This window comes from Pungitius pungitius, chromosome 19 (assembly GCF_949316345.1).
Source record: "Pungitius pungitius chromosome 19, fPunPun2.1, whole genome shotgun sequence".
Taxonomy (NCBI): Eukaryota; Metazoa; Chordata; class Actinopteri; order Perciformes; family Gasterosteidae; genus Pungitius; species Pungitius pungitius.
Window position 1 is genome coordinate 4,930,254 of NC_084918.1, and position 72,089 is coordinate 5,002,342.

Genomic DNA, 72,089 nt, shown 5'->3' on the forward strand with positions numbered 1-72,089 from the left:
CCGCGCACGGGCAACTCTCCGCTCGCGGTCCCGTGCGGCGCGTTGTCGGCTCAGGACACGTTTGATCGCGATGTTCTCGACACGACGGTCTCAACAATTAACAACAACCTCATTACACATTCGTACAACTTTTATTGCACGTGACTGCCGAGCTAAAATTCAAAGCATGTGTTCTTTTGTACGTTTTAATTCTCCTCGTCCTAGAGGTCTTGACTTTTTTTTCTTCTTTTTTTTTTACATAGGCCCAATGAGAAAACATGTGTTGGCTGTAAACACAGTAGAAACCCATGCAAACGGCATCCAAATATGCAAATGAGTTCTTATTGAACACACACATGGTGTCTCTCTGTAAACTGCAGAAAGATGCATATTTGGGACATTGTTTGTCATGAGACACAAACATCAGCGCCAAAACCTTTTACATGGGTTATAATTAGCAACTCCACCATACTTTTTTTGCATTTTCAAAATGTGTGGAGGTTCTTAACCCGAACACAACCATACATGTTCTGAATTTGAGTTTCTCTCTTTCATCAAACTAAGGCTGGTTTGATTGCTTTTTAAACTCATTTAAATGGCGTTTATACAATCACAAAATTACAAACTCTGGCTTAGTTGAATAAACCCTTAATAGAAAAACAGTTTGTTGGCTAGTCTCACATATAAAACATTCGCCACGGGCCTCACCCTATTGGATGATTTTTATTTTCAAGTGGTCTTTTTCAATGAACTCCTTGCAGTCACATGATGGTTGTTAGGTCTTTGTATTCAAGCAAAATTGTTTAGAGTCACAATCTCTTTGCACTTCAAATATATAAATAACACCCGATTTCCTTTTTCACTTGGAACCATCCGTGAAAACGGCTCTGGGTGTTGAAGAACAACACACTGTGAGGGGAGGGGGGAGGGGGGGGGGGGGGGGGTTGGAGACGGGACGTAGTCGGGCCTCTCAGGCGCGGAGCTTGTTTTGTGGGACGCATTTATAATATTGCTGAAAAGTGGAGTGAGTGGACAGCATCAGCAGGGAAATTACTTATGCAAGGGAACATCCTGTACGACGGCGGGATAAAAAGCCAGTGGTCCCCGATGGAAAAAAACTGCAAAGAGAAGGCTTTGTAGGCCGAACCCGTCTTCGTCCGTCTGAGGACTCCACGTCCACCGCAGGGTTTAATTGGGTGCAGGGCGGAGGAGAGCGCTTGTTTTTTCATGTTTCATGTTTAGTTGTCATTTTGGGTGTAATTCCATGCCCCCCCCCCCTTTGAAGTCCTTCGTAAATGATTTGTTTGGGACGACAGTTTGGTTTTAACAGTTACCCCCTTAAACGTCGTCTAACCACCACCAGTCACGGGTATAGTTTTGACGCATTCCGAGCCCCTCGGCGCGAGGACCCCCTGAATCAGAAATAAACACGCCAACGGGTCACACCGGTCGTAAACATCTCTCTGCGTGGCTTTAAGAATGATTCACGATTTCAGTGGCAAGTATGAGAATCACCATGCAGCTCTTTAACCGTTACAGTATTCCTGTTAGAGGGAGATTTAGAGTTCTTCGTGTCCCTTTGAGACGGCAAAGCTGTAAAGGAGTTTTCACACTTGCGTTGTTCGGTAAGTCCTTGCACCCTGTGGTTAGACAAAGCAAGGGTTCATTGTAACTTGTAGCACTAAATATGCAAAAAGTGTTCCCTGTCAAATATCCTTGTCAGATCAACTCCTCAAGAGAGACCCAAGAATACATTAGGTGTAAATTATTCAATTCATATCGTCTTTTAATCCTCGGATTTGTGACAAAAAACCTTCCACAGATGAATGAGGTGATAGTTAACATGCTTAATATCTGCCATTTATTCAGTGATGGCGATTAAGGATTTTGTTACAGATGGCTATTAAAAATCACTTAATTGTGGTGAATATTCTCAAATAAGTGACTTAAAAAAATGCTTCTATCATATCAGAATAGTAAAAATAGATCTGCTTTTAAAACATTAAGGAGGTATCTTGTAAATAATAATTATTTCTCATTTATTAATGCTAGTTATATCTAGCTGTGCATGTAGTTTGGTTTCAGCGCCTGGGTTTGAGATATCAAATAATGCAGCGTCCTGCAGTATTAAGTGTAAATAAAAAATCCACAGCTGTGTGTCCTTCCAGAAAGGAGTTTCCAATAAAAAATATTTCACAGTTTCAAATATCCAGAGGAATCATGTACTTATTTCAGTTTTTCAAATCTATGAACCTCGGCACACAAAACCAACTGTCCACATGGCAACACAACAAACACATGTGGAAAACAGCTCTATTTATTTTAGAACTCGATGGAATAATCCTTTTGAAGTTGCATCAAACAGGAAACTCTGGATGAATAGCATCGCTTACACAACGTCATCTTCCTGAGTGCTTCCTGGAATACAAACAAGAAACAAAAGCCAAACCAATTTAAACTTCCCCCTCAGCGACACAAGCGAGCCGGGAAGCGAGGGGGGGGGGGCGAATCCTTGGTTTGAAGCCCACAGGTCCTTCCCCTACGACCACTGGCCGCATCCTCTGCTCCCGCAACCTCCCTGCGAGTTAAGCCATTACCGTGGAAACGCATTGGAAACTGCCACGAGTTCGAGGGGGCTCGTGGGACGCAGCGAGTACACAGAGATTGAGGTCAATCGAGAGGTCAGCTCGCCGTTTTCCCAGCAAAGATCCGGTTACCTTTGGCAAACAACTTTGTGTCCCTCGGCTACCAATCGCAGCGGGTTGTGAGCCCTTTAGCTTCCGTTTTTTTTTTTTAAAGCCCCGTGAATTTAATCAAGAGCTGCTGGGCTTGCGTTATTGGCGCAGCCGTCACATTCCCCCCTTTGGAAAAGCTCTTCCTGTTCTTCACAGGTCTAAGACGTAGAAAAAACTAGACTAGTGTTTGCAGCTAGACCCTCAGTTTTTTGTTTTAAGTGGCCCCCTCGGGATGGTGACAACACCTCTGTGCTTACGGGGCTATTAGGAAGCCGCGACGTGGCCTTTAGAAACGACACGCCGGGGTCGTGGCCATAGCAGAGGTCACAGCACCTGGCTGGTTTATCTGAGTGTGAAATACAACCCCCCCACCCCCCTTCTGTAACAGGGTAGCAGAGATGTTGTAAATATTTCATGGCAAGAGGGTCGACGGGACGCTAAGCGTTGTGTTTTTTTTTTTTTTCCTCCTTTTGCGCTGCGGCCACCTGGCAAGTGACGGATTAAATGTAACATGGTGTCCTGATGTAAACCAGGAGCTGCCACATGTTAGATTGGTTTTGATTAATTTAAAAGACCCTGAGGTAACCCCAGAAGCACACCCACCACGTCACAGCTCCCGCGCTGCTCACTTGATTAAACAGCCACCAAAGTGTGCACATGAGTATTCTGAAGCCCCCGGATTTAATATTCCGCGAGACCTCCGTGTTGCTGTGGGTTTGACGAGCGCGAGCCGGCGCCCAAAGGAATTCTAGAAACATGCGGAGCGTGACATTGCTGGGATACTTTATTAAAAATCCACTTATTGTAAGTATGCAAATAAGTATTATCAAGGCTCCACATTTCCAAAGCTTAATCGTGTTTTCTATTGTCAATTTAACTTGTTTAGGATTTGGGGCTTGTTTGTGCATCTGGGGCTCAGCCGCTCGCCGACGTGTTGTGTCACATGGTGGATGCGTTCGATCGCGGGCCTGCGATCACTCGAGTGTGATTTTCGATACGAGGCCCGCGGGGCTTTTCGGGGAACACGGCGAGACAAATGAAAAGAGCACATCCTTCATGGAAGGAAACAAGCCTCCGATGTCCGAACCAAAGCTTCTAATTTTCCGCTTCATTACGAGCTCCAGTGGCGGCTGCTGTGAGCCCATGGGCCAGAGGCTTTAGGCAGGCCCTTTAATAGCCTGTTTACATCCAGACCTGCGCTACGTAGGGAGCACGTGGAAGGAAAGAGCTTCTTAACAGTTTAATGGCTGCGTTGACTGGTTTGAGGATTTTCACACTGGGGGAAGGGAAGGTCATAATTGGGCGAGACTTGCAGCCTCATTCGCCGAGGTTTATGATCCACACTGATCCCTTTCAGAGATGGCTGATTATTATGACTCATGATTGGAATCTGCCCCCCTCCTTTGTGGCCACTCAATAGGTCAGAAATCAGTGTTCAATACAGCAAACAAAGAAAAGAAGGGTGTCCGTGTTTTTTTCATTACCGTCTAATTAATTTGTGTGCATCATTAAGGATATTTTCCATTCATAGAACCAATTACAGCCTAAAAAGACCCACAATTTGGAGCCGACAGTTCTGCCACCCTTCTTACATTAGTGGATCTATGAATAATCCAGCGGCAAAGCTATCTTATTGCTTTTCATCTCACCAGAGGAGTGCAAAGAACAGAGGAGGAGGTATCTCTTTTTTTTCCCTGACACGTGACTCTTGTGAAGGATGGTGGCAGGATTGCGGCCGTACTTTCTGCCACACGAGTCCTCGCACGCCTTTTGCTGGTATTGTTTACATGCCGCCATCTGCTGCGTGGGTGACATCATCTACTCTTCAAACGCAAAACCCCCTCGAGCCTTCACGACGATCAGTCGTGTTTCACTCTCTGCTGCGTTTGCCAACTTTAAAACAATCTGTAAGCTGCGCTATAAAGAGAATGAAAAATGCTGGAACTCCTCTATCCCCCAACCCCCCCCCCCTCCATCTTTACAAAAAAAACAGACCACAACCTGTTTCCCCTGTGTAGCCAACGACAAGCGACTGGTGGAACAGCAGGGCGTCCCTCCGGGACTGTTTCCACGTTACGGACTGGGAGGTGTTCCAGGAGGACTTGAGGGATTAAACAACAAGATCAAATGCCTTCTGAACAGGACGAAGAGGGCTTTCATGGCAAAAGGATCACAAGGAACTCCAGCGGTCCAAAAGGAGTTAAAGAGGAAACCGAGAGGCTAGAAAACAACACCACAGAGAGAAGCACTGGGAGGAAGGGAGCGACTGGCGGTCCCGGCGGAGTGAAGATGGGCCGGTGGTGCGTGCGCTCTGTTCAGACCCGCCATCAACACGCGTCCTGGGTGATGCAGGACGAGTAGGAGGCCCTTAGTGCTTCAGTTCTCACCTTGCATTAAACAGCATCTCCACCTGTCTCAACTAATCACTTATGATCAGACCTCACCTCCCCGCTCTTTATGCAAAGAAAAACACACACTTTTTCATACGTCTCATTTCATTCTGCGTTGCCTCTGAAACCCCTGACTATCACCATTGCTGGTCTATAACATCTTAAGTTATCTTATCATGGCTCATAGAAAAGAAAGAAAATAGAATAATAGAATTTCTGTCAAATAGAGGAAGCGTGGCATACATCAGGTGTCCCTGATTTCTTTAAACCAGCTCGCTTATCTCGTCCTTTTTTTATTCATTCTCTGCAAAAAAAAAGGAACAGAGATGGTGGCATTAAGATTAGCCTGTGCTTTAGCACCTTAATGACTTCTGACAGCTCTTTCTTTCTCACTCTGTCAGACCATGTAAAACATGCGAGGTTGTCTGGACTAAGGACAAAGTCAACGGACCCTGACTGAAACAAGTGTGAAGCTTCAAAGCCGGAGCCGCCGAGTGCAGCCGGTGCGTCGCCTGCCGCGATGTGGATTTATGTCCGGCCAATGTGTGCGCTCAAACGGCGGAGCACAAACAAAGGTGGATGTCCTCCCCCCCCCCCCCCGGTGCAATAATACAAGCCGACATCTGACCCAGGGTGGAGGTGCCTGAATACCAGACGTCACCACGTTATGGGTCATTTTTGTCCTTTCCTTTTTCATGTTACTCTCGTCAACCCTTTTTTTGTATGGTTGATTAAAAAGGCCAGACGCGGCCACGGCTTTCAGGGTGACCTGGAAGTAGGACGGGTCATCTAAAGAAAAGTTTTTTTTTTTTTCTGATTTGCTGTTTGTTTTCCGTTTTGTTTGCTTCCGACCGGCTGGCTGCCACCGACGCAATCTGGCACCGAGAGGCCTTCCGAGTCACCGCTTCTGACGGGCTTTCCCCGGGCTCTTTCCGCTGCCCGGGGGTTGACCCTAATACCCTTGCGTAACACCATGTGGAACCGAGGGCACACAGCAAGGCCGAGCGTGTTGGGAGCTGGTGGCAGCTTTTTTTAACGGTAGATTGTAGTAGGAGTTTGTGATGGGGACAGAAGGGTGGAAGCAGAAAATGCCTCAATTTAGGGTCAAAGCTCCGAGCGAAATGTGCTATGGGGGGGGCGGGGAGCAATGGAATTGTGAGAGAAAAGATGATGCGTGGTGAACTGGGGAGGCGGCTGTACCCTTGGACTTATCGGTCAGACTGGGGAAAGGATTCCTGACCCCCTCCGAGCTTCCTCAACTATTTCAATGCAAGGAATCACGGCCATCTGCAGCTTCCTCCCATCCGTCTCTGTTCATTGTTTGCTCTTTTTCTTTTTTTTTTCTTTTTTTGTTCAAATAAGTACCGTCTCCTTCTTCGTCGTGCAAACACATGAATGTATGCGCAGTGGTATAGCCGGCGGAGTGAGTACCAACAGACAGCAGGTTTTCACCTTCCCAAACAACTGTAAGCCAGGCTCATTTGGGTTTTGTCTCGAGATGAAAGCCCCCCCCCACCACATCATGTGATGAAGTATAACATCCGTGCACAGGGCAGGTCATATTAATAATGGATATTTATCCTGTTTGGTATTCTTTTCATGTGCTCAAAGAAATAATCAGGCAGTGGAATCCTTTTTTTTGCCGGGACGCAAACACACCTTTACAGGTCCACAGACATTTATTTTGGTTTCAGCTGTTCTAAGATAATAAAAGTCAATGCAAATGGAGCGCAGCCATTCTCCTTTCTTTTAAAGGACATTTTTATTAACATAGTAAAGGTCGGTGTTGCTGCTTTTCATAACTCCCACATCTCCCCGCCGTGACTCACTTTTGCTCAGTGGATTTGGACATGCATTCGTGCTTTTGGACATTTGCATTCAGTCCAAGGTGAGTCCCGGTCTTTGTCATGTTTTGACATTCAATTTACCGTTCGGGGATGTCACATTATGCTTACTTTGTCTAATAAAGTGTCACTGCCGCAGCTCAGAAAGATTCAACGCATAACGCCTCGCACGGCCGATTGACATATTTTCCATCAACTGGACGTCCACATTAAAGCCGCGTTTAATCCACTTGTCCTCACATGTCTGCTCCTTCATACAGCTTGCCACATTGTGCATCGACTGCGTGATTGAAAATCCAATAATTGACAATCCCTCGGTGTGGGATCCACCGCCCGACCAGGAGCAATCACTTAAAAAACCAGCGAAGGCACCCCACGACCAGTTTGCTAGCCATTGTTGTGCCGGGATTTCATCAGGATTCGATAGCCCGCATCTCCACCGTGTGAGCGATGGTGGGACGCGACAGGAGGGACAAGTGGAGGAAAGAATAATTACTGTGCCTATTTCCTCCCTAAGTCATTCTATGCACCAGCAGCGCCAACAGAAAGGACTCTTCCCACCCGGCATTGTTATTATGAAATGAAAAATGGGCAGCGGAGGAGTGCAGTGACAGGCCGTTTGGTGTATTTACCTATCATTTGTCTCCTTTTGGACAGGAGTGGACACTGCGCAGTTTGAGGCGCCCGCCGATGGTATCGGTTTCCGAGCTCCGGCTTTGTGTTGCTGATGGATGTGCCGGGTTGTGCGTAGTCTAGCCACACTTGCCGGTTGTCGGACACAGGAAGGAACACCGTATATATTTCCGATTAACAGATGGGTTTCAAAGCAGGGGCCTAATTACAGGCCGCCGCTTGGCAAGCATTGATGTTTGGCTACCTGCACATTGAGGATAAGGATGAGACCATTCAAGGATACCCTGGAATTAATAAGTAGCATGATGCAAATGCCACATCTCATACATGGTCAATTCTCCTGTACTTATGTCACGAGACCAAGGGGGAAGCCAGGACCTGATATGGCTTTAAATAACCATAGATTCTTTAGAGAAAGGTCCAAATCAATACAGTACACCTTCATCAGCCATACAAATAGTTAAGGTAAGCCATTTCCAATGTCTTGTTTTTTTCTTGATCCAGTGGCAACAGCTGTCAGGCTAATGGGACTAATGGAGGCGTCATGCAGGTTTTAGTCATGAGCTTAGACGTACGGGATTCCATCTTCCTTCAGTGGCAGTCTGAGTCACTGTGCTTAAATGTGTCAACGTCCATCGGGTCAAACGGCCATCGCACACAAACACAAAAAGAATTGATTGGGTGAAATTTCATACAACACCACAGTGAAATGAAATGATGGCTTTCCCCCTCGACTCCCTTCAGTGCGACACTGATTCCATCACGAGTTGGCAGTAAACTCTAATGCGGTAAAGTCGTCTGATTGCAGTCAATACTCTTTTCTGTGGGATAGTCTGGAGAAACCTTTCAGCATTTAAGTGGCAAACTTCATAGATTAAAAAAGAGAAAAGAAAAAAGAATTGTCTATAAACTGAGCAGAATTGAGCTTTTTAAAATTTTCTTCCCGCTCCATAGGAGGACGATCTCTGCGTACACAATAATCTGTCTGCAGAAAAAAGGGTTCGCCGTCAAAAAGTAAAGCCACAGCGATCAATCTCACGACGTGCCGCCGTCATTTTCCAGCATCAGCGGGAACGCCGACAATGATAGTTCTATATGCGCTGAGAGGAAAGTCAATTTGCTCCGGCAATTTGCAGAAACGGATCATATCAGTCAAACAACATGGTGTTGACTCTGATGGCACCGATCACAGCGACACGTGACACGAACTCGCTTCTTGGAAAACTCTTTCCCCCCCCCCCCCCCCCCCCACCCACCCCCTTCCCCTCCTTCTCCTCCTCCTCCGTCAGAACGCTCTGCACACGCATCGCCGGCGCGGCCTCCTCGCACCGCGGGGCCTCCGGGAAAAACACGATCATTAAAAAGTAAAAACATGCCGCCGGTGGCCGTGGAGCGGGTGGGAGTGGAGGCGGCGCGAGGCCCTCAGACGGGCTGACTCATACTCGTGCTCATACCCCTGCCCACCTGACTGAATGCGTTTACTCAGAAGCCGCCGCAGACTTTATGGATTTCAGGCATTGATTTTCTTATTTTAAAACTTAATGAACTGTGAAGAAAGGAGAAAGGAGAAATAATACCCCGCATCCCGTGGACTGCTCTTCCCTTCGCTGCTGACATTAATCAGTTTGTCTTGCATAATTGAAAGCTCTATGATTTCACTAATGGAAAGCGGTGTTACAGTAAAGGCCCTCGCGGCCGCCGATGCTTCCAAAACACACAGAAGAGCTCAACAAGTGAATCATTAGGCCGTTCTCTACTAACTATTAGCTCAGTTAAAGGTATTTGAAATACGTTGCATGTTTAATAAATCTATTTACTTGTATAGTTTTGTAATGTTTAATTCATTTTTTACTTTTAGTTCAGACTCCCTTATGAAATGAAGCACAACCTCAAAGGATAAACAATAAGTAACTAAAGGATCAGCACCTAAAGGGAATTTAGGAAATGGAAAATGTCCCATTGTATTAATGTTTGGCTTCTTTTACATCCGTTAAATGTTGTAATTTAAAAAGTTATGAATGAATTATGTTGCATAAGGGATCGAGTGTAATACCTCTGTTAACAGTATAGTTAACTACTATAGAATCTTAATATTAAAAAAATGTGAAAGTAGAGTTGAAGGATTCCTACTTGAATTCTCTTCAAGTAGGAAGTGAACGTGATTATTACAGTTGGATGTTGAACTAAACAGCGGTTCACTGTGTGCGTTTGGTGCAGGTCGTCATAGCCATGTTAGCTGTTAGCTTCATTAGCCAAAAACACATGCAAAAACAGTCCAGCCAGCAAAAAAAACACACACACAGCTGAATTCATAATCTCTTGCCAGACAAAATAATAGCGCTTTTGTCACATCTGAGTGTTCATCACATGAAGGAAGCAGGTAGAACAATTGTGTCTTATTAGCCTTATTGAATAAACCAACTGTTTGTATCTCTGAACATTTTATCCAAGCAAGTCTTTTCCCCTCTGAAAGTTACTCTCTGTGAATATCTTGCCGTGGCCCCAGCTATTCCTAATTATTGCACTCGGAGCGGTGCTGAACAGACAGCCACAGGTTCACTTCTGGTGTTTATGCAGGGCCTTCTAAATGATTTTGTTCTGCTTGGCTGCACACTTTAATGAAAGTGTAAATGCTCTTGGAATGGTGGAATCAGCCGAGTTGGGCGGATTAGCACTTTGCAGCAGCCCGGATGTTTAATTACCACAAGTTGTTTTTCTTATTTGTCCTCTTATTTATTTATTTTTTCTTTTAGAACTTTTTGACAGCATTTAGCTCAGGGCCCGATTATCGGGAGAGTCCTTCTGGCTTCAGCCTGCCGGGCACGAGTTGTGTGAAGGTGGTCGGGGGGGGTCAAGGATCTGTTTCCCCACCGACACGTCTGCAGACCCGGCTGAGCAGATATTCACATCCAGCTTTTTAATTCCTTCAATGCCCTTGCCTCTGCCCTCTAACCCCACCGTCTTACCCAGCATGCATCTTCTTTCCACTCAACGAGACACGCTCGTCCTCTCCTTCTCTCGTGGATCATCATCACCACACCCGGAGTGTGTTTAGGTCATTTGTCGGCTTTGACCTTATATTCAGCATTTAAATCAGGCCAGAGTTGACTTTGATCTCATTACCAGGCCACCTGACTGGGTTTGACGTAAAGTCTGGCCCTCAATGAGGATCCCTGAAGGGGTTGAGGGGGGGGGGGTAAAGATGAGGCTTGTCCCGCAGCCCACGTGATTTACTGCAGCAGAACCCGATGGAGAGACTGTGTTATTATGGACTTGATCACTTTGCAGGCCCGGCTTGTAATTGATCTGTGCTCTGCAGAAGTGCTCGCCGGTGATGGAGAGCGAGGCGGTGGAGGAAGAATTCGATGCAGAATGTGATACATACTGTACAACAGTGAGGCAGATCCACGGCTTGAAAACCGATCGGACGAGGCTACGATGTGGGGAAATTGATTCATTTCTTTCTTTTTCTATTCCATTTCTACTCTCTACATTTAGAATATTATATGAAGCAGGCTGGTATGTGCTCATAACTGCTCTCCTCTGATGGAAATAATGAACCCATTGGGAAGAAATAAAGGAGCTCAACCCAAAAGGTAGAAATGAACAGGAAAAGCGCCTTTGTTCGGGCATTCATCCCTCACCCTTTACCTCAAAGGTCATGAGGAGATGAACATTGTATAGTGATTGGAAATCATTCTTTACGCCGTACTTTAACGGTAGATATTACGAGTCAAAAATCATCAAGTGTTTAAGGTATATTTCAAAATAACGATATCCTAGCTCATAAAATGCCATTATGTTCTTTTCATTAATACCATCTCAGCTCCCAATACTCATCTACAAGCCGGTCATGAATCAGGTTTCATTGTTTCGTGTCCTGGTTCCACGTCCATGATGAAGTAAAAAATAAAGTTATTGAGATGAAGAGACAGATAACCGACCAAAATAAGATGATACAAACATTTCCACGTCCTGTTTCGTTAATCCACTGTGCATGGCACAACACCAAAATCTATTTTTGTCATCCTCCTCCGGAAAATGCGCAGCGAACTCATTCCAAACAACAACAACAACAACAACTACTACTCCTTCCTCCAGCACACCGGGGTAATACGGCTCAACAAAAGCACAAATCCTGAAGGGCTCTCTGTACAATTGCATTTCCTTACGGCAGCGCAGTGTAATGCCTTTGTGCATTTCATAGCAATATCTTTACAAGGGATGAAGGCAGCAAATGAATGCTCCCTCAACGTTTGACAAAACATTGTTTAGCGTCGTCATTGGAGAGGGCGAAAGAAGTAGTTATCCGAGCGTGTGCAAAGCCCGGGGGGGGGGGGGGGGGGGCGGAGGGGGCGAGGGGGGGTCGCTTCGCTCGGCGTCTGCAGCGAGGCACAATCGATTGTTTTTGCTGTGAGTAAAAAAATCTTCTACTCGAAGGCTCATCCCAGCTCGTCTAAATAATTTTGCTCTCCTCACCACGGAGCCCAGAATCAATCGGCCTGCCCATTACTTTGCCGATGGAAGGTCCTCGAGTTCTTCCTGGGGCCGCATGGAGTACAGAGAAGCGATTCATTATCCAGGACCAGGGCGCATGAAAAAGGGTGTCGAGGAAACGCAGTCTGTGATGCAAGTTGTGCCCAACCGAATCAGAGGGAAAGTTTGACTTTGAAGCTGCTGGCACCCCCGCCGCCACGCGCAGAGCCTCCCGCGTGGATCCCGCTATTTGGACAGAATAAGTAACAGCAACAGCGTTTAGACTTAGCAGCAATGTGGCAGCCACGTCACTTTGTGTTCGTCCGCATGGTTGGAAATGTTTTCGGAAGTAAATAGAGATGTCTTTTCATATCAAGGGCTGCTTAGGGCCCCGAAATTCAGCCCCCAGCGCACGCACACACACACACACACACACACACACGTCACACGCCGCCCACACTTCCTTTTTCTTGCTCCACTGGTGCTGAATGTCTGACGAGGGTGCAAGGAAAGGTGACATCTGGGTCAGGGTGAGTGACTCAGACCTATTGCAGGAACACTGGAAGCTTTGGAGGAGGAGGAGGTGAAAAATATCACGGACACACAAATGCGTGTCTGTAACTTGGGCCCACGCTGTCACGTAGACACTCTTTGCTTTGAAGCCATTAGCCGTTTGCCTCTTTAGTTCATCTTTATATTAATGGCGAGGGGAGATTGCCTTTTACAGACGACCCGCTCCTTCCCCGATGTTGTGCCGCTTCAATTTGTCAATGAATCTCACAAGTTGCTGCGAGAACAAATACTTTGCGCGGCACAAATTCATTAGCGATGCCTTTCTCTTTGTAATTTTTTTTCTCCCCCACCCCCCCCGTGTGAATCAGCTTTCCCCTTTTCAGATTGATTATCCTATGACACTGTCCATTAAAGCCCGATTAGCCCGCTATTATGCCGGGTCTATTTTCATCGCCTACAATAACACTCGCACCCGGAGCGCTCGTCATTGGGCGACGACGTCTGCGGGACACGGGGGGGGGGGGTGGTGTCTGTCATTCGCTGAAAAAGGCAGCGCGGCTCCTACACGCGACGGACGCCATGACCCTGGCTGTCAGCGCCGTCGATAGTGGGAAGGGCAGCGGAGGTGGGCCCACTAATGACAAAAGATGCTGTTCGTTTAGTTTAAGTGCAAGACATCCATCCTCGATATCTCCCCCCCCCCCCCCCCCCTAACCACCCTGAGCCTTCGTAAATAAGACGTCCAGTGGAACGCCCTTTAAAAGGGGTGTCGAGAGAGGAGAAATACAGCAGGCCGTGTCCCCTGCCTCTCGTTCTTCCAGCTGTACGATCGATGACGCGAGGAGGGACACGCGTGGTCATTACTTTGAGCAAATACAAAAGATTGGAACTATTTTTTTTTTTTTTTTGAAGTTGCCCAAGTGACTAATGATTCGTTAAAACCTACCTATTAGCGGCGCAGGAGGCTACAGCTCGTTTGCATGAATAATTTAACGTGAGAGCAGCTATCATATCCAGGCCATTATCTTGAGAGTTGAGAGCAACTGTTTTTTTCTCTGTTGTTTGTGTTTTAGATTTTTCCGCCGAACGCCCTGCATTAATTGCCCTGCGACTAGAATGAGGATTTAGGAGCTTTTTCGGCGTTGCTGATGCTGATCATGGAGCCCGCACGTCTGAGCTCTCTCTCCCCCACCACGGGCACGACGCAGCGTGTCATCTCCAGGAGGCTCGGTGACCGCAAAGAGAACAACGGCAATTACACGACCCACAACGCCGATCGCGGTGTCCAAAGCATCCTCACCGCTGCTTACGCCGCTGCCTTAATTAGGGCACGCGAACGCAAAGCTGACGCCATACACATGCCGTTGCTGTGTATGATCCGGGCATGAGGAGCGGAGTGTGTGTCTGTATGTGTGTGCATGTTCTCAGAGGAGCTCCGCGGGATCCGCAGGCTGAGTAAAGCACGCCCGACCGCGGCGGACCTCAGCGGGTCGCGGCTTTGTGATTGCCGCTCACTTTTGCTCCTCCTCGATGCCGGAGAAACCGACATTACTTTTCCCCACCGCTCTGGGGTCACAGGGGTCACACACACACACACACTGTATTGATGCAGCAATACCAGGAGACGAGAAATCAGCCCACAACATCAGGCAGAGCACCAAGATCCATAAAATGCAGCTATGACATGTGCTCCTACAGTATATTGTGTGTTTTTAGGAATGCGGTCTTCATGCAACACATCAAACATCAATACCACCTCGTTTCTCATGTATTTCTTTTTGGTTCAGATGTTGAATTCTGTTGGAAAACCATTTATGGCTAACGGAATAAAGTGACATGATTCATCTTTCGTGAAATGGTGCCGTTTGAGGGGTTTTGTTGTGGCGTTGCTGCAGCCTTTCAGCCACGTGAAGCGTCTCTGTGTGCACTCCGCGTTGCTAAGCATTCATGAATTCGTCCTGGGAGGATCGAGTGCCATTAAGTTCGCTCCTGCAGCACGTAGTGGCACTGCAGACGTATCGGTGGTTAAGAATGCATTCAACATAGATTTTGGGGCGAATAAACAGGGAATAACATTATGTGCGAGTAATTACATGGTGGGTGTCTCTGTGCCGGCATCTGTCATTTCAATTGCTGCATCGAATATCCGGGGTGTCCGTTCAGTTCAGAGCAGAGACGGAGAGTTGTAATTTGTATGTGCGCCGGCCTGGATAATAAGCCAATAAAATTAAAATTTGAAGACCGTCTAATGGTTATTCAGGAGATCAACATGGTATTTGGCGGCAGGGTTCCCTTATGATCAAGCATCAATACACTTTCTAAATGAATGTCTTTGTGTAAATGGCAGCGAGTCGCCGGAGGAAATGGGCCCGTATTGACTTTGTGATGACGTGTAAAGGGGAGGGGGAGGGGGAGGGGGGGAGGACACTGGGGGACGCTCAGTGAAATAAAAACGAGGTCTTATCACTGCTGGCATGCAGCGTGGACGCTCGCTGGTATTCAAAGACGATTGCGTCTCGGACCACGTCGGCTGCCGTTAAAAACCCCAAAAAAGGATTCCGCGTTTGAGCCAAAATCCCACTATCACTCTCTACTGATTGTGTGTTGTCCCCCCCCCCCCGTGGTGAGCGGCGGCACGGAGAGAGACGTGACAAACTATCAGTCGTGAGACGCCACGCAGGTGCACTTCGGCTCGCGAACAGGCTTTTGATTTGCGGGGGGGGGGGCGTCGCTCTGAATGATGAAATGACCATAACCAATTTCTCCGTCACACTTTGCGATATTGATGTTGCAAACGCACTGCTCCGCCACTTTGTAAATAATTGATTACCGCCGGCTACGATGGGCCTGCGCGCTGTTCAGCAGTGCAAGTGGGCTCCTTTAGGCCCGCGTTGACTAATGCTGACTCCGGAGATCTATCACGTGACGTCACTGACGTCATCCAGTTAATGTCCTCAGCATCTTTGCAGCAGCGTTATTCTGCAATGGCAGCAAATATATTCTCATGAAGGTTGAATGGCTAATTCACAGAACACTCCTGTTGGGATTTATCACTGTGAATGATTCATGTTTAATGTTTAAGTTTAAAACGCATCAATCTTGCAGCGCAGCCGGACCGGGCTAAACTGTTCCGATGATGAATATCAAACGAGCTAACCGCGTGGTTCTGATCCGACCCACTGACGTTTGGACCACACAGTCTGTCTTCTTACTATTTTATTAAGCGCAATTTACAGATTTTGCTCCCCTCAATTATGCTGTGTGATTAAGTTCTCAATAGACGCTTAACGGAGTTGATAGAATTGCACCTCACGTGAATCCCACATGGTTAGAAATCCAGTTCTCAATGCCAAGATGTGACTGTTCAATACTTTGACTCTCCACAAATGGACCTACCGGGCCTGCTGGGATCTCTATCAGTAACCGCTCGGCGGGACCAATGGAGGCTCGGCACTCAGCGTCACTCCTTCTGGTGCTGAGCGAGAGATGCCAAGGCCACTTAAATATAACACAACCAAAACGCTTCTTCTTTATTTCTACACTTCAATTTTTGCCTGACCCTCCACTCCACATTTACGCTTTACATTTTGTCATCTACCCGACGCTTTTATCCAAAGCGACTTACAATATCGTTGCGGGTCGCTCATTGAACATTGTAAACATTGAACCAACTGACTCCTGTAGTGAGAAAGGAATCATTTTGCTGATTCCCCTTTAATCGAAAGTTAAGTCTGCATCTCGGGTTTTGAGTTCCTGGTTATGAGTCCCAGTGAACTCTACCGGTCCCCCTAACACTCATTAGTGTACAAGTCTAAAGCTTATATCAGATAATTAAAGTCAGCCAGAAACAGGCTTATATTCCGATTGGCAGATTGTATCCAGGTTTTCGCCGTTTCCGTTTACTGAGTAAAATGTTGTTGTCATAGACAGGAATGATGGCCTTAATTAATATAATAAGACCCAGTGTGTTATCAAATGACTCTTTAAGTAGCTGTGGATTTGTCACTGGGATCGTTGGTTAAGTAAAATAACCAGTGATAGAGATGTCGAGCAGTCCACAGGGCACATAGCGTTAAAAGTTAGCAGTGATCCCACAAACGACAGCAGCACACATGCAGAGATATCACACGATTCCCTTGTTGACATTTGTTATCCCTCGTCTCTATAGAATTAATGGGAGGGAATTAGGATCCCGCTTTGGGCAATAAACAAAGAAATAAATATCAGTGGTCAATTGTGGATGCTGCGTGCTATGGAATGCATCCTAGAAGTGGTTTTCCATCTTAAAAATGACCTTGTTGGTGTCATTTTAAAAGCCTCAATATTGAGCTTATTTAGCATAAAAATGTCTTCAGCCTGAGTCCACAGGTAGTTAGTGAGCGATTAGCTTGGCCCGTTGGCCTGTGGGTGAATTCCACGTTCGCTCCATCACCATCTCAGAGTCGACTGGAAATGTCACCAGAGGTTCTTTAATTTCTTAAAGAGCTGAAAGGACCAGGGGCAATTGCCCATTGTTGAGCATATTTAAGCTGAAATAGTTATCGATGGCCTTAATCTTTCACTGGCCAATCACATTTGTGTGCTTTGCCAACCCGGTCATTGCACTCATGGAGGAAAAATGGACATGCAGTGTTCCCTCATTTTCTGTAGTTACTCCAAATTGTTCTTGTAATGTAATAGGTCATATCAAAGATGACCCTTTACACACTCAGTCTGACAACAGAGCATATGCTTATGAGGCAGGGCACCAGCACAATCCAATGAAATGTTAAAGGTTATCAAAATGTCGGTTGGATTTTTATGTTTTAATTTAGCCCTTTAGCTCAATTGATTCATGAAAGTGACCTGATTTTATTATTCACGTAATCACCAGTGAGATACTGCCAATTACCTGATTCTCCATTGCAGCCGATGTGTATCTGGGTTCAAATGTCTGCTTCTATATTTCACTACCTGCAAACCTTAAGAGTCATCAAATGTCATCATTTCAACGGAGAACTGTGAGGAACTACGGCCTGGTTTCCCAGGGCTTGATTTTAAGTCTCGCCGTGAATAAGTTCTTTGGGAGAAGGATTGTGTCACAATGTTGCCGTCTACTGTAATTATACTCCAGGCGCTCACTTTTATTCAGCCTCAGTGTTCAACCTCTATCTATTTTCCAAACCCGTTTGAAGTTTTTTTTTGTGTTAAGTTCCGACTCTGAATGAGAGCGCGCTTGTGGAGGTGGCCGGAGGGCTTTGATTGATTAAAATTCTTCAGAGGGGAAAGAACTGAGTGGTTCTGAGGCTTTTAGTCTCAGAGCGAAACACTGTGTGGCCGAGCCTGTTGACTCCAACGGGCGCAGAGCTGCACATTTGAGTTTTTGTTGAGGGAAGGGGGATCTCTGCAGGTGTCCGCGCATGCAGGTGCTTTGGAATCCACCGGGACGGGCCGCTCTGGTACCGAGCCACTGGACACTCTGACTCTACGCGTTCACAGTTGGATCCAAGGCTTACGTGAACACTGCTGACACTTTTTGTTTTTGTCTTTGTTCGGAGAGAAGAAAAAAATGAATAGTTCTCGGGTTCTTTTCACGTTTCTCAACGAATCAACTGTAGTGCTCTAAAACATAATACATGACTCAAATAGGGACGGAGGGAATAAATATGGGGCACTTTAAAGCATAAACCGTAATAGCTCCATTATGGGCGAAGGCATAAAGGGGTTTAATGAGGCTGTTATACTTTATATAAGAAACCTTCCAAGCAAACAGCAAATTTCTGAAAGACCACAAGGCTTCCAATGGTTGTCCGTTTATTTTGTCCGCCCCTTTGGTAAATAGCCTTTACACGAGCAGTTTTGCAGGGGATTTTGGTACAGATTCATGGTTCCCAGAGGATGTATTCGCCGATCCCCCCCCCCCCCACCCCCCGACTCCCCTGTCCAATCCATCCGGGCTCAAGTGGACTTAACGTAATGTGCAAGTGAGCAGATGGGAGCACGCTAAGCTACATGCCTACTAAATATTAGCATGTTTGTCTGCTAACATCTCTGCTCAAAAGCACCACCGTGTCCGAGGCACAGCCGGACGGAGCTGCTAGTGGGTGGCCGGAGACAAATGGCTACAGATAACCGCGTTTGGAGGGGTGGGTGGGGGGGGGAACCCCTGGCTGCCTGAGCCCGCGACAGCAATTCCAAACTATGTTTACCGATGCTTCTGTGAAGCATCTCTGAAAAGGTTTTACTCGGCGTTGCAGCAGCTGCTCAAACACTGGTGTACAAATGACATCCTGTCAAATAATGAGAAAGAGGCGACGTACGGGGGGGATCCATAGCTAATTAGAGCAGCTGGCTTTTAAGCCTGGACAGTTTGACGAGGACATTAAGAAAGCATGTAGCTGCGAGTCAATGCCGTTTATGTTGCTCCCTCTTGCACTCTCGCGCCGCGCTCAGCGATATTGGATGGCTCTCATCTGCTGTGAACAGGCCCGAGTAGACAATGAATGAGTGGCACGCTGCACGTTGCGGCCCCCGAGGCGTCACCTTATCTGTGGTCAGCATGGGTCAGAGCAGAAGCCACTCATTGTGGAGCGTTTCAGGGGATTCAACACCCTGCTGGTCAGGGAAATGGAGACCATTTGTGTTTGGATTAGATAAGAATTATCTTTATATCTTTTTGATCCTCCTTAAAGCTGGAGGTGGACTTCACGATATGCAAAGGAATAGCCACCGTTAGCCGCGCTAATGGAAGCGTGGTATTTAATAGCATCAACTTGTATGTTGGTCGTAATTGCTTTGAAGAAACAACTGAGCTAATTGAATTTAGCGGTTTATAACTCTTAATATGAGGTGTTCATGCTCTGCCTGTAAAATGCCTCCGCTCTGATTATCCTGATACCTGAAGACGCAGTTGCGTCATCCCCACAAATAAAGTGTTTTTCTTATACGATTGCTGATTTAATGAAATTCATATATTCCGGTAGGTAGATTGCCTGGAGTGAATTTCAGAGGCCTTCAGTCTATTTGATGAAAAATTCATATTTTCTCACCAGGTCACGTGGTGTCTTTCCTTCAACTACCTCCTCGCATCCTTCGCAGTGTGCGGTTGGTGTGGTTGTAGTTAATTATGAGAGATGAATTAACAATTAATTTACATTTCAGTTAAATTGGATTCGGCAGAATGAATTGACTTTTTCCTAAAATGATGTATGTCCCAAGACTCAGCTGGAGGAGAAAGGAAGAGAGGAACATTTTAAATAATGATTCATTACTTCAGCCTTTTTGTCTTAAAAAATCGACTTTATGTTTTAACAGATTTGTTGGATATGAAGCACCAGAATTATTGTAGTAACATTTGGAGTCATGATGTTACTTGTCTTTTTGTTTATCATTGAATAGACTATTGTGCAAAATCCTGACACAGATAATTAGTTTCTGCAGCCGTAGAAATCCACCTTATTAATAACAGTTGGTGGATTTTTGCAGCTGAGATGCAAATATCAACGTTTCCCACAGTGACATTGTTCACGGACCGCTGGTGGAGGTTTACAGGGAATGAAATCATCTTTTAATCATGTTTGCAAGGTCTCTGGCTGGAGGAGAGCTTTTTCTCCTTTCATACAGCACCTTTTGTGAAGAGCACAGCCCATGTGAAGAAAATTCAATTGCAGGGGAAGTGCAAGTGGACTGACCTTGAGCTAATGATGCTTTTATCCGTAAGGGGAAAAAAATAACTAGAATAACTGACCAGCCTTCCACATCGTTACAGCTATTTATTTATTTTTTTCCGACGCCATGGGAGGAGAATGCAGAAGCATTTGAGGACGCCGCTGAGAACTCGCTGCAGACCGCTTCAGTCCATCCGCTTCATTTTTTTTTTCCAGCTCCCAAACCAAAGTGAATTGCCTCTCCCCGCCCAATGGTGTGGGATGATTCTTAGCTATCGATTTTGGCAGTCAGGCAGCTCCACGTAATTAAAAAAATTCTATGTGGAAGATGGTAAACACTGCTCAAAGCCAACCTCATCCTTAATGAGATTTCAGTGGAAAAGCTAAGCAACCGACCCGGAGAATCAATAGATTGTCTCTTTCTCTCTCAAATGCTTTTGATAATCTTCTCTAAGGCTCTGATCAATTTCCAGATGATGCAACTCGTTAATAATACCGGTCCAGGTCCATTTAGATTATGTCTTAAGTCTCTGAAAAAAAGATGGGAAACAGCATCTTGGTTATTCTCGAGCTCTCGATGCCTCTCTGTAGCCGAGGAGGGGGCCGCTCTGTGCGTCACCCAGCAGGTGTCAGACAGTGTGGGCGTCCTCTCAGCAAAGCTTCAGTCTTTATTAACATCTCGTCTCATGCTATTATGTTTGTGTCCGAGGGAGGAGGAGGAGAGGGGGAAGAGGAGGAGGGGGGGGGGTAAATCAATAAACCATTTACTTCATTTTGTACTCGGCTGCAGCCTCTTCTGTACGCGGCGGCTCCCTCGGCCGTGACCTCAAAAAAAGCCGACGGCGCTCTCGCGTTGGAGAGGATGCTGTGAATTCAGGACTCCCCCCCCCCCCCCCCAGCGGCGCACGTACTCCAGGCCCGCGCACGGACGCCAGCAACGTGGGGTCTCGGCACAGACACCAGGAGGGGGGGAGGAAGGAGTGCGCCCAATGCATGTCCGATACTTTGAGTCGTCTTGACCATAGCGGCGCTGGTCACACTTTTTTGGGGGCATTTACTTGTGTGAGTGACATCGGCTCTGCAGGCAGCTCTTTCATCGCCATAAACAGCCAACGGGGCAGAAGCACATGTGTCATCCTCCTGCATCGTCAGCTATCACAGCGTACCTTAAACTAAACCATGTGGCATTACAATTTCATCCTTCTACTCCTCTCCTTCCTGTGTATGAAAAAGTGCATTTTTTTGTTTTTGCATCTGGGTGGAAAACAGCTCATGTCTCTTGGGGCTATAAATTGAGGGGCATCCTTACGTTTCTTGAAAAATCACTGGTTCTCCGCGTGGGTGCGGAATAATTTCCCCGCGGTTAAAATGCAACGGACAACGATCAGCCGAATTCCTGCTCATTTCATTTGCAGACCTCGTAATCAGATCCAGCGTGAGAACATGCATCCATCAAAGACGGATAATAAAAGAGTCACACTGCTTATTTCCCTGCGCTGCAATACATTTACACCTCAGCATGTAAAATCTAATCAAACTGAATTTGCATAACATTCAATGAATTGAAAAAAAAGGTAAAACGAGAAACAACGGCAGGGAGGTCCCTGACGACTTTGAAGGCCCCCGAGGCAAAAAAGGTGGAAAAAGTTCAGCAGCCCACAGCTGGAGATAATGGCCCCGGTAATTACTTCCATCCCTACTGGGCCGGGGACCTCGGCGCTGCCTGCTCCTCAGTCATATCTGGGCCAGCCGCTCGTTCCACACCGCATCGGTTCTGTCAAGCATCGGCGAGGGGAGAGAGGAGAGGGGAGAAGGGGAGGGACCAGCTGATAAGAACATCCCAGGGAACCCGACTCATTTACCGCTGCACGCTGTGGAGAGCCGTGCCTCGGCGGCGCCAACGAGACACGTGCGGTGCTCTGTGAGTTTGCGATGTTTTAGGGGGGTGTGAATGTGTTTGATGCCATTTGCGGTTTTGTGTAATTCGTCACCTACGTTTGGCCTCTACGGTAATGAAGCGTGCTCGTGTTGGGCTGCATCCTCATGCAAAACCGGCGTTGCCATTAAATAATGATGTTAACAGGGGGTCAGAACACGCTGAGCATCATGTTAACAAGTACATGTAGTGTTTTACACCAGTGAATAGCCAGAAATGAGGGAGGTATTTTGCTCTTTGGAAGAAGAAAAACCTGATGAAGTTGTTTAAATGTGATGTAGATTATAGCTGTTTGGTTTTATTATGCTACTCTAATACTATATTCAATGAAAGGGATACTGGAACCATTCAGTAAGCCTGCTATACACCAGCCAACCACCTTAAACGAGCCATAACTATAATTGTAAAAACAAAAGAAAATTGGAAATATTGTGAGCAAAAGGGGAAACGTGTGGATATTCGCCAGCAAAGAAAAAAAGGGAAAGATAAATAACCAGCGTTGTTTCACTTTGGGTGATGTATGCACTCCGCCACGGTTTTGACATTTCTCGTTTTATGGGCTCCATATGTTTCAGTGCCACGGAAGCAGAGTGCTTCATTAACATCAGCCAGACTTATCATTTTAACATCTGCTAGACCTCTCAGTTGAGTTGTATTAATAATATTTTTTCGCTACGCGCTACAAACGCACGTCTATATATACACACACACAAGAGGAGCGGGGTGGAGAGTACAGTTTCATTAGCAGATGGTAAGCGTATTCAGTTCTCAGCTCACTAGGTCGGGGTCGTTAAGGCTGAAATAGTTGTTTTTTGGAAATTGCCCATAAATGAACCACCAGTTTCAGTCGATACTCAAGGAGCCATGAGCATAATTTATCTGATTGTCCTTCCATGCATGTCTAAAATGTACCACTATACGCCGCCTGATTGCTGCTTTACCTTTATTAACGTGTTTAAAGAATTCACAGTAAGACTAATTGCCTTTTTCCCCGCACAAAATTCCAATTAGCACCCGACGATATCCCTTTGCTGCTCCAGTCCGTGTCATTTCATATCTGCAGCTAATGAAAGCTTGTCGATAGCGAGCGCGCTCAGTGCACCCGCCACGCCGTAGTTGCACCGACTGTAGCTCCTACACGCCGGGCCCAGGTTGTTTCATTTGGGATTAGCGCAGTACTGGTCTATGCGGTGCGATAAGAATCCGCCTCAATCTCCAGCAGGGCTTCGGGAATTGGGAACAGTTTCATAACTCATCTGAAAATGACTTCATCAAGAAGTCTTTACGTGTAATAGATTTTCTCAAACGTATGTGTGTGTGTGTGTGGGCTAAAATATTTCAGTCAACCAATAATTACACTTATTACGGTGTGTAATTTAGAACCAACCAAATTGATTTCTCCAGTGTGAAAACAATTCCTTGCCAAGAGAGTGGGAGGAGCAGGTGGAGGAAGCTCCGCGGTATCTCGTCGTGCACCAGTGCTCCGTGCATCCTTGACCTTTTATTCTTCTTAATTCAAACAGGGCAATCCATCAGATAATGACTCCAGGCGTTGACACAAATCCTAAAGCTCTTGGCTTCCACACAGTAACAACCATTGGAGGATGGAGCCGGAGGATTCTATTTCCATCTGCAGCAAATGTGGCGTTCATGTGCGTGCGCATTATATCATTTGAGCATGTGGTGGAGATAATACACCAGAGGATGGGAATATTAGCAGCTTAGTAATAGCGTGTTGAGTGTGTGGATGGAGGGGGTGGGGGGGGCTGTGATCTCAGAGCTGTTTGCTTTATCGGCTTGAGTGAATCGATACATTGACACCGGGGGAAGTTCCCGCACCATCAGTCAGCCCGGGCCCATCTCATCACACTGTTTGTTCAACCATGGTAAACAATAACAACCTTCATGCTAGGCCCTCTTGCCTCTAATTACTCAAGCATATAAGGACCAGTATATAGGCCGCTGTAAAAGTGTCAGTTTGCTCGCAGTGGGGCAGAGGGAAGCACCGGAGCAGGTAGTGTGAGTGTATCCTTACAGCGCCGCCAATGAGCCGGTAATGGGCTGCTCTGCATAATACCGACACGGAGGTTTGATTGTACTCTTCTTACTCGCTGACAGCGCGTTGTGATCCGTCGAGCCTGAGTTCAGGTGGAATTAGTCTGCGCTTCTTGCTCAAATTGCCGGGTGCAAGCTGAATATATTAATCTTAACCACCTAATGTAACATGCTTTATACACCTCCAGAATTACCTGAATTTTTTATGTTTTGGGGTAAAGACACAATGCTTGGACTGCTTTGGAGATGAGAGAAATATAATGGAATTCCTTCCATCATAAGAAAGGTGAGTTTAAAATGGGCTTTGAGGAAAGTTTAATGGGTACAGTAGTTTTCCCAAAGGTGAAACACATAAAGTCAAGCAGGTGACATGTGAACACCAATTACAGTGGCGGCACGACCCGAAAGCGCCGCGTGTTGCACCAACGAGATCCGCTGCTATTAATATTGCACTTCCTGCTGAACAGCAAAGGACATCGCTGCATCAAATTGACAGAGGCAGACAAAGGCCAGTAATCAAAAGGCCCTCTCACTGTAACGAGGCAGAAACATTAAACACTACATCCTTGCCTTTGATCCGCGGTAACACCTTTGGGTATAATAAGTCAGATGCTAATGTGTTGAAGTGCTAATAATAGGAACTAACTTGTCTCCATATGGGGTGGATGCTGAATTTGAATTGAAGTCATTGGAGAACATCCAATCAGATCCCAATGGAGAAATGGTGGGAAGAAAAACCCGGCTGAGCCACTGAGGAGCTAAGTGAGTTTAGTTGGGTACACACACACACAAACGTATTGATGAATATTGACGTACACGAGGAACCTCGCTAATGAACCAAGAAAAATGTTTTGGCTATTTTGCATGTATCAAAATTGTGTCGGCGTCAGCCTCCGTCGCCTTTTCACTAGACGAAGCACAACAAAACATGAAAGAATAATTATCCACCGCACTGTATAAAAGGTACAAAGAGAGCGGCTTGTTCAGTCACGAGGTGCTCCGGCTTTAAGCCAGTGTACAATACATCGGAAACAAGACACTCTCATCGTCATTTACAATGAGATGCAGTTGGCTGCAAGGTTAAATGGGCCACCACAGGTTTTCAGTCAAGTGCCAAATCCGATGGGTAAAGCAGCCTGACAGGAACGCACAAATATCAGCTGCAACACGACCTAGCATCATCCTCTTATTTTTCAAAAGGCAGCTCAGTTTTGATTGACCTGTGCTTTTTTTACATTTAGGTGCGCACAGCAGTTCCTTTGATCCTTCCGTCAGCGCCGATCAACTTTTTTTCTCATGCTGCAGCTCGGCACAAAGTAAAACCTAAAGGGTTTAGGAAAGGAGAGAACTGACTGAGAGTCTGCACTTGACACCTGCAGAGTTCTGACTGGAAAAATGCCTCGGCGGAGAAATTACGTATATATATACACTCACCGGCCACTTTATTAGGTACCCCATGCTAGTAACGGGTTGGACCCCCTTTTGCCTTCAGAACTGCCTCAATTCTTCGTGGCATAGATTCAACAAGGTGCTGGAAGCATTCCTCAGGGAGTTTGGTCCATATTGACATGATGGCATCACACAGTTGCCGCAGATTTGTCGGCTGCACATCCATGATGCGAATCTCCCGTTCCACCACATCCCAAAGATGCTCTATTGGATTGAGATCTGGTGATTGTGGAGGCCATTTGAGTACAGCGAACTCATTGTCATGTTCAAGAAACCAGTCTGAGATGATTCCAGCTTTATGACATGGCGCTTTATCCTGCTGAAAGTAGCCATCAGAAGTTGGGTACATTGTGGTCATAAAGGGATGGACATGGTCAGCAACAATACTCAGGTAGGCTGTGGCGTTGCAACGATGCTCAATTGGTACCAAGGGGCCCAAAGAGTGCCAAGAAAATATTCCCCACACCATGACACCACCACCACCAGCCTGAACCGTTGATACAAGGCAGGATGGATCCATGCTTTCATGTTGTAGACGCCAAATTCTGACCCTACCATCCGAATGTCGCAGCAGAAATCGAGACTCATCAGACCAGGCAACGTTTTTCCAATCTTCTATTGTCCAATTTCGATGAGCTTGTGCAAATTGTAGCCTCAGTTTCCTGTTCTTAGCTTAAAGGAGTGGCACCCGGTGTGGTCTTCTGCTGCTGTAGCCCATCTGCCTCAAAGTTCGACGTACTGTGCGTTCAGAGATGCTCTTATGCCCACCTTGGTTGTAACGGGTGGTTATTTGAGTCACTGTTGCCCTTCTATCAGCTTGAACCAGTCTGGCCATTCTCCTCTGACCTCTGGCATCAACAAGGCATTTCCGCCCACAGAACTGCCGCTCACTGGATGTTTTTTCTTTTTCGGACCATTCTCTGTAAACCCTAGAGATGGTTGTGCGTGAAAATCCCAGTAGATTAGCAGTTTCTGAAATACTCAGACCAGCCCTTCTGGCACCAACAATCATGCCACGTTCAAAGTCACTCAAATCACCTTTCTTCCCCATACTGATGCTCGGTTTGAACTGCAGGAGATTGTCTTGACAATGTCTACATGCCTAAATGCACTGAGTTGCCGCCATGTGATTGGCTGCTTGGAAATTAAGTGTTAACGTGCAGTTGGACAGGTGTACCTAATAAAGTGGCCGGTGAGTGTATATGTGTGTGTGTGTGTGTGTCCTGAGTTGCTTCCTCATCTCTTTGAATAATACTCTATTTTGTGTTAACAGTTTTTTTGTGCTGTCAGATTTGTCGCTAACATCGCGATGCTAATCGAGCTAGCGTCACTGCGTGCAACTGGTCGTTTTGGTTCGCGGGCCGCTGAACGAGGGCGAGACTGTCCTGCGGTAGAAATGTTCCGTCAATACGGGACTTAAAGGATTCTGGACCTATCACAGACGGTTCTGGGTACTTTCATTCATGTAAAGTACCAGGTCAAACGCCCTGAAATACCTCCGATGAGGTTTTAAGCCAAAGCTTCTCCAAAACAACTTTAAGCTTCTCGATAGCACTTTTCTTTCCTATGCTATTAGTTATAAGTTCAAGTTTGGTGTCCCATCTGTACACAGTACACAAGCGCAGGTATCAGTACTGAAAGTAAAACCTCCATTAGGATTTAAAGCATTGTTGCATCAACTTTTATGAGTGAAAGGTTTTCTCTATCCAGCATGTTGTCGTAAGTTAAGTCTAATGCACCCTGACCTTCCTTTCTGGTCACTAAGAGGTCTGATCGGGAAACCTTCATAATACAGGATTTGTTCAGGGTATTTGTGCTGATGTTGGTTTGCAAAATATTATATTAGAGGCACGTCCCGATAATCTCTTGATTTACCATCAATAATCATCCGTTCCAAGCCTTCCATCAGGATTTTCCCCCTGATTTTAGGGTTGGACAAATCCCCTCTGGCAAGCATGAAAACAACAAATTATTTCTCAAAAAGCATAAATATTTCTCCAAAAAGTTCAATGATTTAAACAAGATGCTCCAAAACGGCTCCATCCAGTGTTAAGGATTGTGGTGGAAATGTGTGGATTGAAGCCTTGTGAGGAATCAAAAGTATCTTGAACTTTGTGATTAATTATTTAATACAAACTAGAAAAAATGAGAATGTAGAAATCATCAACACCTAAGCACAGAAAGAAGTCAAATGACTACAAGCTCTCCCTCAGAGGAGCAGGAAGATCTGACCACAAGCAATAAAGAGCAGAACAGGAGTTTTATACACTTCGAAGAGGGACCTGCGTTGTCTCAGGACAAAGGAATGTAAAGAAAAAAAAAACAGATGTCGTAAAAGCGACGCCCCCTGACCCTCCCTTAACGGCGCCCAGTGAATAAACATTTGACAGACAGATAAGGGAACAGGAGAAGGATCAGTCAAAGCATCTACGTATTCTATCTGCCAAGACGGGATGCCGTCGTGACCTCAGTCCCAGGTTTCTCCAGAAAGGTCACACACCAAAGTCCTGAGAGACTCACAGCATGCAGCTCACCAAATTCTCCACCCCGACAAGGATAACCGTTGTTATGTACTCTGATGCCGTCACGTGACCGTTGTTCGGAGGCCTTTGTAGGTTAATGGAAGGATAATCGGCAGCACTTGATCTCAGCTGAGTCCTAGTTGGCTTGTGGCGGACCCGTATTCCCTCGACCCGGATCCAGTCTGGGGATCCACTTAAAGCCTTATTTTAGTCCGTACTCTGAGGATAAGGGTCCTCATTCTCTGGTCTGATCATGTTTGCACTTCTGTGAATTCCGCACTACAACCTTGTCTAAACATGCAGAGATGTTCACATGAGGGAGCGGTGATTAATCTCTGCACAGCATTACCAGGTGTAGAGATGATTCGTACACATTTGAGACAATAGTGGAATAATTGTGCGTGATTTTGTCTCAGAATATACAAAATGTTTTGTGTTAGGGCCTTGCAGACACATTGAGTCAACCTCAAAGATCCACAGTGCAGACACGGGCAGCCTGATCGCGCCTTGCAATATGAAATGGGACGTACCCAGGTGGCTAATCTCTGTGGCTGCACGTTCACCGTGCCATTTGCACCGTGGAGCCGTGGACGTTGCGTGCGACAAGCGTTAACGTGAACATTTCTCACGCCGTGGCCTCGCCTCATCATCTCAAAACCCCACGCCGACGCGCGGCAAGAAGGGGAACCAGCTGCCTGCCGACGTGCACAGATGTGTCCCGCGTGGGCAGAAAATAACTAGTCTGTGTTTTAATCTGACAAATATACAAAGACAGAACAGACGCCTCAACCCCTCCACTCATTTCCTACTCCACCGATGATTATCTTTCTGTGAAATGGTCTCATTAGAGGCTCAGGTTGTGGGACCGTTTCTGACAAAAAGGCCTCGCTCGGCTTCACACTGTTGTCAGCTGGAGGTCTGCAGCTTGTAAAACATTAAAGAAAAAGACTGAACGTCTTTGTGTCCCTGCTGGAAGCCTCAGCCTCACTAAGCGCACCCAAAAAAGACGAGAAGGCGAAGGTGGCCGAGGTGGTGGGGGGCGGGGGGGGGTTCCATTCATGTTCTGACAATGAAGCAAGAAAAAGCTTAAGTTTATATTAACATTCTTCCATGTGACTACCCGGTTATTACATATAATCAAGGACATATTATTTGCATACTTAGTATTATATATATATATATATATATTTTAATACAACACATATTTTCTTACATCCATAATTTGCTTCCTAATTACTAATTTTGGAAACCATAATTTCATCATTACATTGCTAACAAAGGTTTAGGGATGATATTTCAGCTTCAATGTCCGTGATTAAGAACCAGCGGACATAATGGTTCCCTTTTGTCTTAAAAAAAAATAAAAGATTGATGAGGAGTGCCTAGTTGTGCTTCTTCACTGACTCCCAATGCCATCATTTCCAATCATGATCTTCTGTGTACACCATCGACAAAACACAGGAAAATAGTGTAGTCAGATTTTAACAGCTTCTCATGTTATTTTTCATTAGAAGAAGGTTCTTTTTTCCCCTGATGGGAAGAAGGTCCTCTCTGGTCGCTTTGTATTCATGCAGCATTATGGATCTAAATCAGCTCCTATTAGATGAATAGAATACCCCAGGGCTGTGGGTTATGATGATGGTGATTAGAATAAGCTTGGGTGGGAAACGCACACAGCACTTCACTCCTCAGCACAGACATTTCCATATCAGGTCATTGTGTAGAAGCCCAGGCGAGCTCTCAGACGACGTTGCCTGCACGTGTATAAAGTTGATTAAAGAAAATGCAAAGGACATTCCTTATTTCCTAATGCATAAATGCATCATAGCTATGTGTACTTGTTATCGGGGATCATGTAGCTGCGCTCTTTGTACCCGTGTTGTTGTTCCCGGTGAGTGTTCGCATTCTCACCCAGCTCCTCGTTATCTTTTCTTACTTCCTCCTCAATCTACATTTTGTTCACTCCACTTCACACACTTCCAATTACTTTTGCCCAGAGCAGCTTGCTGCAGGGTGGTTGAAGGAAAGGGATTAGGCGAGCGGTGACAGGAGGTAAGAGAAAGATACGAGGCGCGCGTCGCGTCGGGTTCTCCTGTTCACGCTCCCGAGCCCAGAGGATGACGCGGAAGCGGGATGCAGCGTTGTGTGTGTGATGAAGATTCATACGTGTGTAGCAGAAGGGAGCTTTTTGATGAAGCCTCCTATGCGTAACTACCAAAAACACCCATCAGCCAATCACACGATCGCCACATATACATACATACATACATACATTTTTTATGTGTAATAATGGAAGGTAAAAGATCAAAGTTTCTAAATGTATCTAGAACTGATACAAATGAAGCCATTTCTATGTGAATGAACCTCTAAATAACTTTTGTATGTATGATTTTGATATCGCAACGTTCAAAAATCATTTTTCTGCATGAACATAAACTTACTCAAGTCTAAAACGTTCAGACTTTAACTTTAATGTTGCGCTTTTTTTCTCTGTGCACTACAAGACCAACTATCTGAAATCACGCCATCAATGCGAAGACCACGTCATAAACTTAACCTGGTCTTAGGAGCAAATAGAAGAAGTTTGAAACACTTTTGTTTACGAGCTTTTCACAAGTTTGTCGAGCCGTTTCCGCCAGGAGCAAGTCCGTGAGTGAGCAGAGCTCCATACATCATTGTGCGGAGGCATTACTGGGGGTAATGAAGCGTGGACTAGGAGCAGCACTTCGTTCTGTCATAAAGTGAGGGCGGGGGGGGGGGAGCACAAAGATACGGCGGACCCTCTTCGGGCGATCACGCCAAAGTGCTGCAGATTACAGTCGTCGGTTGACTAAAGAAAGGCATCGCGAGAGGCTCCCTGCCATTGGTTTGCATTTGACTCAAACGTGACCGCTGTCAGCTCAGTGCTGTGTGATAAAATATGAAATACTTGATTGATGACCTACCATTCACGTGGGGCTGAGTACAGGTGAGAAGATGTGTAAAAACATACTAGACTGGGATGTTGTTTATTGTCTTTTTCCAGGGTTACTTTCCTATGTCCCAGTTTTTTTATTCATATTTGCAGTACATTGGATTTTCTTTTTGACATCAGCCTTTTTTTGTGTATATTTTCTACTCGTCCGTGTACCTCATTGAGCAACCAGCCGATTCCTGTAAATTCAGCATACAACCCCCGACGACAAAATAACCCGCGGGCTGAAGCTGATGGAAACATTCCGGGGCTTACATTTGTTTCTAGGCCGCCACACATAATTCTACAGCATGATTTATTGTCCGCGCAGACAACACTGCCCCGGGATATCCGGGATAAGTGCACGGCATTAACAAAAAGGAGCCTCTATTATGCGCTCATGTAGTTGTCAGGTTGTATTCAGGGATCACTCGCTGGGGGATGTGGAGGGTTTATTTAGTAACATGTAGAATGATAGATGGTTACAATAAACCATTTTCGAATGTGTTCTCCATTGGCACACAAGCTACAGAGTTTACGTGGCTGACCTGAGACCTGCCAGATACCAAGTGGTGTCTCTTTTACATACTTGGATTCAAAGAGTTGGTTTGTGAAACGTGAGCTGATCTGAGACCATCGCAGTGCCTGTCAGCAGGATTCCCCGAGGTTAACTTGTGCCCTTTCTCTGCCTTTTGGCTTCCTTTTGTAACCAAAAGTTGGTGTTATGGTAAAGAGAGCTTTTAGATAAGTAAGCCCCTTGGAAGGAGTCATTTTGTCTTTACCGGCTGCAAGGGAACCTTCATCCCACAAAGTTTGACACTACTGCATAAAGACTTTTACTTCTCCCTTTCCTTTAGCACAAACACGTCCTATATTGTCTTCAGTGATGAGTCTTGCTCGAATGAAATGTTATTTTAGTTTTGTAGTGTCTTTGCATGGGAATCCAGTGTTGGACGTTTCCTTATGTGGCTCAAACACGTCCTAATAATCGATCATTTCTTCTTTTCTCATAAATACTTGACCGCCTGCGAGGAGTCTGAGTTCATTGTCTGCACCATTGTTCCAGAGGCTGGACAATTGATTGCTTCCTTCAGCTGTGATAATTGCAATTTGCAACTTAGTTGAGAGAAACCAAACACACAGTCTTAGGGGAGTATATTAATGTATTGTTTGTTGCTCAACACGGGGCAGGTCATTTGTTTTTATCAACCGGCTCAGCTCGATGCATTCATAATCTTTATTGCGGTTTAGAAGTATTCGAATGCACTGTTATTAAGCAATCTTAAATTGAAATTTGAAAGTGCATTTTATAATCGGACTTATATAAGACTTTTTAATTATTCGACCTCGAGCGGCCCGTCCCACAGTAAAGGTTGCGTGGTGAGATGCGCAGTTGAGTGGAACGAAACGAATGGCTTCTCTGTTGCATTTTTGCATTTTACAACTATAAACAGAAAGATTGCTTTTTCTCGACACATAACTGCACATTATTTTAGTCATCTCAGAAAGGGGAAGTAGCTCGGTGCAAAGGAGATATAATAAGCGCAGTGGGGGAAAAAAAAAGAACATAGAAAAATGAATTCAATTTGTAGATAGAGGTCACTAAAGGTTGTAGCTCCCGTGCATGTTTTAGCATTTCAAACTGACCCCACACCTACATTAACTCTGAAATGTCCTCTGTCAGATGTTTCCACATTATTTCATTTTCTCCTTAATGCTTTTAGGTCGTAGAACGTGGTCTTTATTTACACGTTATTTAGTGTGACGTGTGTGCAAACAGGGAGAACGAGGTGCTTCACAACGGCTCAACCACACAACCACAAGAGACAAATATCCTTCAGGACAACGGGAGGCTCAGTGTGCCGGTTCAAACCGGAACCGGTTGCCGTGTCAGCGTCTAGTACACAATAAGGCCGGCATATTAAAAGGTGTGGCCCCCCCTAAGCAAAGTCATTTGTCACACCTTCCAACAGGAAGTCACTGTCGGGCCGCCACTGCTGGAGTTGGATCACAGAATGTGAGCTGGACATGGGGACTCGCATGTCACACCTTAAGATGGGTTTTTTTTGGGGGGGGGGGGCAGATGGTCTGCTGTGGTTCCCTAGTGATCCAGGGTCACTTACGCCTTTCTGGACTTGATAACAAAATTGAAGAGAATGTGGGTGGCGACATCGACTGAGGGTTTGAATCATTTCAGCCTTCTTCCGCTGCTTAGAATGCAAACAACGCATCCCGGTGTCTGAATTACACTGTTTTCATAGCTATAAAATAATCAACAGAGCAGGTGACCCCAAACCATCGGGCAGGAGTGTACTTAACGACACTCACTGATTGGGAGAGGTGTGTCGTTTTGCATGACAACGAAGGCGAGCGGCGGTGGGAGCTGTCCATCAAAGACACCCCGGGCATCACGTATTCAGTGCGTCCCCGCGGGTCAGAGGGGACTCGCTCACGCCATCGACGTGTTTTCCGCCTCATAGTGCGCCTTGTTTCAATTTTTACCGGATAAGCTTCCACGAGGCGCCCCCCCGATAGCCAATGGGGAAATGTTATTTGTTATGAAATGGATATAGGATGTGTTTTCTTGTTTTTCACATTTGAGCCTTCTATAATGTACATCCTGTGGCTGCACCGCTCGTGGCTCCCCTGGTGGGTTCCGTCTATTGAGCTGGTTCAGGCCACCGATAATTAACCCCGGCTGGGTAATTGTAAAAAAAACAAAAAGGGCTGAATACCCGCTGGAGAAAAGCGTCTGTTGCGATATTAAAAAGTCCAATTGCGCTGCTGTCTTTATTTTTATATCATTCACTCGTTCAATCCGGCACTGTCTTCGGGGGTCTAATTGGGGTTTGAGCACGTCTTTTTTTTTTTTTTCCTCACATTTTTAATACATGTTTTGGTTTCCATGGATTCGGGTATTGGAGTCGAAATGCTCCTCGCTCTCGTTCCCCCCACGTTAAGGCCCGGCGCCTCTTTGCAATCACTCACAAACAGCACAACAAAAGTGGGAGGAAAAAAAAAAATGGAAAAAAGGGAGAAGAAAACCTTCTCCCGGCGGAATCTGCAATTACAATCAAAGACGACTGTGGTGGGAACACACCTTGTCGCCGTGCGCGGGGTGTTTTGCCCCGTGTATTGAGACCAGACAATCAGTGCACCGAGCAGCTTGCTTCCCCCCCCGGATGACGGACGGCCGCGTTCGAAGCGGGGCTGCCGAGTGACGACCGGCGTGAGGTCGGCGGTGGCGCCGCGGCGCGTGCACATTTTGGTGCTCCTCGTGGCTGATTGCGAGTCACGACTCCTCCATTTTTCCGAATTTCTTACATCAACTTTCCTTGAGTTGAGGTGGAGGTTTTGCTTTGCGCACCCCTGTTCCTGTTGCTCTGTGACCTTTCTGCTCACTAAGAGGTCTTTTTGGGGGGCGAAACCCTCATAGAACAGAATTTTGGCTGATGTCTTATAACACGGGGACGTTCCAGTATTATGTCTCTTTACCCAAACCTCGCACATCTGTTTCGGGATTAGAGTGAAACAGTCGGTCCCTCCCTTAACATATTCACGGTGCTAAAATCTGTAGTCGTGCCATTCATTGTATTCTGACTGTGGGTTAAACTATTGTCTTTCTCACTATCCAGGTACAGCCTTCTACTTTTGTGTTTTTGAGTCAAGGTGGTTCCAAGGCATCCGCAAGCTCAACCTGGGGAATTTCATGCCGCGAGCTGTCGGGGAAAAACTGAGAAGGCGTAATCCTTTTTAATACTAAATTTGGTATATATACTTTGTGTTGAACACATGTATTCCTTTGGGAACACGCTTTGGTGCCTTTACCTGTTCACGCTCAAAATCTTTATTTATATCAAGAGGAAAAAAGGCTCAGACAAAAATCAAAGCGGCATTTTGATGTTTTAATGATGTATTTTACATTAAAAAAGTACACAGTCGATGCTGGTTTTAGTTTAGTGATTTAGTGATAGTGATGGGACTATATGCAAGACTCCTGACAAGAGCATGAGAGAGTAAAGATATCTTCCTCCATTGTGTGTTGTTTGTCTCCAAGGGGCTAATTACAATAGCTGAAGTGTGAGGCTGTCAATAACAGCAGCCATCTCACTCAAGTCGACTTGCCTTCAAAGGAAGGAGTCCATACTCCAGCAATGTATATTCCAATCCAATACAATCTATCACGGCAGTTTTCATTTGCCTAAAGAATGTAATAAACACATCGAAACTGTCAACTTTTGTATCATAGCCGAGCAGAGTCCTTGTCAACCTTTATTCTATGAACATCGGGCACTGAGTGATCGGCTTCTCTAAGCAGCCAAAGGGGGATAAATGTCCCGGTGTTGATTTGAATACACGCCGACAGGTAAATATGAACGCGTGCGAACGGAATTCGCCGATAACTGGCACGAGACCAGATGCCGTCAAGAGCAGACGAGCCGTGTGTCATAATCTTGTTCCATCTGGCGCACGGTGGAGCCAATCTCCACCCGAAAATGTTTCACTTGAGGGATGTGCTCTCTAAGGGCTTGGCATATACTCCCCCCCCCCTCCTCCCCCCCGCCCCAACCCGCTGTCAACATTTGAGCTATTGCACTGAGTGACTCCAAACATTCCATTTTCAGCCGGATGCCTCGAAATGTCAGCCCCGACATCTGTACGGAGAAGGCCGACTCCACCAATCGGGTGGCTCGCGTCGAGGCGATAAATGGCATTGTTTTAGAGAGAGAGAGAGAGAGAGAGAGAGAGAGAGAGAGGGCGAGAGCGCAATTTAATATCCAACGCGTCCCGTAAGACGCGCAGCCCCCGCCCGGCCTCGCGTCCCCCCCCCCTGCTCCATCGCTCCATATTGTTAATATTTATCCTGGTCTAGAGGAGGACTGAACACAAACATACAGGGTAATTTCATCACCTGGAAATACTTCCCGGAAAGGGGGAAGGTGGAACTGTATCAATATCGCAGTGAAATAAGGCATCGCATTAGTATTCGACGGAGCCAGCTTCTCCGAGTGGACCTTGCAAATGAAGGAGAACATCAGCGGGAATGAAGGGACTAAGCATCACATCCACATCCACACGTACTCGGCTGGAAGGGCCCGGCTGTTGGGACGAAGGCCTTTTGGGAAATGTTTTGTATACCAGTCCCAATCCCCCAATCAATAAAAAGCTCAGAGCCTATTAACCCCCCCTGAACTGTTTAATACCAACTGGCCCCCATTACTGAGACCAGTCGATTGGTGTTTGTCACTTAAATGCGATTAGCACCATTTTCTATTAAGCCGACGAGAGATCTCTACCTGTGATTCCGGTCTCTGGGTGTTGGGGGGGGGGTTAACAAATTGGCCATTCGGGAGGTTGGTGAAGTGCGACGTAGCTGCCCACCACTGCCCCCCCCCCCCCCCACACCCGGCCTTCACAGGTCGATGTCTAATTTAACATTAGCTTTTTCGTAAAATCCGCCACATTTCAGTCCTACTGTCTGTCATGTGACTGATCTTTGTCCAGGCAGTCAATGCTTACAAAGAGTTGCAAACACTGAAGTTTGATGTAGTTCATTTAATTTTTTTGGTCACTTAAAGACAGCGAGGCCACCTAAACATCTTGGCATAGTGTCGCGTGGCGCAGGCTTGTGATCCTTTAAAACACAAAAAAATATTGATTAGTGCGGCTTTAAATATGATTACTACTCTTAATCCCTCGGGAATGGATGCGAATGAAGGACCAGCAGAGAGGCTGCTCAGAATACCTCAGGGTCCCGAATGACTAACTGCAGACCTACCACGCAGCATTTTATTTATTAACTTGCACCACTATGTTGTTCTGGGATTTAACACGTTAGCTCTGACTGTGGTTATTAAACCCCTGCAGGCGGGGTGCAGTCTGACCTGTATTCATTCATTCATTCAGTCGTTTCCTTACTCTTTAGTGGGGAGGCTGCTGTTCTCCTCACTTAGCAGTAATTTACCGGCGTGGTCGAGCGTGAACACGGAGGTATTGATAACTTCCGGAGCTCAATCGGCCGGCAAGAAGAGCGGGTCCGGACGCGCCCCCCCCCCCCCCCCCCCCCCCCCTCCTGCAGGCAGGAGACAGAAGGTCAGCGGATCGGCTCGAGATGAGAAAACCTGTCCTCTTTCCTCCCGCTAATGTAATCCTCAGCAGTTGTATTGGGAAGTATTTGGGGTTCAGAATGCGAGGAGGGGGGGGGGGTGGGGGGGATGCGAGGCGTGGATTGATGGCCCGTGCAGTGTGCATCCTGCTTGTGGCGCCGCAGAACTCTCCCTTTGTGGATTTGTGATTAGCTGTTGAATATCGGAGAGAGGTGCTGTCAGAGAGCAACGATTCCCACATGGTCTCAGATTCAATGAATGCCGCTCTGTGCGCTAATTGCTAATAATTGCCACTTCTGTAGGGCTTGAACCATTTAAATGTTGACATGTATTGAAATGGTATTTGACGTTTCAGTAGTTTTACATTCAAAAGGATGTGATAAATGAAAGTAAAAAGAAATGAAATAAAGTCCCATTTCCTTTTGCTGCAAGTGTTTTAAAAGCCAAGTTTTTGCATTTAAGACAGTATGATATAAATGATACATTTCAATTCCTCCCCTTTTTGAATCTGGCAGTGCACCATTTGAGCTATCCACTTTTTCTTGTTACCACATTATGGATAATACTAATTTTCTTTTCACCTTCCAGCCGTTGGAACCAAAACACTATTAAGTACTTTCCCCCCTTCCATTTTTCTCTCCCTGCTCAGTCGAGCCCACGGGCCGCGATGTGCGCTTGTCACATTACTCTGAGAAACGCATTAATATTCTGCCCATAAAGTGTTTTGGTACTGTATGCTAATATAAATCCACTACACTCTCTCTAAAGTGTCTGTTTTTACACGGCGAAGACAGGCAACGGTTACCGGACCAAAAGTAGTCTATATTCCAGTGTGTTAATGTACAAGAACGGACCTGAATGTTAACATCGCGGGAATAACACAGGAGAGCAAACGTTCACCGTGGGCCCAATGTTCTCTGGGGAAAAGGTGACAGGTCAGAGGTCGCTCAGTGTTCGTGTCAGGAATCCTGCTCTTTTTGTCTGACGGGTCGGGTGCACGGACCACGCGCTCCTTCTCCGCTGATTCCCGCCATGTTCTCGCGTCGGGTTCGAGGAGCACATGGCTTCTTCCTCGAAGCGACGCCGGCAGGGCGTAATGATCGGCAGAGGGCGCCGGGGGAGACGCAGAGGAAATGAGAAAAAATAATTTGACAAGGGCCCGATGTTGCTGTATTTCTTCCATCTAATTGGCTGTATGTTCTTGTGTCTGTAATGGTTTGAAATGAGTTTTCTCCTCAGAGTTTTGGATTGGCTCATTTCAAAGAGTTTGTCAGGGGGATGAAAGAAAGAAAAGGCCATGTGACGTCAAAGGGAAAGATTTGAGACATTTTCACCTGAAAAATGAAGCAAAAAAAAAAAGATATGAGTGACCTACTGTATTGGCAAAGATATTTTTTTAAATTAAAACCTAAACCTACCTAGCGGGTTAAATATTTTCGACCTCGCTAAAGCCAATTAGAGCGCAAGGTAAAGGGCGAGGGAAATATCAAGAAGAGTCATCATTAATTCACCTAGTAATTTACGTCCAACCTTTTTTGGCAGAAAAAAAACAATCCTCGCTGCCAACGTCTCCGCAACCATTCACCCCTCTGTGTGGTTTTTCTTTTTCCTTCCTGTGTTTTTTCGCTGCAAACCAGATCACAAAGTTCTTGCACACATTTGGAGAAATAACTCATGTCACTCGCGTGGCATTTTCTCCTTTTTCTTTTTTTTTTTGGATCTCTTTTATGAGTTTCTTTCGTAGTTTGGAAGTTCTTCCAGATGAGAAGTCAAACCACATCAACCACCTAATGGCTCATTGTAAGTCGTGCCATGTGATCGGTACAGAAATATACTATATGTGACGAAAATACAAAGCTTTGGACAGAGGAAAGCACGTTTTAATTATTTTCAACTAGCACCTTTCTGCTGATGCCTTTTATCCCCGGAGCCTGACATTATGCCTTCTGTGTCTTTCGCATTGATTTTTGTTAGGAAGACTTAGGGAGGCAGGATGCAACTATATAGAAAAGCAATTAACGGGATTGGGGTTGAGAATTGATCCGTATTCTGCTGGAAAAGGAACGAATGGGAGGAGAGCATCAAGTCCTTAGACATCAAAAACAAAACTTTCCAATCCGACTCTGAATCCTAAATTAGCCTCGCGAACCCTTGAAATCGTTGAGCGCAGCTGCTTCTCCGTTTAAGAAAGGGGGGGTGGGGGGGGGGGCTGCTGCTCATAATAACCACACTGAGCTCTGCTGAATTAGAGCCCCCCGTTGCACAGTGCACACTTTCTCCTCTATTTGCCCCCCCCCCGGTGGTGCAGCTTGGTAAACTCCAGGCTACAAGCCAGCGAGGTGCAGCGCCGGCAGCGAGCGGGGCCACCGGGGCCAGCGCTGTGCAGACGGAGGGGCCATGGCTGATGCATTTTTGATGCCCCCGCTGTGGCGACCGTTGCCCTGCTCGGGGGAGTCGGTGGGAGCGAAGTCTCCGGGTCGGGCTTCTGGATGGGTGTTAAGTGTCCCATTTAAAATGGATGTCCAGGTCAGGGGGGAGAAGCGTACTCTCCTTTCCAACCCGCTTAATCTGCTCTGTTTCCAAGGGGAGTTCTAAGGGGGGGGGGGCAGTTGGACGACCTTGTGCCCGGACCTTGAAGGCTCAACGTATTCTCCCTCAAAATTATGATAAAAAGGCTTTAATAAAAAGAGGCCTCGCTCCAGTCGTTTCTCTTCTTCTTTGGTAAATGGTGTGCTCGGTGTGATACATTTAGACAGCCTGACTCATCGCTGTGCCACTCGATTCCATCGACGAACCATGGTAATACAAAGACGCCGCCCCCCCCCCCCCCCCTCGCTCACAGATGTTTCCATATGCCCTCACACCACGGATAAAGCATGCAGCATTCACAGCAACCCGCTCAGATCCTCGGGTCCGCGTCATCCAGCCATTGAGCGGGCGTCATTGAGGAAGGTAATTGGCAGACGGCTCCATCTCTGGAGGTTTCCCTGGGCTCCGGCCACCGTTTTCACTGGACCGCAGGTCTCTGCCCGTTAATCAGTGTGAGGATAAGAAAAGGGAGGGACCCTTACCTCTCCTTCCCCTGACAGAAAAATCCGTACCTAATCAAGCTGCCCACTCTAATCTACGCGCGGCCCGGAAGAGGAGGATCGCTCTCCTCTCCTGGTGGATCCGAGGAGGCAGCTTTTAGTGTCGGTTTGGGGATTTTTGGTGGATAAAGCACACGAAAATATTTTAAAAACATTGTGGTTAGACCAACAATCGTGTAGGCCAGAATGGGCCTTGAGACCTTCTCATTCGCCGTCAGCAGCATTTTGACAATTGAAAAATGTCGTTCCAAATGTTAGAATGTGTTCCTCCACATCTTATTTAGTTGTGATTTTTATGTCCTCCTTCCTCAAGCTGAAGACCTTCCACACATGGTGGTGTTTGTTTTTGTGTGTGTGTGTGTGTGTGTGTGTGTGTCTGGCATCCACTGCCGCTGTGTGCCAACACACCACCGTGCCCCACCGATACTTGCATATGAGACTAAGACTGTAACTGACACAAAGTGGCTTATTCTACATGCCAAGTACAGAACAGTCGCCTCTCCACCTAATCCCATCGGTTCTACTCACCCGCACCACACACATCCCCACCCGCACATCAATGTTCAGATGCTGCATTAACATTGTTTTGCGAGGCAATACGTAATTGTGTGGTAAGATGGTATGATTTTTGTAAGGTCAGCGCATGGATTTGATTTTTGGGGGGGGGGGGGGGGGGGGGGGGGGGGCACCGTGCACCACTGAATCTAAGTGTTCTCCTTTTTACAAAGAGAAGACAGAGACCTGACCCCTCTCCAGGGAGGTTACTTCTAATTCGTTTGGCCTCTTTTTCTGCCACTGGGGCACTTTGAGCTCAAAGGAAATGATTAGAAAGAAAAAAAAAACTTTCCAAACACATTTTCACTCCCTGTCCTTTTTTTTTCCCGAAGCAGATTACCGGTTTGTAACTGAAATAGTGTCTTAATCGCTCTGTTAATCTGTTTGTTTGGCTCTTTTGGACACAAACAGCTGTGAAGTACAAAGATAACCCTCTGGGCTTTGGGAGGCTCTTCTAAAAAAGTGACCTCAGGGATGAAAAGCGAAGGGCAGACATTTAAATAAACTAAGCTCAGTTGTATGAACTTCATGATTGGATAGGTTTGATCCGGAATAAACCCAATTTCAAGAGAATTTAGATCAAGGTTGTTGATTTCTGATTATTTCCAACAGCAGGGTCACCGCGAGAGTGACGGAGTTATGGCTGACTCAAAGCAGCACATGTGCTCTGTGACCTTGGTCACTAAGCGTTTCCTTCGACACATACAGCAGCAAATTTAACACAATACAGCCCCAATCTCAGCATTCAGACTCTGTCTTTGACTTTTCAAGAGCGACCCTTTCAGGCGACCCACGAGGGATGATAAGCAGGTCCACATCTTGCCCTCGTGTCTATTGATGAATACAGATGTGAGATTTTTTTTATTTTTTTTTCCTTTCCCGACAACGATGATGGATATCCTGACAGGTCTCATTCCCGCTCCCTCTGCTGCTGAATTTTAAAGTTGTGCGGGGGAGGATAAGATTCAAAATTCAAGCTTAATCTATTCCCACCACTATAGAACAAACTTGTTTCTATCTATCTATCTTTTTGATGGCTTAGTGCGAGTGGTACACAAGCAGAGTAGAACAAAAGGTTCGTTCATAGCGAATCATCTAGTTAAGATGTCAACCAAGAAACTATGAGGCTGCACTTTTTTGTACCATAAGGACTTTGAGTCTGCAGTAGACAGTCAAACTGAACCCAGTATGCAATATTTAAAATGCTTTTAACATCAACTCGCTGTCATGGAATCGGGTACAGTGAGGCTTTTCATTCTTATACCATTTATAACTATGAAATCATTGCACTTCAGACCACAGCCATGTTGATGTCTTCTTTGTGAAGCCATCGGTGGCCGCTAACACACGGAGGGAAATGTCACGAAGGCGTTTTGACCAGATTTGACTGGTTTTAATAGTTAATGGATACGTTTTTTTTGTTCAGTGGTGTAGAAAATATAGGATACCATACATTCAGTTGCAATAGTCTTATTCTATAACACAACTTTGGACAACACACTAAACTGAGGTGCATTTTCCATTAAAAATCATGTGAAAATAAAGTGCATGTTTTATTCTCACTGTGTCACTGAACACTTTTGTTTAATTGAAATGCACTCACACTCAGGTGTGTTTTAAACAGTGGGAGGTATCTGGGAATCATGAGAGTACGATTCAAATGAGTGTCGATCGCTTCACAAACGCTGAAACCGTTTGTGTCCTGTGAGTGTATTCAATATCTTAGTTTTAGAGTCCAACACCATCTCTGTTGGTATGATTTGAGCAAAAACCAGAGTGGCTGAATAACGGTGAGAAGAGCCAATTAAAAAGTCCACATTTTACCTTGACGCCGGCCTGGGAGCAGAACCCCGATCATTCTGCACCGAACGTCGATAGCTGGAAAGCATCGGTACGCACCAGCGTCTGAGTCTGGACCTGCTAAATAACTTATTCATGGGCTCTGCTTTGCACCGGCTTGACTGGCAGTCTTCTCGGGTGATGTCTATATTGCCCCCCCCCCCCCCCCCCCCCCCCCCCCTCCAGAGGGAATTTGTGAACACCTGAGTGCTGACAAGATGTGCTAATTAAGCGCAGTAACGGGTTAATCTCCCACATGGCCTCCCCGTAGGATTCTTTTTTTTTTTTTACATTCCTCGGAGAATCTATATTTGTAAATGAAAACTATAAACAAAGCTTAGAGGAAATAAAACCGTGTATGATTGTTAAAAAAAACAGTGCAGATAAAATGTTTCTCGTGGGGATGATCGGTTTGACAGATTGGATTAGAGAACCGGTAATTATAATGGCCGTCAGGCAGAACCACCCCCCCCCCCCCCGTTTCCCTCCCCCGGGTTTATCATCACTCCACGAGGACTCTCAGCACTTATGCCACATACACTCACCGGCCACTTTATTAGGTACACCTGTCCAACTGCTCGTTAACACTTAATTTCTAAGCAGCCAATCACATGGCGGCAACTCAGTGCATTTAGGCATGTAGACATTGTCAAGACAATCTCCTGCAGTTCAAACCGAGCATCAGTATGGGGAAGAAAGGTGATTTGAGTGACTTTGAACGTGACATGATTGTTGGTGCCAGAAGGGCTGGTCTGAGTATTTCAGAAACTGCTAATCTACTGGGATTTTCACGCACAACCATCTCTAGGGTTTACAGAGAATGGTCCGAAAAAGAAAAAACATCCAGTGAGCGGCAGTTCTGTGGGCGGAAATGCCTTGTTGATGCCAGAGGTCAGAGGAGAATGGCCAGACTGGTTCGAGCTGATAGAAGGGCAACAGTGACTCAAATAACCACCCGTTACAACCAAGGTGGGCATAAGAGCATCTCTGAACGCACAGTACGTCGAACTTTGAGGCAGATGGGCTACAGCAGCAGAAGACCACACCGGGTGCCACTCCTTTCAGCTAAGAACAGGAAACTGAGGCTACAATTTGCACAAGCTCATCGAAATTGGACAATAGATGATTGGAAAAACGTTGCCTGGTCTGATGAGTCTCGATTTCTGCTGCGACATTCAGATGGTAGGGTCAGAATTTGGCGTCTACAACATGAAAGCATGGATCCATCCTGCCTTGTATCAACGGTTCAGGCTGGTGGTGGTGGTGTCATGGTGTGGGGAATATTTTCTTGGCACTCTTTGGGCCCCTTGGTACCAATTGAGCATTGTTGCAACGCCACAGCCTACCTGAGTATTGTTGCTGACCATGTCCATCCCTTTATGACCACAATGTACCCAACTTCTGATGGCTACTTTCAGCAGGATAATGCGCCATGTCATAAAGCTGGAATCATCTCAGACTGGTTTCTTGAACATGACAATGAGTTCGCTGTACTCAAATGGCCTCCACAATCACCAGATCTCAATCCAATAGAGCATCTTTGGGATGTGGTGGAACGGGAGATTCGCATCATGGATGTGCAGCCGACAAATCTGCGGCAACTGTGTGATGCCATCATGTCAATATGGACCAAACTCCCTGAGGAATGCTTCCAGCACCTTGTTGAATCTATGCCACGAAGAATTGAGGCAGTTCTGAAGGCAAAAGGGGGTCCAACCCGTTACTAGCATGGGGTACCTAATAAAGTGGCCGGTGAGTGTATACTGTGACAGATTAATCACAGCCGTCTGCATCAGTGTGATCACTCTCCTCCTCCCCCCCGGTCTCCTTGTGTTGTGCATCTTATGGAACGTTGCACAAGCCAGTTCTATTTGTAGAGACATGGGTGCGGACAAGAAGATGGCAGTTGTTAGAAAGTGTTTGGTGGTGTCATAATGCGCCTCGACGAAGGAGGAGAACCTGTCTGACTGCAGAGTGTAAAAACGAACCCCGGTTGGTAATGATCCATATTCTATGCTGTACATAATTACTCTGTATCCATATTCTATGCTGTACATAATTACTCTGTATCCATATTCTATGCTGTACATAATTTCTCTGCTTAACACGCGGCGTGGATTTGTTGCACAGGTCTTACCTCAATGTTTTCCCCCAGTTGATTCAAAAGGTGGTGCAAGATGATTTCACCTCCATGCTTTATTTATTATTTCACTCATCTACGGGCATCATTTCTGTCTCATAAATAACAGCCAGTACGCCACAGCCAAAGCCTGCTTCTCCTTCGGATCACAGAGAGGAATGCAACGGCCTTTCATACCAGCTGGAGGACCGCTGACATGTCCTGGAAAAGAGAGCCCTGCGTCCTCAATCTCCAGATAACACCACAGTATTGAACACTTTTTTTTTTCTTCTTCCTATTAGTTCCTCCAGTCTCTCAAAAATACCCCGTAATTGCTCCTTTCTTGATCAAATCAAAAGACAAAAGCGGCATGCGGCTTTAGTGCCGCAGTAACTCCAACCGTAAAGGGTAAATAATGAAGAAAAAGCGACAGATCGGATCAGTTTGACGTGCGGTCTACCCGCAGAAGTGGTGAGTGGATGGAGGAAGGAGGGGGGGGAAACACTTAGCTGTATGTTGTGAAGTGGACGGCACCGCTTGGAAGCCAGCCAGCTTATGGATGGACAGCACGGAGCGGAAAAATCCTTTTCTCCTGACATTTAATAGGCCACTCTCTGGTATTTCTCCAGCCAGTTTTTTTTTTTTTTTTACAACATTCCTAATTTCCTCTGAAAGCAACGTGTGCACGTCTGCGTCTCCTCTGTTTTGGACACTTACTGATGGCAACGCAGGCCGCTCCGTGGCCTCGGGGTGTTTCGTGTTGTACAAGGACACTTTGGCGTGTTGTTGGTGGTGCGCCCCTGGCACCGCGAGGCCTTCAAACACAATTATCTCTCCCGGGGCTTTTTTTTCAGCGCTGATGTTGATTATTGGCATTTTCAATAATACACATCATGCAACCTTGGCTCCGCAGCCCGCCGGGGCCTAAGCTGATCGCTGGCATTGTCACGTCTCTCCCTCTCGGATCGACCGGGTGCTTCTGCGCTCAGTCGTTTTTTTTTTTTTTTTTTCAGCAGCGGCGCAGCGTGAGCAAGGGAAGCCGGTCGGGACGTTTCTCCGCCACGCAGAGGGAAAGGTGAGTTGCTCCATCGCACGTTCTGTAGCGCTGGCAGCTGATATTCGAAAGGGAGAGCAGAGAACAGATTAAACAAGAGAAGAAAAACACACACACATGAATCATGTCTCGTTATCAATCGTGTGTGTGACATCAATTTCTTTCTCACTTTTCAAAAGATGGAATTTGATGTGTGCAAAATCCCTTTCCCCAGTGATTTATTCAGCCTGCTTGCTTTTGAAATGTAAAAAAAAAAAAAAAAAAAACGTCATTGGTTGATTTATTTTTTCATATAAAGGGATCTTAGACTTTTAGCTCAGCTGTCAAGTAATTTATGCATTTGAACAGCTGATATCATTCCTCTTTAGAAGTGCATTCTCATCCACGCGTAGCATGTCGGCTTTCAGATCAAAGAAAAACGATACATAGCAACTACGGCGCTGATATCACAATAAAACATATTCCTTTAACGTTTAGTTGACTGTGTTGTACCTTGATTTGGCCCAAAATTCACATTTAATTCACAATGACCAGAGAGCCCAAAAGCCCAAAACCATGAGTTAGGATGACAGAAATTAGGTCTATATACTTCATTCATTATGATTCAGGTCATTGATTGATGTCAAGATGTTCCAAGATACAATGATTTTATATTTACAGTACGTGAGGAAGGCTTTACAGATGGGCCAAAACCACGTTGGTGCTCATCCAAGGTGTCGAAAGCAGCTGCAACGCTCCAGGAGCAGCAGCTGGATCGCGGCCCGCCGGGTCGAAGGCGCAACCAAAGACTCGGAGATGTCTCCTGGAGCCTCGCTCGGTCCCTCTGTCATCATTACGACTGAAGCTGCAGATCGCACCGGTTCTGCATGGCCACCGTAGGTCGGGGGGGGGGGGGTCGAGAGCGGCTGAAACTAAGAGGGAATAGCTTTGGTTTTGGTGCTGGTGGTTTGATGTGAGGTGAAATGAAATGTTTCATAGCCCAGGAGGCGGATTTCGCTCTCCCTGCATCAAGGTTTTATATTTAATTCCGGATCTTTCATGGAACGTCTCTTCCCTCCTCATCACGCCACCACGAGCAGTTATTTCAGTTTACTGCCGCTAACGTGCACGATTATTTTCATTTTCGCTCTTGATCTTCGAAATGGGCCACAGAGCAAATGAAGCCTGTTCTATTGGATGACGCTTAAATAATTGAAAGCTACGTGGGAAGTCTATCAAACCTGAACCGCGCCACCTCACCGCCGGCCACACACTGAGCAGGAGCGACGAGGTTGCCATGGTGAGAGTGATTGAGAGCCCATTAGTGATCTGTTTGTATTGGTCACACAACAGGTCGCTGGGATCTGTGTGGAAGGGCCGGGGACTTTTTCTTATCTTTTTATTTCAGCTCTCCCTCCTGTGCAGGGGTTGACAGAACCTGGGGAAGAAGAAAGAAAGGACTACTTCAAAAGACGTCATAATTGCTCTTTGATAGAAAACTTAATTGCTTCCCATTGAACAATCATCCGAACTCTGTTATGATGCTGGAAAATCTGCCGGCAGGCTTTTGTAAATAAATAAATATGTGCAGAAAATCACCATTTGGTCGTGAAAAACCTTCAAAAAAAAACTGTAAGCAATTTCCATTTGATCTACGAAACACCTGAGGCTTAAACGAAAGGTTGAACGACTTTAAATGCCACCGAGGGGCAATCTCCCGATTTCAAAGCTCCGCCGACACATCCTGTGTGTTTCGGTCGGTCTATTAGCACCGCGAGCCTGAGCACGTGGAGGAAATGGCACTCAATTAAGAAACTAACCGCTGTCACACATTTCCGTGACGGGTTTCTCCTCCGTTTTGGTGTGCGAGCGGAACAGCACCGCGGAGGTGTTGCAGAAGGTCGTTTTTATCTCCGGTGAGAACTAAATACAGACCTTTTTTAGATGCACGTTGCCAATTACCTGTGGCAGGTCACAGACGTGGGCGTGCTTTCTCCAGGGCCTCTAATAAAGTTTGACGTCCTCCACCCGACGCTTTAGAGAGTCTGATTCGTTGTCACGGGGGGGGGGGGGGGGTTGAAACTGCGATGGCCTCCTCGTGATGCGGATGCATTTATTTTCTCTTTTAGCAGAAGGCAACGTTTAAAAAAAAAAAGGAGCCAGGCTTCATTCATCGTTTGACAGTAACCCCTTCACGAAGCCTATCGGCTGTTGCAGACGTTTAGTGAGTTGGACCTACTTTAAACATCTCGCCCAGAGCCGAGGACACAAAGGAAATAGAGCCATCTAAATATAGTTTGCCTCCAGTGAAGTTTTTCTATCTGCATGGATCCATTTCCTGTTCAGCACTGGGATGCCCACGGGGATCAGCGGAAGTGGAGGGATTATATTTCTTTTTGGAATGATTTTTAAATTCCTTGGGGTTTAACATCAGATCACCATATTAGTCACGATTTTAAACCGAGGTTTAGTCATAAAGACGTCTTCGAATCCTTTATAGGGAATCGGCATCTTATTTTATGAAAACGCTGCTGACTGAGAGACGGACGCTTCGTTATTTCAAACAGGTTCAAGAGAAAAAATACAGACATGATCCTCTGATCGTGGCAAGCGCTGCGTGTCTTTTGTCTTCTGTGTGCATCCATCTGCTAATCCACTGAAACCCATGGAGCATCGTCACTCGAGTGGGTCTTTTTCGCCTCTCCTCATAGCCCTTGCTGTTGCTCGCTTTAATACGGCTTTGGTCTCTCAGGATCTCCTCAGCTTGCAAACATATAATACTCAATTCGCAATTTGCGAACATCTGAAGTCACGACTCTCAATCCCCTTAAAAACCAACGGGCAGAGAAAAACTCGCTGTGGATCCACACGTACCTCGTGGGTGTATCTGCATACCGAGTGTGTGCGTACCGAGTTTATCGAACGGGGAATCCGCCTCGTGATTACTTCCCCCCCCCCGCTCGACGCCGTGTGGACAAACCGCAGCGCAGTGCCGCCCCCCCCCCCCCCCCCACGAACGGCGGCGACAAAAACCGGAGGGTCAATGTCTGTCTGAAACAGCCCCACAAGCGGAGACCTCACGCTCCAATCTTTCCCCTCCTGCTCCCTGCTCGAGCCGCTGTGATTTATGTGCCTTACTCTCCACATGCTGCCCTTAAGACAACAGCGGCTTAGCGCTTCCTGTACCCCGCCACGGGTCTGCAAGGAGACACAGTAAATAGGATTAGAGCTTGCATTTGGGGGGCTTCAAAAGAAACATGCGAGTCTTTTTAAAAAAAAAATTATTTTTTTAATGTATTTCTTTGGGCCAATTTATGTAAGAAGGAGGGGGAAAAAAAAGGTGCACAAGCTCAGGTGGGTTGATGCTTTGGCAGTCGTGTTGTTGCGAAAAACAAGACTGGAGGGGGGTAGGAAAGGGATTTTAGGCAATGATTCATCGCAATCTGCCACAACGGTGTACGTGCCCAGCGCTGATATCTCAGCCCAGGTTCTCCCTTAATAAAGCCCGTCGGCGTTCAGCCTCATTACTCAGCCGTCGCATGCCAAGAGAGATCTCATGTTCCTCTGGTCTTTTTTCAGTACCCATCCATGTTTTGTATGGCATGAATATTCTCATATGTTGGTTTCTTGTGTGGCACCTTTTGATGTCGCCATTTATGAACTTCTCTGCCATTCGAATGCAAAAAAAACCCCCCAAAGTATATGCTTTTATTATTTGATATTAGGTAAATTGCTTCAACCTTCGAAACGATTGCGACATAATGAGCAAAAGAGATGTTTAAACTGTCTGTTTGCTCCATGCGTTCTACTCCTTCCAGATGACGAGAATGGGCTGTGGCGTAAAACCCGAGAAGCCAAAAAGTCCGTCACGTTGTCACGTCAGGTTTGTTTTATTTTCCCGTCCGTGGCAGCCGCCGCTCCCATTTGCGAGGAGCTGATCTTTTAGATTAGACTTGTGCCTCTTTTCGCCTCATCGCCCCGCTTTATCCCCCAGACAAGGAGTAACAACTTTCAGAGGACGCAAGGCCACGACGCAGATGGTCGCCAATCTGGGTGTCAATAAAACGTTTCCCCCCCCCCCCGGTTTCGGCAGCAACTAGAAGAGAATTGTAAGGAAATTAGTTTGCCGCCGGTGATCCTTTTGATGTGTTGTGGGTGAAACTTTTTCTTTTTCTTCGTGGCTGCAGCGGTCGACGAAGACCCAGTCGCTCTCTGTTCGGATTTGCTTTCTGGCGGTGGCCGTCGCCATTTTAATCATTTGATGGCTTTTGTTTCTTCATGATGGAAGCAGATGATAGGAATTGGTGGCGGGTGAGGAAAAAAAAAAAAAAAAGACCAATTCACATAAAATGCGTGACTTCATTGCACTGGATGAGATTGAACGCCGTCTTCCTAACCGCCCCCGCTGTCCACCTGCCACCTGCCTGCCGAACCCTGCCGTCAGTCAGCAGTCTGAAGACTAATTCAGGGAGGCACGCTCCGTCCATCTGTGCTCAGTCTCTGTTTATTTTCCCAAAGAACAGCTGGGAGATGGTTAGCTTTCTATGAAACCCAGTTATCCCAAGAATGTGCGCCACAGTCTGTGTATGATGACATATTCTCTTGGTCTTGGATCAGCGGCTGACAGAGAGCGTTGTAAATTCCCTGCACCTTTATAATCCTCTTACGCTCCATCTTTGACCCTTTATCTCCGTTTTCTTCCTTTAAAAATTGCAGAGCCTAATTACACATCACCAGACGTGTGATGCTGAAGCTAATCCTATCAAATGAGGATAACTTCAGCACAATCCCAAGTCCGACACAGCCATGCAGAGAGCTGATCCAGAGCCCCTCACATCAGCCTGCCACAGCTGGTCTGAACCCAAAGGCCAAATTCTTCTCTGGCTTCGACCATGCCTAGCTTGTAATCTTTGCGTTGAGCGGAATCGTTCCTTACCCACCGCTGGAATGATGTCGTTTTGGAGACGTTGCTTTGAAGGCATATTCGGAGACGATGCAGGAAACTTTCAGTATATTTATCTACTACGGCGTACAGTGTAAAAGAATAACAAATGATTTATTTCACACTTCATGGAGGCATCGAAACAAAGTGACTCAGCATAAACCAAGAAGTACATGACACCCATTTTGTACCTATGCAAGCTGTTCTGGCCCCTGGGGGGCACGTCTCTGCTGACATAAATTACAGTTACATTAGCCCGGAGAGCTGCCAAGTCATGCTGCCTCCCCGGACATGCTGTTTGTCTTGAAGGGTAGACATAAACAAGCAGGTCTCTGTCCATAACATTTCAGTTCCAGGCCACGGTCCCCCCCATATTTAACCCCCACCCCCCCCCTCCAGGTCTGCTGTCATGAAAGGTACATCTGAAGTTTGTCACAAGAAGGTGGACGCAGCAGCGCAGTACAAAGAACGGTAAAAGGGGTAAACGGGTGACGGACAGCGAGCGGTCGAGCAGAGTGGAGGTCAGACCTTATCTTCCCCAGCACCAGTTGGATGTACGCCGACAATGATCAGGCCGGATCGTGAGCCCTCTGGGGGGCTTTGGACAAATAAGGGGACGTGGGCCAGCATCCTGAGGGGCCGGGGAAGCTTATCGGGTCTTCGACAACAATACTGAAAAACCTGGAGAGGAGGAACATTTGGGATGTTGTAGCGTATGCAAATTGGGATTTTGTAACTTAAAGCGGCGATTGTTTGTTTTTAAGGCCCTTTGGGGCAGCAGAACAGGCTGCCAACACAGCATTGACAAAGTGGCAAAATATTTATAATTATGTAGTTTTTCACCGCTGGGCAATACAGCTGTACTACCAGATCTTTTTTTTTTAAAACATCTGCAAGCTGTTGGAAGCAATGTTGATGATCGCCAGATTTCACAGACGGATATCAGCTTGGCGCAGATATATTTATCTATGCGTCGGTCATTTTGTGAAAGCCTTGGTTTTTATAGAATATTTAACAGCTAACGGTGCCTAAAGCTTTCTTAAGCTAATGTCAATGCAAGTGTGTGGCAAGCAGTGCGGTATGTCGCGTCAGTCACCTCAGGCAGGTGATTGTGAATGCAGCCACTTTATATATATACTGTATATATATGTCAGAATATTTTTACCTCGTACAACAGGGTCGGCCGAGCTCAATTGAGACTGAATCAAAATGGTACAATTGCTGCTCTTGAAGGAAACATTTAGCTTAAGAGTTTAAAAATCCTCCATCAAGCCGAATGGAAACTAAAGGTTATAATCATAGGCTCGATGCCGCTTTCAAATTGCACATAATTGAGCTAATTGTTACGGCTTTAAGCTTTTATGGTTTTGTTTGAAGTCTACTGAAAAGCAGTAATAAATGCACACAAAAATGAATAGTTTCAACAGAATGTAAAAGTAAATACGGTTCTGTTAAATCTAATTGTGATTTTGCATGCATACGCAGTGCAGATCTTTCTAAGGAAAGACCAGTCTTAGCCTGTGGGAGAAGGATGATTACGTCCTGCTTCTTCCCCGATGTAATTACCTTTAATAATAGTATATTTACTGTATTAGTCAAGCTCATCTGGAAATTATCCGTTTAATTGCTCTATTAGTATGTGTACCATCGGCTCCCACTAAAGTCAGTCCTATGCAGAGTTCTCTTTATAAATGAAACGCTACACTGCATGGGAATCTGCTTTTTAATTATTTCATCATTATGAGTTATGCAAATATATCTTCCGTGGATTAATGAAGATTACATGTCAGTGTTGTCTCTCTTGGTCGTGTGTGGGTTTTCCCTTCCCCCCCCCGGGGTCGCATCAACGCAGCGGAAGATGTTGGGGCTTTCATGGACGACAGTCAAACACCTGCAGAATCCGCGCGTTCGCCGTCACCAGCAATGTTTCTTTGCAATTTCCCCCTTTTGCAGAGCGCGATAATTAGGAGAAGAATTTGATTCATTAGCCTTTGGAAAGAAGCGTAACTTCCTCCCTGGGCGGACGGCCCTCCCACTTCAAAGGGAGCTCAGGTTCTTTGATCCAGGACCAGGGAGAACAAGATGGGAGGTGGGTAGGGTGGGTAGGGTGGGTGGGGGTTGGGGTTGGGGACCGGTGCAGACTACCACTGTGATTAAAGTGCGCTCCGCGGCTTCGCCTCGGCTGCCTCTGGACACCGGCTCGGAGAAGATGGATGGTAATTGTCAGCCAAGTTAGAGAGATAATGTGATCCCAGCTGTCCAGATTAACTTTGTGTCATGTCCACCTCCGGTTTTTGCTACTTTCTTTTCTTTAGTTCTTTCATCCTCTCCCAACGTGTTACAGCCCACTGACCTCGACACTGACTCTGCTCCTTTGAAGAAAAACGAGGGTGTGATGTTCCAATTCACTCCGTGGCTCCAGTTTTCTCCTTAACCTTCAGTTCAATTACGACATACTGTGTCAGTGGCTTTTTCTTCTTCTTCTTCTTTTTTTGTATTTTCTTTTGCTGCGTTCTATCTTTAAAAGCTTTTCTACATTTCCTATACAGATAGACGCGCTACTTTGGGGGCGGAGAATCCCAATTAATTTAGAGGTCGTTTGTTTGGTCCTCATTAGATCAATTTTATGCAGAAGGGAAACAGGGAAAATCGTTACGCGGCTTAAAAAGAAACCTAAGTGAATTACAGTAATTATTTAATGCTTGGTCTTGATCAAGCTAAGTGTCCGTACAGGCTTTTATTTATTTCCTTAATAGCCCCCTTCATCTCCCAAGGTCCCTATGTGGATTGTGATAAAAGAAACATTCTTGAACAGAGGACGATTCAGACGGAGAAGCAGCAGCTGCTGCTGCTGGAACGTTTGTACCTTATTGAGAAAGCCGGCCTGGAGAAGCCTCCCGTGTCTGGAAAGGTCGTGAAATAGACCTTTCCAGACATCCTCGGCGCTGGTGCATGCGTACCGCACCAACAGCAGTAATCAGCGAAAGTGGCCAATTTTCTTTATATCTGTTATTTTTTAAGACCATTTTATGGGCAACAGATTGGGACAATAAGAGCTTTTTGTGAGGGTTTTATCCCTGAAATCTCTCATTTATGCACGGCAGCAGGAAATGAACAGAGCGGATGGAAAGATTTCCGTCCTGGTTCATTTGGTACGTTTTGATAGAACAGCAAACAGATGCGAAAGATGCTTCTTTTTTTAGATGCAAAACTGACAACGGTGCAAAAATGGTGTCCGACCTCCTTAGTTAAAAACACATTACGTTTTCTAAATGTAAGCCTTGTTGTTCTGTTGTGCGATAGCAAGCGTCCTTTGATACAAAGCAGCAGGATTTGACCAGTGAAAATGAAAACCAGTGAGGGAGAGTGAACGGAAAAGAGGCTGAACGGGAAATAGAATTACGAATAGGAACACCTGGCACCCTCAGACTCCCCGTGTGCTCCTCAAGGCTTCGGAAGCAAATGAGACAGGACAACAACACGTTGGCATAGAGGCAGCATCAGATTCAAAAGGTGATCCAAATAAAACATGATCCTGGTACCAGGTTGCCATCTCCAGCCTCAGTCATTTCTGGCTAACCCTAACCCTAATGTAAAGATTTATTCCCATACCCCTTTGTTCTAATCCCTCGTTATTCCACAACAATCCACCTACATGGATCTCGCAATTGGAGTAATAAGCACTAAAGATACAGTACAATTTTAATTTTTTTTTTCTATGCTTTTGGGAATGGGAAATAATTGAAAGGAGTTGCAGACTATTGTCACCGGCTTTACTAACAGTCTCATTTTCCCCCCCTCACACAAGTAAACCAAAAAAAATAAAAAATAACAAGAGCCGCTCGAGTAACGCAGGCGACGCCCGGCGTGACCTTACAGTCACGGCCGAGATCCTCTCGATGTTCAGCGCCTACCGCTCCTCACGCACGAGGCTCCACTGGGGGACAAAGCTGCCGCGGCCTTCACAAAGCGCCTCCGGGGGGGCCTCCGCCTCCCGGAGCGTTCGTGCGTAACAGTCGTAAAGCTGTGAAAAGCCATTTCCCATTCTACCACAGAGAAGCACATTGTTTGGACTCTGTCTGTAATACTTTCACACTTCTGGGAAGTCCTTGGGCCAGGTTTTTTTTTTTTTTTTTTTTTAAGTATAGCTTTGTAATCCAAGACGTCCATTATGTCCACCCAACGACAATGTCAGTCATGGAGTGATGGCAGCCCCATAATACCAGGAGGGTTATTACAGTTTTCGCACTCCTCCAGCAGACGTCATTGGTGGGTGGGGGGGGGGGGGGGGGGGGAGGGGGGACTGACATTCTGCCAGCTGGAGTCTTTCCCTTGTAAAGCGCGGAGGATGCTCGAGTCAAAATTGGCGGCTTTGGCCTCGTACCGCACATGCACGGGGGGGGGGCACGGCACTCGACGCTCTTCGGAGGGTCACAAAGCGCTGCAGCGGCTCAAGGAGGCTTGTGAGCTGTAAACTCTGGAAAAAGAGAACCCCCCACCCAACCCTCATACTCCAATCCCCAAGAGTATGAAACCAGAAAGGTTCAGTCCGGACAAACGAAGATAAATGGATCTCCACGGAAACTCTCCCGCACGCTCATGCTTCTTGTCGTACATGTGCGTTGGATAGAATGGGGGGGGGGGGGGGGGGGGGGGTGATTTAATTGCGGGGTAAAATTGGGGAAACATTTGCACAGCGACTGTAAATAGCCGGGCTTCTCTTTGGGCCGTGAAACAGCAGCTTCACCGACGTATCAGTCAAGCCCAGTAAAATATAGCTTGTAATCACAAGACGACGTGAAAGCTGCCTTTCTGATTCAGTCATTTAAAAAGAAGGAAGTGGTGGTGTGCAGCAAAGCAAATGGAGATAATACTTCTGAATGAAACTTTTTCTTTTTCTTTTTCCCGACAATGTATTTTCAATTTCAGTGTGTCCTTTGAGGTCAGTGAATCTTTGTCAGACTGTGTGCCCCGGGAAGGTAAGCTTAATTTACTGCGATATCTCTTTCCACTACTAACGGCGCGGCACATCCAATAGTGAACCGCCTAAACATAATCAATTATCCGAGCTCCAATGAGCAGAGAATGCGGAATGCTGATAAAACTTTGTGGACTTTTTCTTTTTCATAATGAAAAGACGATCTGGTTCGGATCCCCGGGGGTAGTTTTTTTTTTTTTCTTTTTCTTTTTTTCTCCCCATTCTGGTAAAAGAGAATTATTCATTGAATTCTCTGAGGGAAAAGTCAATCATTCCCAATAAGTCAGAGTTGTTGTCCCTTTTTTCGGTTGAGCTGAGCAGGACCCTTAGGCGCTGCTGTCGATTCCATGTCGTACGCCCTGCTCCGCTCTTTCTCAAAGGCGTCTCTGTCGGCGCCTTCGGTGGGGGCGGTTTGGACTCGGGGGGGGGCGGGGGGTGTGCAGCGGCTGACACTCGTTGATATTTATCAAGGGGCCTCAAATCGGCGTGGCCTCCGCTTCCGGCGGTCATCCCCTTCCTGCCTCCCGCTCAAATGTTCCGCCTGTGTTCGCAAAAACAATGAAGCGTGGGATTCGTCAATTGCCAGATTTCGCAGGTGTGTGTGTGTGTTTGTGCACGCCTGTCGGCTTTTCAGTGTGAATCATTTGACAACGAGCCCCTGGCTGTAATATCTTGGAAGCGGCCGTTTCTGTTTAAAAACATTTAGGTCGCCCCCCGGGTGAAGTTTGTGTGAGGTCAGCTCCTATTGATCATTTCATCCGGCTGATTTGCATGTGAAGTGCTGCTGTGTGCGGCGCGTAGATAACGAATGACACTCCACCGGGAAAACTCTATTGATCTGGGTTCCGTTTTCTTTTTCTTTTCTTTTTTGCTTTTGATGACGACCCCGGGGCTCGTCCTGACAAATGTTACTCGTGGGGCTATACAAATAGAAAAACAACTTATTAGCCTCTTCTGGCTTTTTTTAATTTTTAACAGTAAAATAATTCAAAGTCACGCTGACCTTTTACAAGCAGCATCTGTGGGGGAATAGAATTTATGCTCCGTGAACCAGGCTTTATGCCAACCCACTGGCTGCTGTTTTTCTACCATTAAACAAGAGTTATGTCACACTTCCCGTTTAATCACAGGCCTTTTTCGGGGGTCTGAGCTGAATCAGAGCACGCAGCCAATGAGTCACTGTGAGGGGCCCATTTGACAGATTGCACCTGCAGTCCCACTTAAAGGTAATGTTAGCAGGCCCCCGGCCGAGCAGCAGCAGGAGGAGGAGGAGGACCTCACGATTCCATTAAATGTTTTCCATTGACCTTCACGGCGAGCGAACAATCGAGTGCAACGCAGTCGACGCGGCGCTCAACATTCGCCAAGTCACAAAGTTCTCAATCATTATTCCTGCCCGACTACTATCCGTCTTCACAGCTTTAACAAGTGTCGGTCGGCCCTCTCGGAAGAGGACTCGGGCCACGCTGTTTTCTCAGAGGGCGTCCCGGCGGGGCCGCTGCAGAGGAGAGTCTCCCAATGATGCTCAGCGGCAGAGTGTGCGGCTGAAAACCCCTTCGACGCCTCACCATCAATCTCGTGGACACCCGGGAGGAGCCAGGAACGGGGAGAGGGGGAGAGGAGGAGAGGGGAGAGACTCCCGGCGAGCTTGATCACATCTGTGAAATTAGAAATACTTTAGACCCACACGGCCACCAAGTGTGTTTGCTTTTTGTAATTATCTGCAGCCACTCAATTCCCCGTCTTCCTTTTTTTTTTTTTTTTTCCAGAGTAATGCTGCGTGCTGCATACATACAGCCGGAATTTGTCAAAGTCGAATGGAATTTTTTATTATTATTTCATGCGCTGGTAGATTTAAAGAGTATTGTAAGCAAATCCCAGAGGAAGTATTTTTGGGGTATTGAGGTTTGCGCGGGATGCGATAGCAGCGCCTCACTGGACGAGTCGGGGCGTAGCAGGCGGCTGAATGAGTTAAATCGAATCACCACAGACGACCTCTAGAAGAAGTAAACAGTCAAACTCTTTGTGGTGGTTCTTAGTTTCTTAAAGCAGGGCTTTTGTTGCTTTTGCATGTGTGTGTAAACCTTAATTGATGTTTCACATCACAGCCCTTTTCTACTTCTCACCTTTGGGACGTTCCGTTCGCTTTCTGAAGGCCGGTCGAGTTCCGGGTCTTATTTTTTCGGTAATACGTGCATTATATGCACACACCGTCTACTCCTACTAGAACGTGACCCGGCTAATGCGCTCAGTATTCTATTTATTACTAGTGGACACAGAGCCTCTTGGTGATGGAGACGGTGCTTTCGCTCAGGCCACTCGGGGGGGGGGTTGAATACTTTGTGGAAGTTTAGCTATAGATGGCCATGAAATGGACTTATTACTCTTCGTAGTTACTGGATATTCGACTCATTTCAATTTTCTAGTCTTCCAGGGGGTTTGTGTGTGTGTGTGTGTGTGTGTGTGTGTGTGTGTGTGTGTGTGTGTGGGTCACAGTGTGTGACCGGAACACAAAACCGAGGCCGAGGTGCTCAACATTATTGAACATTTACCAATTAGGATTCTCCGACAACCTCTCCGCGGGCTTCTTGGTGCGTTAGCTGAGAAATGCTCGCTATGGGAAACCAAAATGAATTACTTTAGTGAGCTTTCATAGTGCGTTAGTGCACACGGCAGCTTTTGCTTAGTGATTAGGGATCTTGAAAATATTTATTACGGCTCGGCTAAATATACAGCCATGGAGACGTTCTCATACCTTACTTAACCAAGTGTGAAATAGCTTTGGCTAAGTAAAGGGACAACCATTAATACTGATAAAACTGGGACTAGGTGCTCTAAAGGTGGAATGTGAGTTCTCATGAAGGAAGTGATTTATGTCACCTTCAACCAAGGTTGTAAAAAGAAAGGAGCTGGCACCCTGAATGAGAATTTGCCCACGCAAACACACAGTTGTCTTGCACATACGCACTGTCTAGAAAGTTTAAAATCATAGCACCTATCCAGTGGCTTTAGATGCTAAACAGCATGACTCAACATTACATTTATATGACATTTATTTACAAAACTTTTCTACTAATCGATGAAATGCAAGTGGCTGATAAATGTGCTTCTCTCAGTGGCCAAGGAGACGTAAAATGAAGGAATTCACTACTGATTTGGCAATAAATGTACTTTAGTTTTGAGGAGTTTGTCACAGTGTAATAGAATAATTATCCGTTTAGCTCATATACAGTACTTCCATATGCTGTCATGGAATAAAGCAGGTTAGTGTCACTTTTGTTTTAGTTTTAGTCGTCATGGCAGCCCAGTAGGGTGAAGGCTGTCCTTTGCACAGAGAACAGTAAATGCCTCTCCCTCTCCCTCTAATTTTGGCATTAATAAATATTTTTTTTAAATAATTTTGCCAAACCCACTTTTTTTTTGTAATTCCACCATACAAGTAGAAATCAATGATTCTTGAAGGTTAATTGACTTAAATATTTGATTATATGGCGCTTCTGGTACCCAGAGAATGGACCTCATTAAGAAGCAACTCAAAGCACCTGCAGCCGTGTGTATATCCAGGCTCATGTGGGATTCATCTACTTCTTGGTTCACGTCGGAAGTGTTTAATTTGCAAAGCCGCCCGACAGGCTGTGGCTCCATCAAGCTACGATCCCATGCAGGAGACTGGATTCTCATGAAGTCGTACATCCCTGGTCCAGCTCTGACAAAATAGCACTACTAAGTGTGAGATGCTCATGGCAGGTAGCAAAAAATTGGGTTCATTCTATATTTCATTCCAGTTTCCAAATCCCTCTCTCGCCTCATTATCGTAACACGTGATTCTGAGTGTCTGCGCATGGAGAATATGTTCGGGGTTTGTCACCTTGCTAATTGGCCGAATCAATGTGCAGTACATGCCTGTGGACATGCTTTATTAGCCTAATCAGGTCGCTAGAGCCAAGGGCCCCGGCTTAAGACCCTTCTCAAGTTGTTAATAAGGTTCTTGGGTCGAGATCAGGTTGTCGCGCTATAGCATGCCAACAATATAACTGTGGGGAGAAGTGGTGAACACTGTCTTTCAGAGAGGATTAGGGATTTATGTACGGATGCTGAGCAAGTGATGTATGCAAGTACATTCAGCAAAATGGGCCTTTCATTTTGTGTGTGTGTGTGTGTGGAGGCCTCGGCTGAGCTCTGCCTCCGCTTGAAAAAGTGCATTTAGAAGGAACACTTAGCGATGCAGCGAGGGCCCCCCGGGTAACGGAAGCCTTCCTCCGCCACCGCAGCAAGAGCTGTTGCATCGTTATTTACCGGTTTAATCCCAAGCCTACGAAACAACGCAGTTGGCTCTATATTTTTAGCTTTTCCCTTATTACACAGTTAATGTGCATCCACGTGAAGGTTCTTCCCTCCTTTTGTTTGTGGAAAGGGCATTACGCGAGTTAAATAGGAGTTAGTCCCCCCTGAAACTAAATCCGACTACGTTCCACCCAACCGCAAAGCTGGATAAATGTTAAGAGCAGAAAACCTTGGACGGCGCTGATGGTAATTCAGCACCACGGACAGCGCTTTACGCCGCATTGGTGCAAAAGGCCACGGACAAATCAAGAGCACCGCTGCAGGAGGGAACCCTTAAGTACCCCTCTTTCTGCCGCTCCCGTTGTGGCCTTCACAGTCTTTAGAATACAAATCTGTTGTGTTTGAGTGAACTATTCTGCAGCTGCTTCAGGAGATGGAAATATAATCCGTGGATTCATTTTCTTTGTTACACATTTCCATGAACTCTAAGAACGGCATCACTTTCAAAGTCATAAATGAGAACTTTAAGCATCTAACTCCAGTTTTTAATTTTGCATTTTGAATAATTGTTTTTTGCAAACCACTACTACAGTCGTAGTTTTGATTGTTACTGGTTTAGTCCAAATGTCACAACGCAGGTGAAGGCAGAGGGAGGAAGGAGGACTCAAACGCATAATAAATCAAAAAAAACCATCAAGGGACAAAACGAGGACACAATGTCTCTCAGACGGCGACGACAGGGAAACATGCAACATGCAATGACGCGACACGAGACTGACGTGGCTTAAATACACACACAGGGGAGGTGCAGGCGATTGGACACAGGTGGAAACAATCATCGACACTGCAGACAATCACAGGGGAAGACAGGACAAGGCAGGAAGTGAAGCTACGCCAGGGACACACGAGGCATGAACCCAAACCGTGACACCAAATTTCTCAACTGCGTACTGACTGTGAAAGAATCAACAGGGCGTGCATGGATTATTGTAATTCATAATCGCCCCGTTATGAAGTCACTGCCGATCCTCGTCTTCTTTGTTAAAATGTTTTGCTCTGGGAAGATCAGCGTGTCTTCGCTGCTTCATTAAGCAAAATCACCTTACGGACCCATGCACCCACACACACACACACACACACACACCCACATCCCTCTCGCTCCTCGAACATTCATCTTGTTTACGCCCCGTTTCGAAACCGCATCCGCCGAGCTGCATCTCGGCTCCGTGACCCACGCGGCCCCCCCCTGACCCCCTCTCGGCTCACAGCGCCTCCCCCCCGTGTCACTGCCGCCCCAGCTCTTCGCCGCCCACCCTGTCGCATGCAGCTGTCTCGCACGCCTCCTACGGTAGCGACGGCCGGTCTCGGCCTCAGCTGCTCAGACTGACACACACACACACACACGCATAAACAAGCAGGCTTATTTCTCTCCAACCGCAAGTTCACACTAATACTATTACTCCAATCTCCACGTGCATGAGTTTAGTGCAGTGGTGTGCGTGCTTACGTGGCGTCCAGTCCAAGTCGGCTCTTTGACGGACGGCCTCGGCACCAACAAGAAGCTTAGGAGTTATTAGCCATCATACGGGGGAAAAAAAAGGTTGTCGGCCTTCCCACGGAGGCCAGGTAATTAGAACGAGGCGTCGCACTGCCACGCTGCGCTCGGAATCACTCCAACGTGATTTGAGTACAAGAGCAGAGTCTTTTATTTGCTCTCGTCCCACTCGCGGTCAGCCGCTCTGATGGCGGTGGGCAGGGAAGCGGGGCTTTTTTTATACATCGGCGCTCATAATTGATAGATTTGTCCTCCGTGGCGGCTGTTCCTGCGGTGTAAGGATATATTTCCCGTGTGTTTGCATTTCATTTTTCTCCCTTCTGCATATTGACAAAACACAGACTATATTGACTTGCATCAATATTCCATGCAACGAGAGAAAATGAGATGCCGGGAGCCGCAGGGGGGAGTGGGGGGGTCTGCTCAGCAGGACGGACACAGCAGGAACTACAGCAGCACGTGAGACAGCAAACAGCTACATCCCCAAACTCTTTCTTTTTCATTTTGGTGTTTCTCATCTGTTCAATATGGAAATGATTTGCAGTGGAAACATTAACAGATTCAGATAGTGTGAATTATTTGCATGTGTATTATTTCAAACTGAAAATATTGCAGCATTTGTCGAGGATGAGCAACATGACTTTTCTTTCTAACTTCCAAAAAGTGCTTTGCTGTCATTTTACAATTATATCAGATGAGAAATGTTAAGCTCAAAGAGGCCAGATAATTATTTTAAAATGACAGCCGCAGCGAGTCTATTATTTGTCTGCAAACAAACCCCCCCCCCCCCCAACAAAGAGAGCAAAATGATTTTCGCTTCAATTACTGAAATCCCCATTTGGCTGCATACTGATGAGTCAGTTCTGAAAGCCCACTCGGCTTCAATACTGATGCGGCTGAGCCACCAGAGAGACGTGTGACTTGGACGCGTCCCTTTTAATGAGCGGCGAGGCATGTTGATGCGCTTCATGCGCTACTCGTACAAGATAACAACTAATAACACCAACGCGTTGTCGGTCAATACCAAGCGGACAGCAGGCATGTGTAAATGTCATCCGAGTCACTTCCAGTTGAGCGGCTGGAGAGGTCAAAGGTGTCGCTGGAGGGTCAGCGGCCCTTGTTTAACGTTTTTTTCCGCGCAGGTCACGGCGTATTTGGCTTCGCCGTAGTCGGCCCTCGCCCTTTTTTTGGGGGGGGCGCGTGGCTTAAAGGGACAGTCGCTGAAAACTGAACGAAAAGTGAATGCAGGTATAGTGTGGAAGATGGTTTGAGAGAGAAATGTGTTTTCCTGATCATTAAAGCACCTGATTATGTTTTAGTATCAACTTAAATGTACAACATTTGGCATTTTATATCCCCTTCAACAGATTTTTCCCTTGACCAGTGATCAGTTGTTCCTCCTGACTTCTCTGATATAAATAGGGGAAATACTTGATGTTTGTGAAGGCTACAGCTCTATTCCAGGATTGTTTTGGATTGCTGACATCCTGCCTAAGTACATAGTTGCCTCTTACTCCCGCCTGCTCCGATGTTGACTCATCCCTTCTGTCATTAAGTTCCGCCTGGTCCAAGAGAACGGATGCCGTCATCACTGGAACTATTTGGCAAATTGGCCTTGCATCACTCCTGTCAAGGGTACAGAACAAATATTAGCTTAATTGATCTAATGGCGTTTAATGATGCAGCAGCGCGAAGGGACCTTCTTCAGAAACAAAGGGGAAATTACTTTTTTGTTTCCTTCAAATGGACGAATAAGGCCTCTCGGCCACAAAAGCAAAGGGGGATGTGATTCATCTTCTTCCTCTTCGTACAGACATGATGATTCCTCCAGCGTGATGCTAGCAATCAACCAAGCAGTGGGTCGGTGAGACACCAATCAGCCATGAACTCCGTCTCCCCCCCCCAGCATGAGGGCCCCCGTTCCAGAGATGGCCGGTACCACCCACAGCTTGCCATCTGCTCTAGATTACCTTTCAAAGGGCCGTTACCTGCTATCTGCTTGTTTGTTGCGCCCTTGAAGGACTTTCTGAGGAGCGACAGCTACCGGTTGATTGTGACATTCGGCGGCGGCGCCGCGGGGGGGGGGGAATCTTGTGCTGTCAATGGTAACAATGTTGTAGAGTGAAGATGTGGTCTTTTGTCAAGAAAATAGTGGCGTTTAAGGTCAAGATAAGTCGCATTCTGTGCTGTTCCTGCAGTCGAAAAATCTTACGACACGACCGAAAACTGCATGAAAAGGTCACAATAAATCAACATACAACATGAACAGCATACACAACTTAATTAAAGGGTCACATTTTCATTTGTCGGGTACTTTCTCCATCCTGCATTTGAAATAAACGAATGGGCCACGTTCACGGTGTAAAGGTACAGGTTCAACAGTGTGGATTATTTGGCTTTCGATGGATCGTTAGATTCGGTTTATTGTGCTCGCAATGCATTGTGGTTGATTTGCTGCGAGGCGTATTACACAAGCTGCCTCCTTGTTTTTATATTATTTTTGACCTCATCGGTAGCTTCAACCTTCACCGGTTAAATCCGTACTGTGAAAGTTGGACGTGAGCTACAGTCACTGCACTGTTTAATAAGCACGCACCTGTTTGACGTATGAAATGAAAACGAGCGATTCATTATTTTGTGTATATTTGTATATTTGCTATAAATGTCTGTTCTTAAATCATCAAAGAAACGAGACAAATAAGCTAAGAAATGTCGCGTTCATGTTTAATGGGACATGTCTTAGCTCATTTGTCTCAACGTTGTCGCTGTTTTGTCTTTTATTTGTGCTGTTTTTTGCACCCATGGCCAGCGCTCCCTTGAAAAATAGATTTCTTTTTTCCCGATGAAAAATTTTCTTTGCATAATAAAGACGAAAACAACAAACAAATAACCGTCCTTGACAGAAGTGCACTTTTATTTTCAGCCCACAGCCTGGTACGGACATAATTTACCTTTTTGATATTTCAAACATCCACACTCTGTGTTGAGTGTTTCTCCAACTGGACTCATCAAGGTCGAGCCCACTTCACCTAGAAACAGGGCCAACAGGTGTTTGCATCCAAGATCAAAGGGAACAGACTTCTTGTGTGAATGGACCCCTCATCAAGAGGCAGCTCGTGAGATGTTACAAACCGCAGCAGTAGTTCAACAATCTCACCCCATCGGCACAAGACATTGTTCTCGTCTCGTGAATATTCATCTCTACATTTTCGTCTCGGTGCGGCAACGTTCCCGCCTTCCTCATTGTGACGGACGGATTGCGCTGTGCGCGACGCCCGATCCAATCAGCCCGCGCACACAATCGGCCGTCTCATTGTCTCCGGGCTGCTCTCATTGTGCAGGAATACCTTCGGCCTGCAGGGCGGACTCGACCCCCCCCCCCCCCCCCCCAGGGCCCACCTCAGGGTAATCGTGTCACATCTTTGTCTTAAGGTGTTTTGTTACCTTTTTTAGAAGCCTGCTCTCGGAGGGGGAAGATAATGCTGTAAACGCCGCTTTATGAATGAATAAATCCCCCCCCCCACGCCGCCGCCGCTCCGTGGGCCGCTGTTAATAAACTGATTCCTGGTGTAATGCGTTTCTACCCCTCTATGTCTGTTTGCTGTTATTTCAGAGAGTCAGCCTCTAAGGAAGCACACGAGGAGGAATACGAATCTCATTTCCCTGGTTTAATGCAGGCAGGTCAGCAGGTGTCATGTGAGCAGATTCCACCAAAGCGCTGAGGAACACGGGAGGCAACACCTGAGAGGCAGAGTTCAAGGCGCGGCATCTCCGTCGGTAGCTTGCAAGAACCACGACAGAAAAAGAAAAGTTAGCACCCCCCCCCCTCCCGGAAAGAGCACGTCGTGCATCATCATTATCCTTAGTCATGACAAATGGAAAGCCTTTATTTCGTGGAAGCGGAATCATTTCGCAGGAACGCTGACAGAAGCAGCGTCGTCCTTTTTTCCAACTAGAATGTATGGCTTTAACCAATTTGTCAGAACAAATGATCGTTCTGTTAAACTTCTCACTTTGGGCAAATGTCTTACTTTAACCATTTTACCGTGTGGGGGGGGGGGGGGGGGGGGTACAGTTTGACGACACTTATTGCACTTGGCGAGAGGAGTGCGGCTTATTTTGACACAATGTATCCATTGGCACGCCGTCAACGCACTAAACATTCAGATGAACCAGGATCACGACACGCAGCGGCTTCTCTTGGAGGATGAGTGGAACCGTCTGTCGGCCCGCTGGACCCCCGGCGCTTAACCTCTGCAGCCCCCTAAAAATAACCCACCTTCAGCATACTGCCACCGAGGCAGCGTAATAATGCAAATGACTTCAGCTCACTGCACCTTTTTGTGGTTGTTGTCCCGTTTGTTCGTTGGCGGACCGTCAGTGATACCCCAACACGCGTCCCGGAGGCACTTATTGATTAGGGGTAGAGATTCTTCACCGCAGTCACACTTCACGTTAATGCACCGGAGTGCGCGGCCCTCTGCACGATCTGACTTGGATAATGATTTTATTTTTTTGCCAATGATGAAAGCGATGTGTGTTGTTTACGTTATTGTGTTTTGTTTTGCTAAAGAAAAGGGGAATAAAAGCATTTGATGTTCTCGACCCTTCCACGAAGATATTTTCCGCAGCCGGCAATGCTTAATAATTCATCGTCATCATTAATGCGAACATCCCTTGTGGAAAATGGTCGTATAATGAATCTTGAAAAGCACACGCTGAATATTTTCACACATCTCAAGATGACGACCCAAGGAACCGGGCCTTGGGAGTCTCTCCACGATGAGCCATTGTGCTAAATTTTTTGCAGAATACACATTGCTGCATTTAAGATGCAAAGGAAAGTCCAATTGTTTCCTTTCAAACCACCGTAACACTGTTTGACTGCAACGTCAATTGTGCAATGACACCTGAGTCGTTCCATGTAATCAGAAAAAACCAAGAACAATAATCCAAAGTCAGGTCAGATATTGATTACGGTCTCAAAGCTGCACAGCTGAGCACAATCAGGCTTATTAGCGACCCCATTACAGCCACTGATTGGCCACGTCTCCAGGTCTCCAGCAGCACGAGGGCTTAACCATGTCTGACCATCGACTGTAGCCGACTGACAGAGAGCAGAAAGGAAAAGCAGTTCAAAAGAGAGGATTAAAGGCGCCTGGAGGCTTTGCCACTGGGCGACTCGTTTTAAGAGCCATCGTTAGAGCTGTCACAATAGCAGCAACAGTATATGGACACAGCGAGCCCCGGCCTGGTGATATTCGATGCCGCGCTGCGCTTCGGCCCTCCCTCCATTGAGAGCCGGCGCATCACGTGCACCTGTGCAGAGGGGTTGTATCATAGCAACTGCATGCCAAAAAGAAGCAGCACCTGACGATAGCGTGTAAAAACGGGTAAAAAAAAGTATAAATATAGCAATCAAATCTGGATGAGCACACACAAACAGGAAAAAGGCATCAATTGAGTTTATTGCTCCGTTGAGCCAATCATTCAGCCTTTGATTGGACCTAACATTCAATATGAAACAACTAAGTGGCATATTTCTCACGTCGAATCCAAGAAAGATATGAAAAAGTTCTCCCCGGAACGAACCTTTAGTCCAACGGTGAGCATTTGTTGCTCTCTTGAGTGTGTAAAACTGTCCGAGCAGCAAGAAAAAAAGGGAAAATAAATGAAATGTTTTCCCATCTCCTCTGCCACCAAAGAAAAACCTTATGCCCCTCATTTCCCCGCATTGTGAAAGGCAGAAATAACGATTTCCTACTTGGTATGCATTCTTCTGCCTCTCTGGTGGAATGTTGATTCCCGAGCAGCAGAGAGGCGGAGCGGCCTTATTATGCGTCCGCTCTGTGTTCACTATCTTATCAACTACAGAGACAAAAATGACTGAAACAACCTGCCATGTCAGATTGTTGAATGGTAAATACCGGGCGAATAATTAGCTTTCCCTGTCGCTGTTTCAGTCTTTTGTGATGTAAAGTGGTTGAGCACCTCTGAGAGAGGGGCACCGCGTTTCCTTTGTAAACATCATTTCCTCCGTTCCTGGGAAATCCAGCGCCTAAGTAAACCTTGTCTTCAAAAAAAAAAAAAAAAAAAAAAAAACTTATGGGAGAAGTTCCATCAGCTGATCCCTTTAATGACCCATATGTCCAATTTCCATAGAGGGAAATGCTGTAATGTTAAAGATGATTACGGTTATACGCCTCTACCATGCTGTCTGGGGATTATTACTTTTTTAGTTTAACAAGTGGAAAGCATAAAACCGTATATACACATTTACCAACTTAAAAATGAATGTTGATTTAAAATTCCAAGAAGCCATTGATATTTCATTGTGATTCATAATTTAAGACTTTCACAGCGATATCTGATATAATATTTACTGATAATGTTCATTAAACCATGCTTCAATGGATTTGTATTACATGTACTGATAAAAATACATATTTATTATCCCCCCGCTCCTTCCCTGAAGTTAAATATTGTAGCAATAGGGATAGACAGCAAATCACTCCAAGTTCTTTTTGTTTATTCTTCTGAAGTTTTGTTTACACATGAGAAGACTTTTTTCATCTTCTGTGCCAACTTTATTCCATAACGATGGAATAAAGATGCCATCTTTATTCTGTCATTTTTGAGATCCATTCTTTAGCAACACAATGACTTTCTAGAGTAATTAATGACAACACATAATATGCTTAGTCTTATGTGTCCTTGTGCACTTACTAAGAGATCACAGGCAAACAATAGACCCGGATGGACCTGCTCACCAGAATGGCTCCACGCTGCCCCTAGTGGTGAAGAAGACGAATAACCTCATCAGAGTACGTCCCTTACTAATAGTAAGAGTATTTAAAGATACCAATTCATCCTCGTTTTCTGACAACAGAATTACTCCACTGATTGGAGCATTTCAGGGTGGTTTTTATTTATCCAATCGGTCGATTACAAAATGCAGACTGAATGACTTGGTTGTGATTTGCTTAACCGTAAAATTCTTTGGATATTTTTAGGGGTGTCAAATGATTAAAAATTTTAATCAAATTAATCAGAATTTTCAGTGGATTAATCATGATTAATTAACACCTGAATCCTAACCATTTTTTCTTTCTGAAATGCATACTAAAGATAAATAACAGGACACAGATACATAATTATCATTATTATTATCATAATTATTATTTTTTACATAAATATATGTTATTGATATTTGATTTTTTAATTCATTCCAGAAAATAATCAAATCATTGTTATTTGATAAGTTACAGACTGATTTCCCTGCATGGCTCTAGAAGGGTCTCGAGCCTCTGCAGTTTATCCCACTCTGCTGCGAGTTTGTGCTCCTGCGATGACCAGACATGACCAGACATGTCAACCCTCCCGATGTTTCAAAGCCCCCCCCGAAAATCTCCCGGACCGACCTTTCTCCCGATTTCCACCCGAACAACAATATTGCTGCACCACCCGTCACTGGGCGCGCCGTTTCAGACCGAACAATAATAAAGGTTACACCTTGAAGTCGAGCGCGGCGATTAGAACGACTGGCGCTGCAAAGAAATCCGCTACCACCCCCATTTCAGTGTGAAATATTCCCATACTTGGGAGGATTTAGATCGCATTGGTTTCTCTTCCTCCGCATGTTTCAGAACAGCGCTGCTCTTGCTCTGCTGGGCGGAGCTTTTCTTCTTCTCTGTTCTGCTGCGCGAGAACGGGGGGGGGGAGCGGGTCTCTGGCGCAAACGACTTGCTGAACCTGACGGCCTGACATATGCCTGCAGGTGGCAGTAATGTGTTGTATAGGATGAAGTGCATTCCCTAGAAGAAGAGGTTCTTTCCGGACCTGAATAATTTGTCACACTGCGCATGCGTGAAATGCGTCAAAAAAATTGACGTAATTAACAACAAACAGCTAATTAACGCCGTTAACGCGCTATTTTTGACAGCCCTAGATATTTTGCATTATCATAGCTTTTGGGTGTGGAAGTTTGCTCTTCTATAATCACTCACCCAACGGGAACCTCGGGTTCCATAAGCGGTGAATTTCTGTTCATTTCTGCAGTACTGTGCTTGTTTTTCTCCTAAATATATATAACGCAGATAGACTTGCATTTTTTACTACTCCATCGTTATGTCTATTTTTTTACCCTGTACGTTTGGGGCTTCATTATTTCTGCACTAAGTGAGTTCAGTGCAAACTTTCCACAGCTCAGTCGAGAGAGAATGCAGCTGCTGAGGACATGAGAATCTACCATGGTGAAATGAATCCTAAAATCTCCAACTTATTTGCTCTGCCATTGGAAGCATGCCAAGACCCATTTTTATATTCTTAGTTCGCCTCTAAGTAACATAAACCCGTCTAACCCATGGCACGCGCCGCATCTATCTTTACCCGCGGTTCAGTAGCTGTTTTCCCCCCCGCGTGCCTTCTGCTCGTCCTCGACGAAACCCGAGGCCCCGTTTGATGTCCCGTGAAACGAGTCAATCAACGTCACAGTCATCGACGGCTTCCTGAAACTCGAAAGGAAAAAACACACCCAGCTGTCACAGCTCCGCGAGGGAGTGAAGTCGCACCAAGGATTGTCAGGCCAGGATTGGTGTTTTCTTTGAAATGCCGGTGACGGGGACGGCATCTGCTGCAAGGAGCGCAGCGTATCTAACGCTCTGCCTGCGTACTTCCACGGATTCCACCGCGGAGCCTTTAATCCCGCCAAGTGCTGCGAGGAGCGCGCGACAAGGAGCAGAAACAAAAGCAGCACGTGTCGGTAACCTTGAAACTCGCGGTGCATTTTTTTTTTACGTGTGAAATCATCCCGCGGGGGGGGGGAGAATATTAGCTTTGCAAAGTAATGAAAAGTAAATGAACAGAAATGTATGCAGTATTAGGCACAAACATATTAGCGGCGGGCGACGTTTAAACTATGTGAAAGATTGATTCTATGAAGCATTACATCGCTTGGGGTGCAAGTATTAACGTCGTAATAAAGCTGATGCATTGTTAGAACGACCGTAAAGGCAGCACTTGGAACTTATTGGTGTGAGATAGTTCATCCTGTAGAATCAGTGTCTCTTTAGTTTATGTGTTATGCAGATAGTACTCTCCATCAAAGCTCACCCTCTGGTCATTACAACCGTGTGCTCCCCCCCACCCCCCCAAATCCAGCCCATCACTCATCTGCCTTTCGAGATTGCAGATTTGTCCAATTAGCCCTTTCTTCCATCAGTTATGCATAGAGGCGCCCTCTGTTTAGTGTTTTTTTAACAACACGTACTAATCTTACAAACAGGTGCAATTGTGTGCGCACGCTCCAAGACAGCAAACTATATTTCCTTCATTAGCGGCGAAACAGATGTAACTGAAAATGATGATTACAACAATTAGCACCGCGGTGCCTCACATCAGCAATACGCTCCCGACACGCAGCAGGTTTATGGGGGCTTTTACATCCTCTGGCAGCGACAGGAAGCGGCTGCATTGCCCTGCAAAGTCGTGTCATCGTGATAGCTTTTGTACTTGTGCATCTCTCTTTTTTCTTTTGGCCTCCTCTGGCTGAGATTAATTGATCCTGCAGCCGGCACTGATAACAGCGTTTATGGATGGGGGGGTGGGGTTAGGTCCCTTGTTTTTCATTCCCCCCCCCTGTCCCTCTTATTTGCCACTCTGCTGTACTCACTAGAAGAAAAGGCACCGAGGGAGCATGCAGTGGGTTTTTGTACAGTTAGATACGGCACCACAGGCCTGCAGAAGAGGAGCAGAGCTGATGTCTGCATTTATGCCCCCCCCCCCCCCCCCTACATTTTTTTCATCATCATCATCATCAAACAATTGCTTCGATGCCACAACAGGACCCCCCACACACAGTGTACCGTAGTGGAATGAAGAGTTGAAGTTGCATGGTTTTTACCAGGAACCACAGAAGATACTGTAAATGGTACGTGAGACATATGGTTAAAACAAACCGCTATTTTCACAGCCCAAATATTTGCACTTCCAAAAACCACCAAATGGGACTAAAGGACTAAAGGATTGGGGGAGGAGTCTAAAATGTCTTCAAACATTGAGATACAAGTGTAATTTACTTTAAACCTTTGTAGCTTTCCATACAGTGTTTGTAATTGTTTCTCAGTATAATGATCTAGTTAAGTTTACTGACCAAGTTAAGTTTAACTTAAAAAATCCCCACACATGAATAGCCTGAAGTAGGAATTTACCCAGATAAGATTTAGATTGAGATCAGAGGATAATCAGAAAACCCAAATGTTTCACAATATACATGGTATTTTACTTTTTAACATTATTTAACCAGCTAAGTGAACTCATTTTAATTCACGGATCTCAGAAGCAGTGTGAGGGGTTTGTAAAGCGTCGCTGATGGAGGGTGGACGAATGTGAGCGCACATGTGTGGGGGGTCAGTTCATTGATGAACTGATATCGGTGGACTGATGTGCAGCCAATTGGG